Source organism: Lactuca serriola, chromosome 7 (genome assembly GCF_051521515.1).
Source record: "Lactuca serriola cultivar US96UC23 chromosome 7, Lser_US96UC23_V15, whole genome shotgun sequence".
Taxonomy (NCBI): Eukaryota; Viridiplantae; Streptophyta; class Magnoliopsida; order Asterales; family Asteraceae; genus Lactuca; species Lactuca serriola.
In genome coordinates, this window is record NC_136414.1 from 25726504 (window position 1) to 25798592 (window position 72089).

The following is a 72089-nucleotide window of genomic DNA, read 5'->3' on the forward strand; positions in this document are numbered from 1 at the left end:
TTATGTCCCCTCTGATTGCATTGAAAGCAAATCAGATCTGATGCTGCAATGACGGTAGCATGGGCCGTACAATCCCTGCTCAAATGTCCAGTCCGACCGCACTTGTAGCAGCCGGAACTCCCTGCCTTGCACACCCCATCGTGCAATCTCCCACACTTGCCACATCGACCATGGCTCTGCTGACTCCTGGATTTGTGATCTGAAACCTTGGGCTTTTTGCCCGAACTACCTGAACCCGAAACCGCCTCCGGTTTCCTCTTCTTCTCCATCTCAAGGTCAATCTCCCTCTCCCGAAAACTTGCAATCATGTCTTCCAGTGTTTTACAGCTAGACCGGCTCACAAACTGGCGGATATCGCTCCGCAACATCTCATGATAACGGGCCTTCTTCATTTCCTCATCGGTTGCATGCTGAGGAACGAGAAGAGCCCTCTCCCTGAATTTGGCGGTGATCTCCGCCACGGTCTTTATAGTCTGGGTGAGGTCCTGAAACTCTCTAGCTAACTGTTGCACCTCAATAACCGGTGCAAACTTCGCCCTGAACCTGGTAGAGAAATCAGCCCAGGTCATGGCATCTAGTGCTGCATCATCTCCAATGGTATGTCCGACCTCTTCCCACCAATCCCGTGCCCTGTCCTTCAGAAGACAGGACGCCAATCTAACCTTGCCCCCCTCGGGACACCTGCTCGTGCGGGAAGCGTTGGACACATCCGCCAACCATCTAGTACTCGCTATGGGGTCCCGCGCCCCGTGGTTATCTGGAGCTCCACATGCCCTGAACTCCCTGAACGTAAGTGTGCGCGACCCTATCATGGCCGCCACCTCGGCACGGAAAGTGCCCAATCTCTCATCCATCAGCTCTAGGATACCCTCCTTGATCGAACCGAAGATCACAGGAGTCTGCTCCAATATGATACGAGTAATCTCTAAAGAAAGAAACTCACTGGTCTGCTCATCCATACGCTCGTCCCCCGAGCCTGATCTTGATCCCTCCTCGGCACCTCCACTGTCGGCTGTTGGCCTCGAATGCAAAACCACCATTCTGAAACATATCATAGCAACATCAGAAAACTGAAATATCTTATGGGATCATTGATACTAATACTAGCTTCCTGGTCTTGTCTCAGCCTTCCTTGATTCGAGTACGGATCCTCTGCTTTCAGTAGTACGGGCCCATACTACCTTCCACATCTATCCGTACTTTCCTCAAGAACTGCCTTGACTCCACCAAGTCATTTCTACTACTACTGATCTCTGCTACTCTCATCCTAGGCTTGCCCTAGGAAATCTCTGACTCCACTCAAACCGGTCCTCAGCTGGTGAAGGCCTCCTAGTAATGCTAATTAGCCATCACCTGAATACCATCACATGTGATGAGGCTCAGATAATCCTTCGAGTAAAAGACTCGTCTCTACAACGGTTAGACTCAAACAAGAGCTGCGCAATAGGGTCAAATCCAACACTTTGAGATTATTCAACCCTGATCACATGTGACGTGACGTATTCACCTAACGGCTAACTCCCATTACCAAGAGTTCTACAAAGCACGAAGCAAGTACCATTCGGACACAGGAAACTACTCAAGCAAATCTATTCTCATAACGAGAAACTGTACTAGCATACAATGCTAAGCTCGTGCTATCAGGCATAACCTAAACAGGCTATTCTACTACTGTCTACTTTGATGCTAACATGCAATTCTCATAAAGCTGGAACACACAAAGCAGGCACATAAGGCATCCTCCTAGATCTTTAGTCCTATTCTAGCATGCTGTTCTACTGAAACTGAAATAATTGATCATAATAAAAACTTGTATGGGTAACTTGGGAGTACTTACTTGAGCTCGGCTGATCGCATGCACCACACCCTTATCTTGTTTTCAAAACCCTTTTCTTTCTAAGCGCTTTTCAAAAATTTCTTTCGAAAAAATTTTCCTTTTGAAAATCTTTTTATCTTTCCCTTAGTTTGAGTTCAGACACACCCGAGAGTGTACCCGAATCCCTCAAACCAAGGCTCTGATACCAACTTGAAACATCCAAAAAATACGACCCGAAAATTTCATTTTTAAATATAACAAAGAACATAAAACTGAGTATCACATAATAAAATCATACGTAGGCTATCTCAAAACCATAATAAAATACTGTGAGAAAAACTGTGTCACAAATGTATCAAAACATATCGAAGAAACTGAATCAACTCCCAGGACAAAACTGAAGTTGTGGTGTGTGCGATGCCATCATCCCGAGCTCTTCCCTTTACTTGCGGAAGCACTTGAAACCAAAACTAGAACTGTAAGCACGAAGCTTAGTGAGCTCCCCCAAATTACCACATACCATACAAACATATAACAACTACTGGGCCTTGCCCACTGCATCGGACCGAAGTCCGGAAACTGCATCGGACCGAAGTCCGGAACTAACCAGGGCCTTGCCCTCTGCATCGGACCGAAGTCTAGAAATTGCATCGGACCGAAGTCTGGAACTAGCCAGGGCCTTGCCCTCTGCATCGGACCGAAGTCCGGAACTACTGAGGCCTTGCCTCCTGCATCAGACCGAAATCCGGAACTAACTGCATCGGACCGAAGTCTGGAACTAACTGCATCAGACAGAAGTCCGGAACCACTGAACATAACATAGTATAACATATCAACTAACTCAACAAAACATACTACATATTGCTTCGGGCCATAACCCAGAACACATAACACACAAACCTGTCTGAGCCACGAAGGCGTCAAACATACTAACTACTGCATCGGACCGAGGTCCGGAAACTACTGCTAGCTAATCGGGCCGACATTGTGGCCTTAGACCCGTTCCTACTGGAAGGAAACTCACCTCGTGAACTGGCTGCTGAGTGTAAGGCTCTGGAAGCTATCTGCTGCAGCTCCGGTATCTCCCCGGCTACAATACCACAAACACACTCAATCAAATACTAATAACTGCTTTGGGGTAAAATGACTCTTTTACCCCTGGCTAAAGTTAACTCTCTCGGTCAAAGTCAACTTACAGTTGACCTGACTCGCCGAGTTGGGCCGTCAACTCGCCGAGTCCCTACTCTCACTCCTCAACCCTGCTCGCTGCTACTCGTCGAGTATGGCATCAACTCGACGAGTTCCCTTTCGATTCTAGAACTCAGGCTATCTGCATCCGACTCGCCGAGTTGTATGAACAACTCGACGAGTTGTTCTTGAATCTATGAAGATTGCCTTGGACTCGCCGAGTTGTATGAACAACTCGTCGAGTCCCTCCATTACTGAGTCTGACCTCCGGTTCACTGAGCCCATTCTACTACTCACTGGTCCCCACTCGGAATCACTCAAAAGGGGAAAAAATCAGGGACTCGCGGCTCGACTCGCCGAGTCCGAAGAACGACTCGCCGATTCGCATGCATGCAGTTACTAAAAACTCGATTCTGCTTGAATCCAACGCCTATAACTTGTAGATATGGGCTTCTTATGCTCGATTAACACGTAAAGATTCTATATTTACGTGCCCATAAGCATCCATGAAGATTAAATGGCTCAAAAGGCATAATAAGGCTAGATCTAGGGTTCTCATGCAAGACAACTTCGAAAAAGGCAATAGATCCGGGCTCTAAAACTCCTAAATGAACAGATCTGGGATATCTAGACCCAACAAGGCATCCATACAACTAATAAGCTTGGAAAATACATTAAACTAGCCTTAGTGGTGTTCTAATGGAGATTTTAAGCATAAAACAGAATAATTCCAAGACACACCTCAATGAACTCTGACTTGGCCTTGGATCTTTGCTCTACACTTCCTCTTTTGGGTCCTTTCTTCTTTCTCCTCTTCAATCCTTCAAGAGTCCACACAAAAACACTTTAATCACACAAGGAATGATTTAGGGTTTCTCACAAGCTCTCTGAGGGTGAAGGAGGTGAGTTGGGGCACATAACATTGCTTAAATAGTAAGCAAACCCGGGGATTTAGGGTTTCTTCCTGGCAGGCGGACTCGCCGAGTCCCGAATATGGACTCGTCGAGTTGCCGATTTACACGTGCTCAAAATCCCGTCTCTACTCGACGAGTCGGGCTATAGACTCGCTGAGTCCCTCATTAAAACTTCTAAATAAATATCATGGAAACAACATACCAGAGATGGGTCGTTACAACAAATATGATTTCTCCTTTAATATATTATTCTTATAATATATTAATAAATCACAGTAACCTCTTTCTCTATTATTTCTCCAGTCAAGTTGCTCTGGTGAAGGCAACCCAAAAGGACCATGCACAACCGGGTCAAGTACTTACCAAATATGGTTACGGGCTTAGACACTAATCCAACATAGCTAGCTACATGACACATGCTTACAAGACATGAAAAAAAGAATGTAACATTGTATGAAAGCTAAAACATAAAAATTGGTGCTAAAGTATTCACATAATCATAGTTTAATAGACTTTTGATCTTATATTGCAAATTTAAAATCAAGAGCATTTTTGTTAATAAAATTCTCCCCGATCATTATGTTTTTCTTTTATATTTGTTTAGTTAATGTAGTTTTGCTCAACTACTCGGATGCTTCAGTTACTAGTTACTTAATACAGAGCACATAAGGACTCAAACACATCCTAAAGTCTATCAAACTTAACGAAATCAGTTAGAGAGAATGGCGAATTTCATCTAAGAGTTTGTAGCAACCATCAATTGAGGTTGATTTCAGTTTCACTTTCAAAACACAAACAGGAACAACAAAATCTAGAATTTCCAATTTCAATTACCACCATTCAATCAATTGAGATTGATTTTAGTTTCAATTTCCAACAGTTTAAAATATGCTACAATTTTCCAGATAACATGTAGATAGCAGGGAAGCTTTCAAGCAATTAAAACCCATAACACAAACAAGAACAACAAAATCATAAATCTCAGCAAATTTGGAAAAATTGGAACAAACATACCTGAGTAGGAGGAAGGGTGGTGGAGGTTGCATGGTTAGAGGAAGAAGACGAAAAATCTATGTGGAGTCGGAACCAGTTACAGGGAAGATTGCTTCTTTTTTCTCTGTGGATGCGTATAGATGAAGAACGGAGCTTTAAACTTCAACATAAAGGATTATGAAAAAGAAACCTAGATAGAGAGATACGAGTATGAGAAGGGAGATAGGGGTAGATATCGGAGGAAGGAGGAAGGAGATTACCAATTTCTTTTGGGGAAAAATGGAGACGACGAGTTGTGTGATCGATTGAAGAAGTTATGCAATCGATTGAAGGAGACGAGGGCAAAGTGTGCCATTTGGGGCCGACTAAAGCCAAAACTCGGTCAGGAGGTTTTAAGATGAGGACTGAATTATCAACTTTTTTGGACCGAGTCCCTTCTTTGGATCGAATCCGAAGATAAACAACTCAAATCAAACATAGTAACTTCGGACTGAGGATCGAGTCCTTCCTTCTGACTGGGTTAGTAGCAATATCAAACGACCCCTTAATCTTAATTGTCAATACAAAATTATGCACAATCAACTACTTTATTTAGGAGAATTACGAAGAAGATGGGCCAAACATTAGATAACCACATGAGATTTTAGGCATATTGGTCTAATTGGTCATAATACAAAATCATTGGTAAATTGTTAGTCATTAGACTTGTGGAGGTCATTAACAGTGTTGTCAGTATGGAGCAGTCTGCTTTTGTCAAAGGTAGACACATTTTGGATGGTCATTTTCTCCTAAATGGAGTAGTTGATTGGAGTAAGTCTCTTGGAAACCCCATTAATGCTGTTTAGGGGTGTTCAGAATATCCGAAAAACCGAACCAAAAATCCTAAAATCCGTACCGATTTTCAGGTTAAACAAACTGGTATTTTGAATTTTCCGGTTTGGTTAACCGAACCGGTAAAATCTTTGGTTATTCGATTCGGTTACGGTTCATGCTTTCTGCTATGGACGGTTAACCGAAAAACCGAAATTTTATTTTCTATTTTTTTTAAATATTATTTATGTTTACTCGTTTAAGTTAATATCAAATTATTTCTTTGAAATTCTTAATTACAGTTATTAATCATCATATTATTTACATTTTCCATTTTAAACCAATAATTGTTATCGTTAAAATTTGTTATAAATATACATATGTTGATATAGATTAATTAAAATTGTCATTTGCATTTCATCACCATTACACGTAAATAACTAAATATTTGACTATCTTTTATCTGTTAATAAAAATATGTTTTTGTACTAGTCGATATTATTTTCCATATTCCATACATATTTGATAATTCATCGTACTTTCATTATTAATATAAACAACAATATAACTAAACAAATTATATGGATTATTCATTGTCATTCATTCTTTTTTAGGAAATTTGTTATAGGGATCAATAATCTTAACATATTTTTATTAATTAGAAATGGTTAATTGGTTAACCGGATAAGTGAACCGAAAAATCGGTTAACCAAATATCGGATAACCTGATCTTTCGGTTTAGGTTTAGGTTCAAGAAATGAACGAACCAATAGTCTCGGTTAACCTTCCGAACTATGTTTTCGGTTCAGTTTACCATCCATGAACACCCCTAATGCTGTTTAAGGTAGATTTTGAGAAAGCCTATGATTCTCTTCTGTGGGATTATCTCTTGGAGATCATGATGATTATGGGATTTGGAGTTATGTGGTGTGGTTGGATTAAGGAGTTTTTGAGTATTGTTAGGGCTTGTGAATTGGTTAATGGCTCCCCGACCGATGAATTTCAAATTCATCAGGGTTTGAGATAGGGAGATCCTTTATATATTTTTCTCTTCATTTTGGCGGTAGAGGGTCTTCATGTTGCTTTGGTTAGGGCTCGACTGGCTAATGTGCTTAGGGGGATTTCTATTTCAGGTGTTGAGATCTCGTACCTTCTTTATGCGGATGACGTCATATTGGTTTCTTTTTGGGACCCTGAGAATGCGAATCGTCTTATACACATTCTTTGGTGTTTCTATATGGTGCGTGGGCACAAAATCAATTTGTTTAAAAGCAAATTGATTGGTGTGGGTACTCCTTTCACCCATGTTTCTTGTGTTGCTTACACGATCGGATGTACAGCTTCTGATATGCCTTTCTTTCATCTTGGAGTTCCTATAGGGCATAATATGAACCATATTCCTGCTTGGTCCCCTGTTCTAGATCATTTTCAGAGTAGATTATTGGGGTGGAAGGCCAAATGCCTTTCCTTTGGAGGACGTCTTATGTTGGTGAAATTAGTTTTGGGCTCGATAGGAAGTTATGCGATGTTCATATTTCTTTTTTCTATATCGATTTTGACCTCCCCAGAAGGGTTGAGGGCTAGATTCTTTGGGGCACAGATTTGGACAAGATGCATATGCATTGGGTTAGATGGGATAAAGTTCTAGCCTCTAGGGATGAAGGTGGTTTGGGGATCGAGAGCTTGTTCTCTTTCAATAGAGCTATTATGTTTTTGTTGGTAGTGGAGATTTTTTCATTACCCTGATCACCTCTGGGTTCGAGTTATAAAATCTCGATATGGTTATGATGGTGGGTGTAATTCTTCTTTGACTCTAAGAGTCGGTCAAGGTTCTTGGTATGGGGTTCTCCGCATGTTCAGTCAGCTGACAGATAAAGGTATCGATCTCCTGTCTTTTTGTCCTACTAAAGTGGGTGATGGGGGTTTTACGGATTGGATGGGTAATGAGCCTCATATGGATATGTTCCTTACAGTATTTGCTATGGATCTTTATCGACACACGTCTGTAAGTGATTGAATGTTTAGGGGTTAGGAACCTAACACTCCTAGAAGGTTTCCTAGAGGAGCTGCTATGCAGGAGCAGTGGGATGATTTGCTTCTTCTTTTACAGGACATCCAACTCAATTCTATCCCAGATAAATTGGGTTGGAGTATTAACTTCTCAAATACTTTTTCTGTCTCTTCTGCTCGGAGATATATGGATGGTACTATGCTTGCGTCTGAAGGTCCGGAGACCAGGTGGAATAACTGGATCCCAATTAAGATTAACATTCTTATTTGGAGAATTCGGCTTTTCAGTATTCCTACTAGAGAACGTCTTTCTCACAAGGGTATTATGGTGGACTCGATTACTTACCCTATTTGTTTTGGTAGCATGGAGAAAGTTGATCATAATTTTTGTAGGTTGCACCGAATTGATTGCTTTATGGTCTCGTATTGCTGTTTGGTATGATCTTTAAGTTCCTCATCAACTTTGTGTTAAGTCTCTTATTTCGTGGTCATATTCAATCTCCTTGAGAGCTGGTCAACGAAAGGCTTTCGATGCAGTGATTTTGACTTGTTTTAGTGTATTTGGAACTTCAAAAATTCTTTCATATTTGGAGCGGCTACACAATAGAAATCCTTACTTTTTGATGATGTAGTTTATAAATCATTTTTTTTTGGATTTTTAAAGTCAAGATTAGCTAAAGTTCTTGGCTTCATAATCCTATTTATTTTAAAACTTTGATGCAATTATTTTTTTCTAGCTTCTTGCTAGTTTTATAAAATTCTGCCGTTCCAAAAAAAAAAGTTTATGTTTTTATTTATTATTTTGTTAGACATTTTTGATTATGAGACTTCCAAAGTTCATGTTTAAGATGTATTTAATAATTGAAGATTAACCAAATAAAAAACTGATTAATTAACCTTTTAAGTTTATATATATATATATATATATATATATATATATATATATATATATATATATATGTTCATTTGAGACCATGATAATTTTGTGAGACATGGGGACGAGATCCTAGCAACTCGTCTTGAAGATAAAAAAAAATATTATAAATTTCAAAATAAAAGGAAAAATAAAAAAAAATAAAATATTATTTTCGTTATTTAATTTATCCAAAAAAAATAAAATAAAATAAATATAAAAAATAAAAAAAACCACCATTTTTTTCGAAATATGAAATATTCTAATCCCTATTCTAATAAAAGAATAAGTTTAATCTCCTATTGACAAGTGTCATACAATTAGGAGTCTTCATTAATGTTATATATTACCTATCATGCCACTTGTTAACTTATTAATTATCCATTTCAAATTTCAAATTTGAAATTTCAACTCTAATTACATTAAATTAATAATTGATTCCTTATTTTAAATTTCAAAATTTTATTTTCTAACTTTAATTATATTAAATTAATAACATTAGATTGAAAAATAAAATAAAATTAATATAGATTAAAAGGTGATATAACTTCACATATTTATTTAAATCAATGATTATAATTCCCTTTATATAACTAAAAAAATATTTCTTTAGTAATAATTTATTTAAAATAATTGATTAATAATTTTGATTTTTAATATAAAATTTTAATTAATTTTATAACCGTGGTTCTCACGGGTTATAAACTAGTAGAATATATATATATATATATATATATATATATATATATATATATATATATATATATATAAATGGCAAATATAGTGTATATTAAAAATAAAATGAGAAACACCAGCAAGATGCTAGGAGTTGAGGACAACATAGATATACAGAAACAAACAAGTAAGGGCATCCATAATCCATTGAACTCTACAGAGTTCAATGGATTGCCATATCAACCATTAAACATCTATAAAACATCACTCACAACCTATTAAACACATATTCAATCATAATCACCATTTTATTCCTTCTATTGAACCATTCAATGATCATTCAACTCCTCCATTCAACTACTCATTGTCATCACTCACACTCCATTCAACTCTTATTTAATCCTAGTCATCACCATATTTAACTCTTATACTACTTTCATTGTGGATGCTCTAAGGAGATTAGGCTAAGGGGTATGGTCACATGATGCTCACTAGAAAAGTGATGCCACCTATGCACTACATCACCTCCATTACATGTTCACTAGCCCTTGGAAATGGTTATCACTCCATATTATTTATATTTTTTTAATTTTTTTAAACATTATATTAAATAAAAAACACAATTATTAAACATACATAAATATTTTTTAAATAAAAAACATTAACTTAAATAAAATTAATATTTTTAAAATTCAACATACATTTTACAAATAAAAAAACATTAATAAATCATTGAAATAAAAAAAAAATACTACTTGTCGTGATCGTTGTCCTCATCGTCAGCCTTGTTCTCATCGCCCGCATCCTCATCCTCGTCGTCGTCGTTGTGGTCTTTGAATTTTCGTTGCCATATGTGCTCAGTCAAATCTTGACGTAGATTATGATGTGTTTCACTGTTTTGTATTTCCAAAAGCCTTGTTAAGTATGCATGGCTGCCGACTGTTATTACTGTAGGTGGATTGAGCATATCGTTCGCAATATATGTACAAATAGCCATACCTTCTTCTTTTATTATCATGTTATGTAAAATAACACACACTTTCATTACCTTCATCAAGTTTTACCTATCCCATGCTCGTGTTGGATGTTTGATTATGTGTCGCTTCTGTTTGAGGACTTCGAATGCCCGCTCCACATCCTTCCTTGCAGATTCATGTGCTAAGTTGAACAATTTTCGTTTTTCATCGGCCGGATATGTGTATGATTTGACAAAAGTAGCGTACTCTGGATATATATCCCATCACCAAGGTAATATCAATAATTGTATTCATGTCCATTACAACGTATGACATGTTTGGTGCCTTACCCTGCAAAATGTCGTTAAATAATAGAGATGCTCCAAGCACATTCAGGTCGTTGTTTGAACCTGCCATACCAAAAAATACATGCCAAAACTAGAGGTCCCGTAAAACAACTGCTTCTAGTATAACAGTAGGCACACCATGATCACCTCGAGTGAATTGCCCTCGCCATGCATTAGGACAAATTTCCCACACCCAATGTGTACAATCAATGCTACTTAGCATTCCTAGAAATCCATGTTTGGCCTGATGTGCCGCATACAACTGTTCGACATCACTTCTAGTTGGATTTCGCAAGTATATGTCACCATAAAGCTCTATAACATACTCGCAAAAAAGATATGTTCATTTTCGATTGGTTGCAGACATTTCCAAATATTCATTTGAAACGTTTGCGGCTATGTCGTACGCCAATTGTCTAAGAGCTACTGTGTATTTTTGAAACGTAGTAAAACCACGTTTACCTCTAGCATCCCATCTCAATTGGAAAAACTCATAATTGTTTTCCAAATCTGTAGCTATACATATAAATACTGATATGAAAACAATCCTCAAATTTCGATAGGTCGTATAAACTATTCGGGCTAAAGCAATCACGTGCCAAAAGTTCGTTCGCCGCAATACGATCTGATTGATCGACTTTCTTCGTTTTTTCTCGGCATTTGAACTTTCGCCTTTCTGACGTACAAAGTAGTGTGCCACAGACAACAACGTATACAAAATCAACTCATCATCATCAGAATCATCATCAGATGAAGAAGAAATGACACCCAAAAAATTATTCATATTGTTATTGTTGAGTGTTTTTTTCTAATTGTTGTAAAATATTTGATGTGTATTATGTCTGTATATATATGTGAGGTTTTAATTTTAAAAAGAAAAGTTTTTAATTTTTTTTTTTAATAAATGTTAACGCTCAAAAAATGGGAATAAACGGTCAAAAAACGAATAACCAATCAATCATATTGAACGTAAGTGTCCGTGACAAGTACCATTCCACGTCACATTCACCCTAGCTGGGGCGGTGTTTATGTGTGAACACCCCTTGCTAGCTCAGCTTCAAGTGTCAAAATGTCCCCCATACCCTTCGGCCTTACAATCCAATAAAAATGATTTATGCACCGATCTGACCAATTAAACAGTGATAACATCATATTTCATCCATGTAAACAGTGAAACAGTGAAAACATTATAACATTAGCTACTTTATTTTTATACCGAAGAAGGTAAAAAATATAGCCCGCACATCCATTTAATCTTAGAAAATATAATTTCAATTTAATTAACTATTCATGAATAGATTGTGATTATGTTCTTGACAAACGTTCTTTGGTTCTAACCTTTTTCCGGTTATTTAAAATGCGGTCAAAATCAAGAAAAGGGATGTTTTTCGGGTCAACGAACACTGTGGTCATTGACAGAGGTCTCAAGAACCCTAAATTCCAAAATTAAACCTCCTATAAATGGATGTCAGTAAAACCATTATCCATTGATTTGGACTTGGATAACCACCATTCTTACGTGTCACCAGCTGTTTCCAATCATTATCACCCGTCCCCACAAACCCTCTTCCACAAATCATCGCGAAACACAAATCATTTTCATTAAGAAACAAAGGAATCAATTATCCACTCAATCTTTCTCTCTCTCGCTCTGCAAGTTGTATATACACATGTGTATTTAGGGCTTTTGGAATAAGCAAAAACCTTGAAGGATTGTATATACAGAGTAGACAGAGGGAGTGAGAGAGAGAGATGATGGCGGATTCTGAGAAACAGGTTGGTGCGGCGGTGGCGATGGTGGTTGAGGAGGAGGAGAAAGAGCGATTGATTGAGCGGGTGCCGGTGTTGGATTTTGATATATTATGTTCGACGGTAGCGATGAAGACGAATCAGGGGAAATGGAATAAATTGGAAGAGAATTACGAAGAAGACGGGGGAGAATTTGGAGGAGGTGTTTTCAGGATGTGGGAAGGCGATCTTCTTGATTGTTATGATGATCGTAGATTGGTTCTTCAATCATCCTTGTAAGTTTCTCTCCTTTTTTTAAGAAACCCGTTGAAAAAAATACTTGTGCTTGATGATTGCTATAATGTCTTTGTACATTTTTAATTTTTGCAAGAAACCTTTCGAAAAAGATTCAAATATTTTGTTTGATGATAGCTTTAACATCTTTGTAAGAACTTCTCGTTTGACTTTTAACAATCAAAATATAGTTTTTTGATTTTTAAACTTTTTTGATAAAAAAAAAACTGATTCCAATTTACTGTTAGATGGTAGAAGTAAGTCTTTGGAAAGAACATCCTGTTTTGACTTTAAAATGTCAACCCTAGTTTCTTTTAAAGATGTTAGTAATGAACAAAGCTTAATATTCAAGGAGATATAATCTAATAAAACCTACAAATGCTTTATTTTGCAGTTGCCCATGGTATCGATTTGGAGAAAACATGAGACTTGCTGGTTTTGGTTCTTGCTTTCTTCAGGTAAACACATATAATCTCCATTTTATGTTTAATTAAACTAGTTTTTTAACCACAGTAATACTTTCATGGTTGATTTTATTGTACAAATTGTGTTTATGGATCACAAATTTTATATTTGGTCCATATATATATATATATATATATATATATATATATATATATATATATATATATATATATCTTTATGCATATGTTGAATTTCTAATATATTCTTCCAATGGGTCCCACAGGGATTCATGTATGCAATCCTAGCTGGAATTGCTCTTTGCAACATTGTAGCATTTGCAGTCACAAAGAAGCATTGTTTCTTGTATCTTGGGGTCTTTTTTGCACTCTCCCTAGGAACTTATATGGGATTCTATCGCTCCAAAATGAGAAACAAGTTCAATATCAAGGTAAAATTTTTGACTTTATAGGTCAAATAGACTATATTTTGACTTTGATTTTGATATGATCTACGATCTTTTTTTGAAGTGTGGAATTATTATTTCCAAAGGAACCGATGCATTCGTTTAAATCTTATGAGAAAATTGTATGATTTCACATTTCAACATTCCATGTTTGACTTTAAACAAGATGCACTTTGACTTTGTAAGTCAAACAAGCAGATGTATGATAATTTTTTGGAATATGGAATAAGGGTATTAAAACTTTATTACAAGTTTATGTTTTATTAAACTTCTAATGAAACCTTACAATTTTACAACCAAGAATGAACTAGGTTTGACTTTAAAAGTCAAAATGCATACTCGAGTGTTTCAAATCTTGCAAGTTGCAACATTAATTCATGCATCAATTTTCTTAAAAAAATGAGGTACCCTTTGACTTTATAGGTCAAGTAGGTTACATTTCAGCTTCAAATTTTTTAGGATCCACAATTTTTTTTTTTTTGAAATACTGAATTTCCTAGTCCAACTTTATAGCAAGCAACACAAAAAAGTTGAACATTGGTGTTAATAATTTTAAATAAGTTTTCACAATTTTCCATATGAAATCAACTAGCTTTGACTTGAAAAGTCAAAGGGTATATTCGAGTGTTCCTAATCTTGCAACATTGATTCATACATCTGTTTTCTTTCTTCAGGGTAGTGATGGTTCTTTAGATGATTGTGTATCCCATCTCATTTGCCCTTGTTGCACCTTGGCTCAGGTTTGTTTTCTGCTCATCTTTATTTTGTGGGTCCCAATTTTGTAGGTTAATTTCGTCATTATGCAACAAAGTTGTTTTTTATACAAACGTTTCATTTTGTGACAATATTGGGGAAAATATGAAACATTGTCTTGAATAAATGCGCATTACAGATTTAAAGTTTAAACACATATGCAAAATACTAAAATGAATCTTTTTATATTTGTGTTATATCTTGATTAGGAATCAAGGACATTGGAAATGAACAATGTTCAAGATGGGACTTGGCATGGTAGAGGGGACACAATGTGTATAGGAACATATGTTGAAGGTGTCAAAGCCTTTGAGCTAATCCCTCCTACAATTATTTCAATCGACTCTCCAAAACCCTTTTATATGCCAAAGAATACTATTGTGGCCCAAGATTCGCAACCACGGGTCTAACCACGGTAGTTATAAATCGAGCCATTCGGATGAAAGGCTTGTGAAAATCTTGACATGGGAAAAAGGGTCTTCTACCTAAAACCTCAAAAACCGAATCAAATCCATAAGAAACCATTGTTGTTTACTATGGATCGAGAACATCGCCGTTGCCCTCCAACTGTTTAAAAGATCTCAAAAAATGTGTGATGAATTGTATAGTTTGAAAATATATGGAAAAAAGGATGCATGGAGTGTCTTTTGTTCTCTCTCTCTCTCTCTCTCTCTCTCTCTCTCTCTATATATATATATATATATATATATATATATATATATATATATATATATATACACACACACACACACGCACACACACACATGTATACACACAATAGTTGTGTACCCGTGCAATATGATAGACACAAGTTGTTATTGTAAACCGAGTATAAAACATTGCCTTAAATCGATTCAGTGATACAAATTATTAAGGTGCACAGAGTAGTCTCATTTTATATATATATATATATATATATATATATATATATATATATATATATATATATATATATATATATATATATATATATATATATATTGTAAAAATCGATGCGACGGTTGACGATTAATCGGTTTGGCGGGGATTAATCGGGGACCATAAATTACTAATAAAACTATTTTAAAATTTAATATATCCTAAGAAAACATAGTATTTGAAAATTTAAAATATTTGATATAATATTTGAATATTTAAAAATTTAAAATTTTAGTGTAATATTTGAAATTTTGAAATGTTGAATTTTTAAAATTTTTTCCGCCAAGGACCACGGAGGACCACCAAGGACCATCGAGGACCGCTAAAGACCGCCGATGACCGCCTAAGTTTGACTGATATTGATCAATTTCCGCCAAGCACCCGTAATCATAATCAGTTGCATACCGCCTAGCGCCTAAGCACCGTCTAGGACGATATTTACAACATTGATATATATATATATATATATATATATATATATATATATATATATATATATATATATATATATATATATATATATATATATTGTGGATGTCTTGACGAGGGATGATTGTGGACCATTGATTTTAGTTATTTTAAAAAAATGATTTACATATATTATTAAGTTAAAGAAAATAGAATAATCTCATAAATCTCATTGTAAGGGTATTTTAGTCTATTAAGCTACATTTAAAAAAACAAATTGCGGATTTTAAGGGATAATAAATTCTATTAATTTTAAAAATCTGATTTTAAGAATGTTAATTTTTTTAATTCAGACATTCTGACAGAATATATTTTTGAATATATTGAAAAATAACAGTAACGTTTATTCTTTTAACCATAAAAGAGTAGATGTTCTAATTGAATTGAACTTCTTGAAAAATAATTAATTTTAGGATACAAGTTAAATTTATTTATCACGTTCTTAAAAATTAAAAAACTATAGGGTAAATTACACCATTCGTACCTCATGCATGTGTCAAAATGCATAATCAGTGTAACGACCCAAAAACAATACTAAATTTTTTCATTTAAAAACCATTAATTATCATTCATTGATTGTACCAAAAGCCATCATTCATTATAGTAACCCAAAACATATGAGTATAAATACAGCAAGTGCAGAAATCATATAGGGAAGATGTTGTGCCATCACGTCAGACCCTTCCATTTTGAACTAGAAGTACCTGAAGCCATAAACATAATTGTAAGCATAAAGCTTAGTGAGCTTCCCAAATTACCACATACAACATACATATAATATTACTACACGTGGCTGTGTCAAGTCCGTATTAATCCAAAATAACAGCAAGTAGTTGTGTCAGGTCCGTATCAACACCCGTATCCGTAATAACTCCGAGTCCATAATGACTCCGAGCCCAAATTAGCTCCATACATAAATCATGCAATCACATCAGTTAAAGTCATACAATAGCATAGATTATACTCATATAATACAGTGGGCCGACCTTGGTGCCTTCACCTTGACTAGGGTTTGACCTAGGGTATTATACTCATCTCACAGACAGACGAAAAGCTGAAATGACACGCTGCTCTGAAACCCACGCTACTTTTCACCTTTACTAATAACAGTAACCAAAACTCAGACTGTCATTTGAATACCTAAAATACCCTAGGTCAAACCCTAGTCAAAATCCTGGTCAAAGTTAGTCGAGTCAACAGGGTTGACTCAGCTAGTACGCGGGGCATACTCCTCGTGTACGTGGGGCATACTTCGCAGTTGACCTAGGATTGGGGAGCTGACCTCGTACGCGCAGCGTACCCCTCGGTACACCCAACGCACGCGGCTGCTCACCTCCTCTCTTATTGAGTGCTTAATCATTTAATCACTTACGTCCAAACTTCAGATCTAGACAACAAAAGATGTTCTTAACCTAATCATTTAATTACTTACATCCAAACTTCAGATCTAGACAACAAAAGATGTTCTTAACCATAAAGTTTCCAACTTTATGGTTTAGCAAGGCTATTAAGACCTTAAATCCATAAACCCTAGTCTTTTAACCCATTCCAGACCCACTCTTGCCCTATCTCATCATACCGAATTTACCAAATAGCATACCTGCCTGCACGCACGAATGGCTAGGCTATAAAAAATGCCAACGACCATCTAGCACTTGCATCAAGAGAAATTAGTGACCAAAAACCCAACTTTATGACTTAACACCCCTCAAAACCTCTGAAAGGACAACTCAAATGCCTTGGAGTACCTTCTACTCACAAAGACCAAGTTTAGGACCAAAAAGGAAACAAATTTGAGCTAAAACTAATTCCATTAGATTTCTACACCATGGTTGCCGTTTTTTACCTCCGCAAGGTGCACAAGGGGGGCAAGATGCTGGATCCAAAGTCTTGAGTGAAACACCACCACCTCAATGCTCTTCCTTCTACTCGAAAAGCTCCAAATGGCACCAAAAATGGCTCAAGAAGCTTCACAATGCACAAACACTCTTTAGAGTTTCGAAATGAGGAATGATATTGAAGATAAGAAGGTACATGTGGCCATAAATGTGTTTATATAGGGTCTAAACCCTAAAATTTAGGGTTTGCACCCTAGTTGTGTACGCCCGAGGTACCGGTGTATGCTCAGTGTACTAAATTTACTAATTTTGAATTAATTCATGTAGAGTTATGCATGTCCATACATAATTTAACACATAATCAATTATTAAATAGGATTGGAGCTATGTAAGATTCAGTTAACAAACACAATTATGGTCACAATATGTGTTCTCCAGCACAACCAAATTCAAATACTTTAATTACTTATCTAAGATTGGTTCGATCTTAGCTCTAATAATTTAATGGTCACTAAATTACTAGTTAATCAAATTCATGCAGATTAATGGTCACTAAACTACACAAAATATGAATTAAAACAATCTAGTATCAAATTAAGCATGCTAGGTATAAACAATCAAACACAAGCCATTAACCAACTAGAAAAATCCATACTAATTACATAACTAAACCATGAGTTCCAGCTTCATCTAGCTAACAAAAGCAGCTATATTTAGCTACTCATAGAAATAATCAAACAAGTAAACTTCATAATTAAAAACATAGTAATGTACCAAACTAAGAATAAAGTAGATCTTCTTCTTCCTCCTTGGTTTCTGCCTTCTTTTCCTCTGAAAACAACTTCTGGAATCTCTATTCTGTCTAGCCAACCTCCTAAATCCGTAAGCATCAAGAGTATTTATAATTTTCGAAATCACCATCCTCACGCCGTGAGAAAAGGCATCTCACATCGTGAGCTCAAATATTAATCCGTATCGAACACGGATTCTTGCTTACGGATGCTTATCTTCTACAATCTCCATGTTCACGCCGTGAGATATTGCTCCTCACGTTGTGAGAACGACTTTTTGCTGAATTCTTCATCTTAAGCTTTTAACCTCCAAAGTTCCGATCCTTGTCGCTTTTAGTCCTTATTCTTCAAGATGACTTCTTTTGGCTGCAAAATGTAATTTAATCTTATAAGTACCATTTATCTATGCAGATAACCAAAATATTAGACAAAATGTATTTAAATATTGCCTAAAAATATGTATAAATATGGAAATATCATACACTGACGCTGGTTTCAACACTGATCGAAGATAACTCACAATCACAGTCGGGATATGTGTTCACACTTAATGGAGGAGCCATTGCCTGGAAGAGTTCAAATCAAGAAGTGGTTGCACTTTCTGCAACAGAATCAGAGTACATAGTTGCGTGTGAAGCGGCTTAAGAAGTTGATTGGATGAAGAAATTTATCGGTGATCTGGATGTTGTTCCAAACATCAAAAATGCCATTGAGATGCTTTGTGACAACACTTGTTCCATCACTATCGCAAGAGACCCGATGGTTACCAACAAGACTAGACACATTCAATGAAAATTCAATTTCATTCTTCGGGAATTAGAATTGGGAAATGTACGCATTGAAAAGATTCATACAGATGATAATCTAGCAGATCCGTTCACAAAGGCTCTACCTCAAAGCAAGTTTGAGAGTCATGCAAAAGGAATCGGTCTACGATTAGCTAGTGATTGGATTTAAATATGTACTTGACTAATATCTGGATATTTAGAACTATGTAGCAATAATATGTAATCTCCTCTGAATATGAGACATCTCCTTTGCGTTGAATATTATTGTGTTCTATATTAGCATATTATTTAATCCTTGAATAATGTAATTATTCAAAAAATTTCCATAGTCAGTCATTGTTGCAGGAGCAACTGTGAATTAAGACTAATATGAATTAGCTTGGTCGATATCAAGAGGTGACATAGCAAGGTGTTGCATCCAAATTCATATGTACTTGTTTTGAGAACAACTATTGGAAATGAGCCGCATCAAGAGACTTCATGGATCGACATCATAAGTGAATCTTGAACACAGGTAAATATGTTTATGTTTTTCGACCTGAGATGCATATTAGAGAACTCAAGTATGGGAATTGTTATACTTTGACATGGTTAAACGTTGTTCGTAACCATGCAGGTATAAAAGCCTTCGTTGGGTAGAGCATGAACTATATGAGAGTATGTATGTAGTCAAGATGGGATCTGTTCCTCTTATGTGATTAGAGTTAGACATCTAAGGTGCCTTTCTTATAAGTTGGATGGCAAATGAGGATGATCACGTTCCATGTCTCATATCTAACATGATGTCTGTAACAAAGAGAATATTGATACACTTACCTTATACTTCAATTGTAGCTAGTGATCTCCTGGGATTGGATGTTGATTGATGGAACCCCTTCGTGTGTTATTAGGGGCAGTAGCCCGTTGCTAGACACCAGCTACTGTCTATGTCAGTCTATAATGAATCTTGTGCAAGTGGGAGATTATTAGATCTATATGCCCAAGAATCATTATTGAATGACATTGCTAATGACATATGATCATATAGGGTCACACCTTAATCAAGTTGGTATTTATTGAATATTTATTAAGTAATTTTTTATTAATAAATAAATTCAACTCTTGTATTTAATTAGAGAAAAATTATTGTTCTATGAAAACAGTATTGTAAGAAGTAAAAAAATAGACTTTATTTGATAAGGTATCATATAATAAGTCATGCACAAAGTCTTGGACACTTTGGTTAACCATGATTAAATCAAAGGCTAACTCTACTATGGTTAAAGGACTAGTGAACATTATTTATATAATTTAGGCCATATGGCCGATAGTTGTAAGCGTATGGAGGTTACTTGTCAACCTCCATCATGATGTTCCCCATGCCTCTCCTTTATAGCCTATACTTTTGAATATTATATTCAAGAGGCCATGCTTGGATGGGGTTATAAATAGAGGGTCTTATACATGGAGATAGTGTAAGTTTTTTGGTCTAAAACTTCTTCTTCTTTTCTCTCTAAACCATAAGCACATAAGGGCTTGGAACTCTTTCCTCTTTTGAAGAAATTACTTGATTTTGGTGTTCATTTTTTGTCTTCCTTTAGTGCTTAATTGATTAAGCACTTAAGGCTTAAAGAACAACTTTGTACAAGAAGAAATCTAGCAATTTTGGTACCTTGTCTTGTTGGTAGATTACTTGTAGAGAAGATCAAACTCCTTGTTTTCGCCATCTACTTCAACACCCCAAATACAAGAGGGTCCAAAGGCTACAAATGTTGTAATTTCTAAACACCCTATGGTTGTTATAACATCATTATAACCTCTTTAATAGGATCCTTGATGGATTGTTTTGTTGTCACACTCGAAATTTATAAGAAAATTTTAAAGCTTTCGTTGCCGGTTTTTGTGAAAAAATATCTATTTTATGCAACAAAATCCATTCACATACACCACATGCTCACGACCCAACACAACCAAACCCACTGAAGCAATCCCTAGGCTTTCCTAGGTTCCCGACCTCACACTGCCATCAGCTACTAAAGAACTCCCCATAATGCCAGTCACCCACCTCATGAACACAATTACATGTAATAAAGCTTAGATAATCCTTCGAGTAACAAACTCTTCCCTATAATGGTTGGAATCAAACAAGAGATGCGTAATAGAGTCATATCCATCACTCTGAGTTTATCTAACCTTTATCACATGTGACTTGACATATTTACTTAGTAGCTAACTCCCATCACCTAAGAGTTCCACAAAGCACAAAGAAAGCAGCATTTGTGCAGTATCACTCCAATCCCAACTACTACAACACATACTAGGAGCTCCCACTCCCTCTACTGATTGCCTTACACATACTAACCAAACCCAATCCAACATCCCATGCATCCTAGAATACCATGCATCACATATCAGGCCAACCTATCATTGGCTAATCAGAACTATTAAGCAAGTCTACAAGCTCGTACAATAGGCATACAAAGTCATCTCTCCTGGCATTCTATCATGCAAAGACTGGGCAGATCCTTAGCCCTAAGTAGCATGTGATTCCACATATTCACAGATTAAAGCATAACAGGTAACATTTATTGGTATTTTGGGAAAACTTACTTGAGCTCGGCTGATTACATGCACCATATGCTTTCTTCTTTTAGAAAAATCCCATTCCAAAATATATTTCTTTTTGAAAAACTTTACCAAATCCTCAGTTTGAGTTCAAACACACGCGGGAGTGTGCCCGAATCCCTCAAACCAAGGCTCTGATACCAACTGGTAACGTCCCAAAAATAATAACATAAAAATTTCGTTTATAAATTAATAAATCATATTACATATCATTTCCAAAAAATCATGGTTGTTAAGATTTAGTAAAATATCCTCGAATCAGAGTAAATCACAGAATACAGAACATGTGGTGTGTGCCTAGCAACCATCCCGAGCTCTTCCATTGAAAACTGAAGTACTTGAAACGTAAACTGACAACCGTAAGCACGAAGCTAAGTGAGTTCCCTAAGATACCACATACTGTACATACATAACACATATAACGGGCCCCACACAAATGAGATACGGGCCCCGCCCACACTCGCATAACGGGTCCCGCCCACACTCGAATAATAATGAGATACAGACCCCGCCCACACTCGCATATCGGGCCCTGCCCACTGAGATACGGGCCTTGCCCGCACTTGCATATCAGGGCCCGCCCACCGAGATGCGGGCCTCGCTCACACTCACATGACCATATAATCATATAAACGTTCAAATACATGTGGAAATCACAAAGATAAAAGCATACTGTACAATCATCGGGCCCCGCCCACATACAAATCATATATGCATAACTTGATACTAGCATACAAAATACCCATCGGACCCCGCCCAGTAAGCATACAAAACACATACACATGCAAGAGTCACGCATACATCTAACACTCTACATAGTAACCCTGGGCCAACATTGGTTCCTTCGACCCACTAAACATAGTGAGGAAACTCACCTTGCACTGCTGAAGTCCCACGGATAAATCTCTGGTTACTGGCTGACAAATCCCCGAACTATCAACATTAAAACAAAACCCAATTAACAATTGGGTTCCAATACATAACCATAAATCCATACTTAGGGTAAAAACACCATTTTACCACTAACCTAGCTTGGTCCAAGCCCAAGGCCCAAACTCATACTCTGAAGGCCCAAAAGCCAAATAATCAACCAAGGCCCAATTATGGCCCAATTTTCCAAATTGGGCCCAAACACCTTACATGGGACTTACCCTAAAGCCCATCCAAATATCCTTGTCCATACACTTGTTCTCATATGGCCCATCAAGAACCCAAACAGCTAAGCCCAAAAGAAAGGCCCAACTCGAAGCCCAAACACAATTAGTGTTTCCACATAAAATGACGATTTGGGTTAAGTAAGAACACTTAACCCATTAAGGACTTAATCCATTATGTCCATCACTCTACTAGGTCAATCATACAATGTGGTTGGGCATAACTCATAACTCTAATCCAACGGTCTAAAACGTGGGTCCCTACAAGTCCCAAACTAAAGTCTCCAAGATTAGGGTTTTCTAAACCCTAATTAGGGTTTCCAAACCAAACACATGACAACTAGGTCCAAGGTTAAGTTTTTAGATTAATTTGGGTTTCATTAGGTCGGGCATCACCCACTGCCACCTCGGGCGGTGGTGGTCGACGGCGGTCCACAGTTGCAGCCACCCACATACAGCGGCGACTCGAGGGATAATTCCAACACCCAAACACATACACAAGTTGTACATCATTAACACGCACACACACACCAAATCTCACACACAAATACACAACCACCCCATCACGGTGGCTGGTGGTGGCAAAAGAAGACAACTTAGCGGCGGCCACCATGGTTGGATGCCATGGTGGTTCAGCTTGCCTCCGGCTAACATAACACCCACACACACTTCACGGGTACCGGAAACAACATATACATGCGAAACCACAAAATTTCAACCACCAACTAAGCGGTTGACGACGCCAAAATCAACAAAAACAATGACCAAAGGCCGACAGCGTAGCAACGACTTACATGACGCCATACTCACAGAAAGGAACGAATGATAGTAGAGGTAAGTTGTGGTTAGCCTTACCGAGAGCCTTCCAGTCGATCATGACCCACACATCGACGTTCACAATTCATTCTTCGGCCTCGGTGATTCTTCCGGTTGCGCACAACGTCACCAGCACCAGGGGTTGTGGTGGTGGCGTTCAACGACAAGGTAGCAGGGTGGTAAGGTGGCGGTCGGACTCGACAATGCAAGCGGCGGCTAAGAAGACTCCGAAATGGTGGCGGCCGGAGAAGTAGCTAAGGTTAGGTTTTAGTACCAAGGAAAACGAGGGGGAAGGGATGCATGGGTTTAATCATGTGTTTCTCTTCAAACATCTTTTCATTTTTCCAAGTTTGGCGCTCCTCCACAAAATCTTTTTCAACTTAACTCCAATATTTACCAAACATCCCCTGCCTTCTGAAATTCTTTACAAACCACAAAGGAAATTACACTTTAACCCCCAATACCCAAAATTAAGAAATCTAACTCCCCGAAACAAACACCCTGCTAAATTATTATTGATTTTTGGTCAAAAGAAATCATAATCAATTACATCTCGAAGTTAAAGGTTTATTTTCGAAACGGGTGTTACATGTTGCTATGTCCTCTAGTTTGTTATTCTCTCTCTCAGTTCTCCTTTTCTAGAGAGACGCTTGCTTATGCCAATATAGACACATGTAACCCCTACAACATCCTTACATACTCCAATCCTAAGCTCTCATATGAAGGAAAGCCAATCTTTCATCCAAACTTATATTAGAGCCTTATCGAGGATTTTCAATATCCAACCTTTACAGGCCCTGCTATTTATTATGTGGCTCAACAAATATGCATCTACATGAATGACCCTAATGAACCTTACTTACTTGCTCTAAAGCACATATTTTGCTATCTTCAAGACACTCTTATGCATAACCTTCAAATTTGTCTGCCTTATACAGGTTATTTCGTTTCTTACTCTGATGTTGATTGGGTTGGTAGTCCTTGAAGTCTACCTTGGTGATAACCTTATCTTGTGCACATCTAATCGCCAACATGTCGTTTCTTGGTCTAGTTTTGAAGTTGGATACCAAGGGTTGGCCAATGTGGTGAATGAATTTTCCTGGAATAGAAATCTCCTCCTCAAATTATGTTATCCTTTATCATGTGCTACAATTATTTTGTGATAATATGAGTGTCATGTATCTAGCTTCCAACCTAATGTAACACCAAAGAACCAAACATATGGAAAATGATTTACATTTTCTAAGAAAAGTGTTGCTATTGGTTAGGTTCATATGTTACACATGACATCTACTCTTTAGTTTGTAAAAGAATTACCTATATAACTATTAATAGATTTATGGGGTAACATGAATGCTTGTGATTATCCAAGTAAGGGGGAATGTTAAATAGTGTATATTATAATTTATTCATCAATTCACATACTAGTGTAACATCTATATGTATTCATAAGCTAATGCAATACTAACTATTTTCCACATTATCAAAAGTTTCAAATTGTGACCCATTACAATAAAACTCAACTCATGTTATACGATTAAAAAAATTAGAATAACATGTTTTAATAATATTTATATTATGATTACCTGATGTTTTAATAATAACTAACAAGAATATTTAAATAAAATTAAAAAAAAAACATTCTTGATTTTGTTCTTTCACTACAAAGAATAGACAAACCCTATAAAGAATATTCTATATCGGCGGTAAATGTTAGAAACTAAGGGGATTAGAATAACAATAAATATAAACTTGGATAAATTCAAGGATCGTGTTTTCAAACACTTTCCGAAATTTGTAATTCGTCCATTTTACCCGGGGCACACGAATTCCGAAGTAGGATAATCTAAGAATGAACAAATCTTAATTACATGCCTAATTTAGATTGTAAAACACATAATACTTTGTTAATGTATTCTTGAAAGATAGGTCAAATCTTAATAAACAAATGTTGAAAATATATTATGTAACTTGTTTTGTGGAACATGAAACATGTTCTTATACAAGAGAGAAAAGTAGGTATTGGCTCTAAACCTTGGACCCTGCTAGGGGCGCTGCCCCTGCCAGGGGCGCAACCCCTTGGAACCTTACACCCAAGAGAGCTGCCCTCGGAACCCCGTATTCCCAAGTTTACATTTATTATTCCAAGTGTGCACCTTGCACCTTCTATCTTGGTTAGTAAATGAAGCTCGACATATCTCATTATTAATAATAATTACATAAAAATATGTTAACAACACTAAAATCACCAACAACATATATCCCCTCTACAACAGCTTATAGAGGCGACTTGTTCCGAACAACGTTTTGTGAAACATATATTTTGGAGGCCGACACAAGCTTGTTTCTTGTAGTGTAAAATAATACTTCTAGGCGACAAATGTCGTCTATATAGGATCCGTTTCCATATAGTGAATTTTTCTTGTTAAATAATTAGATATAATAAATATGATTAGAAAATATTAGATTCATCTATTTCAGGGTGTTTAGAACGTGTCATACACACACACATTTTACACTACTCCTAAATCTATTCATTTTGTCCACAACGAAAATTGAACCTTCAACATTTGTTTGATGACATCTATCCATCAATTTCTGAGAATGCTAGGTCAAGAGCCTGAAAATAAAATAAATTTCATGTTTTATAAATATTACATAATACTATATTAAAGCCATATAGGCCTATACCTATGATATGGCCCGTCGTGTTCAAGTTTGGACCAATAATAAATTAAAATAGTGATTTTTTTTAATCGAAAATATACACTTATTCTTTTTTATATATTCACTCATAACTATAAAAAAATAGTCCCAACTCCCAACATCCAACACCCAGTACCATTAACTCCATCTACTTAATTAAGTGAGGCCCCATCATAAACTTCTTTAGATAAAGGAATATGTATTTTTTTTTTGTTATTTTTATCGTTATTAGCATTGTTATTAAAAGGATGCTTCACACCTCTTATCTTATTCATCTTCATCCATCACCAATTCAAGGACTATCTGTTAATTTACTCCCATACAATTACTATGCAAACATAATTACAATCAATACGATGGTGGACCATTTAGTATGCTTTGATGTATATTAAATACTTGCATTTTTAATATCAATAACTCTTTTTTCACTCATGCACATATGTCGGGTTACAATTGTATAAAAAATACTTAAATTGTGAATTATACATTATACATCAAAAGTTGATATATTCTATAATTCTAAATAACACCTTCATTTCCTGCCAAGATCATGTACTTGTCTCTTCTTGTGAGATTCGTACATTGAAACCCTAATGCATCCGCAATTTGTCTCTGAACCTGATTAGCAATTTCGATACTCGATTTCCCACATGTATTTGCACTTGTCCACTTCTCAAGAATCATGACATGGTAAATTCCAATTGGATTCAAAAGAAAGAACAAAGGGTCCAAAAATTTGAAACCGCTTGCAGTTGTCCCATAAAACATACCGACTTTAGCATCTAAAGCAACAGGGATGATTTCATTGCTCATTTCAGCAAATAAAGGGCTAAATCGAAGCACATAGGGTTCCCTACAAGTAGTCCCTTCAGGGCAAACCACAAGGTCACTTTGGTTAAGTAACATCTCCATCATCTTTGAGTCTTTCTCTTTGTTCCTACTCAAATGGGAAGTCTTTAATGGTGCCAAGAGTTCTGATAATCGGCTCAAGCTATATGTAACAGCTGTGACAGGCTTCATTATTGACATTGATATATAGATTGGATCAAGTAATGTTCTATGATTGCACACATATAACGTGCCTTTTTTCTTGCCTTCGCTTTTGATTGGATATTCTCCGATTTTGTCAACATTGATGGTATACTTTGAACATATATATGTTCTACCTCTCATCCCTGTGTATGACAAGATAGGGATAGACATGGTGTATGGAAAAGATATTGCAATTATGATCCTCAAAATAGTGAGCAAGAACCCAAATGGAACCCACATGATTATTGCTAATGTTATTAGATATGTTGGCATGAGTGCGATCCTTCCATCATGAAAAATCAATGGTTTTGGGTAATTATCTCTCGGGAGAGCTCTCCATCTTCTCTTTTCTGCTTCGGATACTATGTATATCTCCTAAAGGAAGAAAACATATGGTTTTAATTAAAAAGATGATCAAAGCATAAAAAAAGTTATATTATATCCATGTTTTTAATTATGAACTAAAATATATTAAGAGATTTCAATGAAGCCACTTCATTAGCGATAAGAAGTGTACTCTTCAAATATGGATAAAATTAATGTATTATTTCATTATTTGTACTCATGGAGATGCATAACTAATATGTTGTTACCATCAAAATTTTGATGTCAAATACAATATACATAGATGAAGAAACGTACATATCTAAGTTATGCATTCTTGTCGTAAAAAACTGATCAGCACATATTAATATTAGAAAGAAATGTGCTACCAAACTAGAACTACCGGTAATCTAGTCATTCTATTTAACATATATATTATAATAATGTGAAAATTAATGGAATTTGCGCTATCCATAATCCAAACCCATAATTAAAAAGCGTGTTGTGCTAAAATCTAAACTACATAAACTGAGCACACAAAACATAGATACTTAAGTGCAAGAGTCTAGAACAAGGTAACTTTTAACATTTTAGTAGTATGTATTATTTTTTTGAATTTATGTATTTATTATTTCGATTTAACCCCCATATTATTCTAAAGTTTTGTTTCACTTTCACCCTTAAGGAGGGTTGTATACAAACCGAATGAACACGAACAATGGTTTGCTCATGTTCGTTCGTTTAAGTTAGCATAACAAACTGATGAACACTGATGTATAAACGAACGAGTTTTCTTTTTCATGTTCGTTCATTTAACAAATTATCTTATTCATGTTCATCCATTTATGTTCGTGAACAAGCTAAATGAACATAAATGAATAAAGATAAAATAACATGATGAAACATATCTGAACATAAACGAACATATAATATAGTAATATAAAAACAATTTAATATATATGAATATAAATAAACTTAAACGAACGTGAATGAACAATATAAACGAACGTTTACGAACATAAATGAAATTAAAAACGAAACCATTGTTCATGTTTGTTCTTTTGGACTATATGAAAGAAAATTTAAATTCATTATCGTTTATTTATTAAATAAACAAACATCTTATCAAATGGTTCGCCGAACTCCGATTCGTTTATGGCCATGCCTGAGTCCTATAAGCATATTTTCTATTTAGGGTAAATTACATCAATCGTCCCTCGTGTAGGTGTCATAAAGCACGTTTGGTCCCTATTTTTAAAAATTAACACGGACAGTCCCTATGTATGTTTTTTCTTGCACACTTAGTTCCTCCACGTATAAAAAGACTATTTTGCCCATATTTATTTATTTTTTGACTTATTTTCCATTTATTTGTTATTTATTAATTATTTATGGATTTGTTTATAACTAATCTATTTTTTTATTAATTATAATTTTTAGAAAAGGAAACGCCCCCTTAAATTAACTCTAACCCTTTTAGCCATCAACCACCGACAACTACAACACTACCAATCAACTCCAGCTACCATCCACCTCTAGCTACCAGCCACCTCCGGCCACCATCCATCAACACTGAAAACCATCGGAAACTACGACTTATCTTCATCTCTTTTTATCCCTCTCTCTCTCACATACCTCTCTCTCTCTCTCACACACATATCCCCTCTTTAAAATCTGGTACCTCATGAACCACTGGAAATGACCATCCACCGCCACTTAACCAAACCAAACCCAAAACATAGACGACTTTTGAAACCCTAGGCGGCGGAGTTACAAATCCTCAGATCGGAACCCTAAGACGATGAAGGCGACGACGTTCCAACACTGAGATGATGAAGGTTCGAAACAACCCACCTCTACGACAAAAATAGTGCAAATCCTCCACCAGATCTATAAGCTTTGATTAACTACCACCCTCGTCTCCCGATTTGTGAGTCCACCGACGATGTTTTTAGGAGAACAGGTAGTAGCGACGAAAGTGTAGATCTGAGATGTTGAAGATCTGAAATGATAGAGGTTTTCACGAAGATGAAGGCGATGGTGATAAAGATGATGATGGTTAAGATCTGACGAAGAGGTCACCTTCTCCGGTGAGGTAGCAGTCACGACCACGTGACAGTTCCAAAGAAGGTGAGGCATTTATAAGTAGTGAAGTTTTTGATGGCGATGGAGATGGAGATGGAGATTTAGGTGGTTTTTTAGGGTTTTAGACAAAGATATGAGATAGTGGTAGGTGACGGCGGTACACCGAAGGAAGTGGAGATGTTTCCGGTGGTTGTTTAGATATATAGTGGTGGTGGTGAATGTTTCCGGTGATGCTATATAGAGTTTGAGAGAGAAAAACATAAATTAGATTAACAGTCTTTAAAAGGTGGGGTAGGTGGGGCCACATTTATTTTTTTAATTAATAATAATAATAATAACATTAAATTATTAGGAAAAGAAATACACAAATGACATTATGGTCATTTTATATCTGTCATGGACTACATACGCAACAAAAACGCATATCAGGGACGAAGCATGCAAGTTTTAAGCAAACAAGGGATGATCCAAGTTAATTTTTAAAAATAGGGACTAAACGTGCTTCTGACACCCACACGAGGGACGATTGGTGTAATTTACCCTTCTATTTACTATTATGCATAGGCTTGGGCCTCAAATGGGTTTTTCAAACGGGATTCAAGAATTGATGCTTAAGAGTAAAATACCAAACCTGCCTAAACTGCCAAGTGCCAACTAGGTTGGCCTTTATTTCCTTTATGGGCCTCAGGTGAGTTTTTCTTTCCTCCTAACATATGCGTACACAAAGCCCAGTGCCGGATGCAGACTGTTTTAGTAGAGGTGTTCCTCGTCCTTCAAGCGCGTGCATCTAATAGAAAAAAAAAAAAATTTACACTGCGTGCCGGAAATTGAGTAGTGGCCCGGGATCTCTATTGCCCCACTAAGGTCCGCCACTGACAAAGCCACAATATTGGTAAAAGAAAAAAAATAGTACTAAAAATACGATTGGTTTTAAAACTCATTTGGGTTAGAAACCAGATCAGATTCAAACCGGTTCAAACCTAAAAATATTCAAACCAATACGAACCAAATTGGACCTGATTGAAATCGGATCGTACAGAATCGGTTTGAAAATACTCATATAATACATTTCACTATGAGACAAAAATAGAATCCTAAGGTGACAAATGGTTCGTCTTTGGAATAAGAAACGATGATAAATTACAAGATAGGGCACACGTGATATCTTGCACATATTTTTCCAAATTGCCAATAGAAAGTGAGGCTGAAGATTGATAGTCATAACAGCCAACAAAATACTTTTATATTAAATGTGAGTAACAATACATGTTAAAAAAAATTAGAAAAACCGGTCTTAAACAGGCTTAAAAAACCGATGCATGTCAAAGTGATCTCAAATCGGTCCTAACTATTAAAACATTGACCCGGTTCGGATTAGGAACCAAATCAGTTTCGGATATAAAGTTGATTTCGGATCATGAATTGTTTTTCTTTCCCAACTCTACACACACACACATATATATATATATATATATATATATATATATATATATATATATATATATATATATATATATATATATATATATATATATATATATTTCTTGAAATTTAAGAGGTATATAATTATAACTTAATGTACAAACTTGTTATGCACAAACAAATCATCTTTTCATGAACAAAAATAAATTATAATAAAGAATATTCAACGAATATATTTAAGAAAGAAACATCAATTAATTTTTGTTTCTTTTTTAATGTAGGCATAATGTTTGTCCAAGGTTGGATATGAAAATTTTATAACATTTCAGCTAGAAAATTTATAGTCATTTGAAACAATCAAATAACATTTTTTGGAAAAAAAAACTATTCATCGAAAAAGTAATAATTGTCGCCGCCGCTTTGGGCAGCTGCACACCTAGTATATATATATATATATATATATATATATATATATATATATATATATATATATATAGAGAGAGAGAGAGAGAGAGAGAGAGAGAGAGAGAATACAAAAATGAATATGGACAACATCTTTTTTTTTATTGTTGTCAAAGTGCTTCGGCATATCGGTGCGGCGAGATAGGTAATACTTATATATGAATATGCAGTGTCACCACCTCCTTTTTCGTTCAACACTTCACCCACCTCCACAATAGTCACCATTGCCACTTCCGTCACCAACTGCCGCTACCTCTACCACCGCCATCTCCGCCACCAACCACGATAAAAATAATTTCTTAAACTTTTAGGCTATTTGAGCTCTCTCTCTCTCTCTCTCCCTCTTTCGCTCTCTTATATATATATATATATATATATATATATATATATATATATATATATATATATATATATATATATATATATATATATATATATATATATATATGGGAAAAATGAATATACCCTTAAGGGTATATAAGCTTAGGTTCCCAAACACATCATACTACGTCGTTTTGTTTGATATATTGATTGTAATGGTTTTAAACTTCAACCCCTAACTTGATTTACTTTCAAGATTTTCGAAATTTCACTATTATCTTTCTTTTATATCGTATCTTTTTGCCGAACACCTACTAGGCTATATATATATATATATATATATATATATATATATATATATATATATATATATATATATATATATTGTAGTTGAAAATGAAAATTATGTAAGAGTAAGATAAATGTGTAATTTATAAAAATCATGAAAGTAAATCAAGTTATAAGTTAAATTATAAGAACATTAAACAATTAGAATGTATTATTTGATACAAAACGACATAGTATGGTGAGTTTGGGTATCTAAGTTTATATACCCTTAAGGGTATATTCACTTTTCCCTATATATATATATATATATGTGTGTGTGTGTGTGTGTGTGTGTGTGATATCCTCTTACATTTTTGAGCTATATAGGATAAGGATGAGCAGGAGATGTGGTGTTGTTATATAACATAAGGCCTAAGAGGAATCAAAAGTTCATATTGACATCCATGATGCAAGTTATATAAGAGTTGAAAAGATAACGGTTATGATTGAATAAGTATTTAACTTAGTATGTGATGACATTGAGTAAAGTTAAGTGGATGAGTCGAACGATCATTCAAGTGTTTACTAAGGGTTCAATATAAAGAATAAAGTAGTGATTAGGAGTGAATATGTGTTTATTAGGTTATGGGCATTAAAAGTAAAGTTGCATATGTATTTAATGGATGATGTAACAATCTATTGAGCTCTATAAAGTTCAATAGATTGTGGATTTTAAAAAATCCCTTGTCGCCGATTATATAAAAGGATTAGTTAGACCCCGATGAGTTTAGTGTTATACAAGGAAAATGTCTCTCTCATGGAGTTGTATACTTGTATAGTTCATATGTATAGACATACATGAGGGAGAAGGAAAGATATTTTATACCTTGCAATGAGAGAAAATATGATGATCAAGAGTTTTGTTGAAGCAACCAAAACCAATGAGATTACTATCACTTTTTCTGTCTCCAAACACATCATTTATCAAGAAACTTGATCTTGTTGATGGCCCCTCCTCCATCAACCCTACAAAATACCCACAAACTACTTTTAAATCTCTCCCAAGAACACGATCAACACCCAAATAATCCATCAAAAACCCTTCAACCATAACTATAGGCAATTCACTCAAGCCCACCTTTCTCCCACATCTCATCACCACCTGAAACCCTTCAAACCCTAAATCCTCCATAAAGAATTTTGGCAAAACGGTCCTTCCAATCGAAAACTTTTCCTTTTTTATCCCACAGAAGCATATAAACACCATAATCTTCAACCCCATATCCATGCTAAACAAACAAACTAAAGGGTAAAATAAGAACAACACTAACCCTCTCAAGACACCACCACCTTCGAAAGCCACAAGCATGAAGTAAGGAAAGAGTGAAGTTGACCTTAATACCCCGCCTTCCGCTTCAAACACAAGAGTTGTGTTTAGTAGCTCTTCTGATGTGTGCTTCTCTGCAATGGTTTCATATTTCAAATACTTTTGGCACTTGTTCTTCCTTTGCTGACCCTGAGGGTAACTTAGTGATTTTAACAGAAATTTAAACAAGAATAATAGATGGTGTGACATTTTTCTATCCATCATGAGATGGTTATTGTTAGTAGATGTATCATTTACATAATACATATATTTATACCAGCAACAAGAAGCTATGCCTATCAATTGTACGGCATGCACAAAAGATAGTACGTGAGCTAAATCATTTGAGGTGCACTTGCATGTTGCCCTCCATTAATGTCAAATCAAAACCACTAATTATTAAGAATAAAAAAAATTAAAAACCTCTTGTCAGACAGTTTGGACATTAGATTATTAATATACATGAATTGAGTGGGAAATGAAATTGTTAACATTTCAACGTCTATGTTTGAAAAATGATTATACAAATTAATTAATCAATTAAATGGACAAATGTATCATTTTAAACCACTTATTTGTTTATTTGACAAAAAAAGTTTTATTGGAATATGGGTCAAGTAGGATTTTATGAACCACATAAGCTCCAAAGCAATAAATGATCGTGTCAATCGATATTCAAGCACGTCAATAGACGCAAAATTTTGTGTTTCACGTTATCAATATCATCTTTTGATATAGATGACGTGAAGTTTTCGTTAGATCGAACAACTTTGTTGGATTTGAGTATAGACAAGTCAATTAAACAACGAACACAATGTTCAGCAGGAATAAATGAAAGGGCCGCATCATCTTCTTTCAAGAAAGATCGAGGTAGACGTACAAATTGGACTTGTGTAATTCATTTGAAAATTTCCTTTAACAATTAACACGTAAGTCTTTTAAGGCTTTTTCTATTGACGGAGGATAATAAATGATTTATTTGATTATTTCTTTGGTTTGAATTAGCACTTTGTTTTTCTTTTGACTGTCATTTTTATTTTCCTGTATCTCTTTCCTGTCTAGAATCTTGTTAGGTTTTGCCTTTTTAATATACATATTTTATTTTCCGGTAAAAAAAATAAATAAAAATTAGCCCTCTTAATGGTGTTATTTTAAGAAATTGGAATTTGGAATTAGCGGTAAATGGTTTTAAATTGTAGCTCAACTAACAATTGTTTTTCGCCTATTTAAGATAAGATAATGATTACTAAACCTTGTTATGCTAAAACAAAGTTTTTAAACGACAAAACTACAAATTTTGTCCTTGTGGTTTTCAAAAACCTTTGAATGGGGTCCAAAAAGTTTCCAACTTGCATGGAAGGTCCAAAATCAAGGTTTTTCTGGGTTTTTGGTCCAAAAAAACTTAAAAAGACGATTATGCCCTTTTATTTTCTTTTTTCTATTTTCTTTATTGTTTTTGGTATTTAAATAATTAAAAAAAAAATAAAAAATAAAATAAAAGGCGTTCGATTCCACGTGTACTCTCTTTTCTCTTTCTTTCGTCTTCTCATCGATGAATCCAGCTTAGCTACTTCTTCCCAACATCGACTCTCAAACCCTAAATTCAAATCCCAATTCTTCAAATTATCAATTCTACGATTCTTCAAATCTTCAATCTTCTCCTCGTCCACAACCAATGCTCTGCTCCAAGTCATCCAAATGGCTAAACCGCCTTCGTTCATCCAGAGGATTTCCAGACTCCGATAACATCAACCTCGAGCACTTCCTCTCCAATTCCCTCGACAAAATTGATCCCCAAACGTCGACGGATCCTTCGCTTCCCGATAAAAGACCCAAACTTGACAAACAGGATGATAGTGGAGCTATCCAAGGTCGTGAAGTGATGAATAATGTACTATCGGAGCTGTTTCAGATGGGAGAATTTCAGGATTTATCGAGAATTAAAAGGAAAAAGAGCTGTAGGAAGCAACAGTGCCCTAGAATCTGTATTGTTTCTACAAATTCGAATGTTCAGAACGTGCCTGTTGGAAAGGATAGGGTTTCCTCGCCACCGCCGTCGCCGTCGCCATTTCCGTTGACTTTGAGCAATGACGTACAACAAAGGAAGTCAATCGAGAGTTGAAGGTGACTGGACATGTTGAGGAGGAGGAGAAAGGCCATTGGGATCTAACCGCGTATTCGCAAACAGAGGTTACTGTTATCGATACGAGTGTTCCATCTTGGAAATTCGAGAAGATGTTGTACAGGAGAAAGAATGTATGGAAGGTTGGGGATAAGAAAGGTAAGGGATTAATGACCAGTGACAGAAAGAAGAGAAAGGAGCGTCTGAATGAGAATGGTGATGTAGAGAAGAAGAAATTGAAGCTGTGTAGTTCATTATCCAAGTCGGGAAATGCAGAACAAGGCGGAGAGAATAAAAAGAAAAAGAAGAAAAAGAAAAAGAAGTTGAAGATGTGCAATTCATCGAAGTATGAAGATAAAGAAGAATCCATGGCTCGATCAAAGTCCCCTCAGGAGAAGATTGAAGAGTTGAAGAATCGTAGAATTGATAATTTGAAGAATTGGGATTTGAATTTAGGGTTTGAGAGTCGATGTTGGGAAGAAGTAGCTAAGCTGGATTCATCGGTGAGAAGACGAAAGAAAGAGAAAAGAGAGTACACGTGGAATCGAACGCCTTTTATTTTATTTTTTATTTTTTTTAATTATTTAAATACCAAAAACAATAAAGAAAATAGAAAAAAGAAATTAAAAAGGGTAAAATCGACTTTTTAAGTTTTTTTGGACCAAAAACCCAGAAAAACCTTGATTTTAGACCTTCGATGCAAGCCAAAAACTTTTTGGACCCCATCTAAAGGTTTTTGCAAACCACAAGGACCAAATTTACAGTTTTGTCTTTTTAAACAAATTAAATTTCTTTTTACTTTTTGTTCCTATAAATTATTCTATCAAATTAAATTGTGACGTGTTTATTGAAATTTTAATATATTAATGTGATGCGTGTCATTATTTAAATGGATAGGATAGGAGGATATTTAATTTATCAAGTTTTTAAGTTTATTGTTGAACAAAACTTTTCAATAACAATAACATCTATCTTCTCTCCCACCATTCTTTCTAAAGGCGTGTTCGGCAAAACTAGCTAGTAGTAGATAACGGGTAGTAGATAACATTTGATTTTGGAGCGTTTTGTTGAAAGCTACTCCATGTAGCTTTTGATTTTGGAGCATTTTGTCTAGGTTAAAAGTTAAACGCCCCTGTTGCTCAACGAGACTTTTTCTTTTTTACTAGTTTTTTTTCTTAAAAGTTAGAAGCCAGAAGCTCTTAAACACCGCGTGTCGAACACGCCCTAATTCATTTACTATGAGCGTGTTCGGCAAAATTAGTTGGTAGCGGTTAGCGGATAGCGTTTGATTTTGGAGCGTTTTGTTGAAAGCTACTTCATGTAGCTTTTGATTTTGGAGCGTTTTGTTTAGGATAAAAGTTAAACGTTCCTGTCGCCGAACGAGACTTTTTTTACTACCGTTTTCTTAAAAGCTAGAAGCCAGAAGCTCCCAAACGCTACGTGCCGAACACGCCCTAAATGCAGAGAGTGTTCATCATTCTCATCAATTCTATCTTATTTGTCACATAAGGTTTTTTTATTTTTTATTTTTTTTATCTTCTGTTTCCATCTCTCTTATCTCACACACATACAAACCTAGGGACGGGCCTCGTATAGGTTCCGAAGGTCCCAAACTACTACTCAACTTTGTCTTCCAAAGGTAAAAAAAAATTAACCACCAAAAAAATACATAATAAAACATTCTGATCTGTTATTTTTTACACAAAATTTGTATTTTTAATACTAACTAAGGATGATATATTATGTTAAAGTTCCGGGTTGAAATCATCAATTTTGATAAAAAAAAATACTAATAAAAATGAGAAACTCATTTCTATATGTTGAAATATTGAAAGACATATGGTATGAAAGAATCTCATCTCATCCCATATTGATGGTGAAAGAGAAAATAAGAGTCAAATCCCCTTTTAAAAATAGTAACTCTAAACTAGAAGAAAAAACTTTTTTTAAGGTTGCTTTTTAGAAGTTCAAGTTACAAACTTTATCAAACCTAATGTTGCTTAAATTACTTTTTCTTTAGTAAAAGCTTTTTTGATTTGAGTTCGTCTCCGTTTGATGGGTTTCATGGGTTGTTATATGTTGACCGAACTCGATATGAACCCGTCCCAACATGAACTCGTTTTCCACGCCCCGTGCAAACCCATATTTTTCATCCCTTTCAACCCACTCAATTTTCATTTTTATATCTATAAATCTAATTAAAAATTTAACGTCCGTGAATTCGAACTAGACCTTATTGAATAATTAAAATCTTCGAATAGGATAATTGCAAATAAACGAACAAGATAATCAAACATAATATGTGTTTATATCAGGTGATTTATATATGATATGTACATGAAGTTTCGGCAAATGTTATGGGTGTATAATACTTTTATAAAAGCTTATTTTAAAATTAAACAAATTGTGTTAAATAAACATTTATAAATTAAAGATTATTTAAAATAAATAATCCTAATGAAAGTTGTAGTAGTGGTGATTACAAAGCCGTGAGAATAAAGAACACAAAAATATGACGTCATATGAAGAAATTATAATTTTTTGAAATTTTGTGTTCGGCATAGTATAATCATATATGTGTCATAAAATATAAAACAATGATGTATTACTTTTTAGCCAAAGTAATGTAAAGAAGATTTGATGTGCTCATAAATACGAAACCATCAATATAATGAGCGTCGAGAACGGAGCCCGTATAAAGAAGATATGAATTTCACAAAGTTTCATAGTGTAATCTTTGTAGACTTTAAAGTGAAAATAGATTATAAATTAGATAATAAATTCTAAACGAAAGTTGTAGTACACGATGATACGAATCTGTGGATATAAAGAACGTCGAAAATTGAGCTTATATGTGAAAGTTACAATTTTTCGAAGATCACGAGAATTTACATGTTGAAGGAGACGTGGAACCACCTAGAAGGCCCCATGAGCCAGCATCGGACGCCCTTTCTTCTGTTATACTCGACGACATGGCCCAACGAGAAAGAGACAAGTAACACCACTAGATAAGAGTTACGACACCGTGATGCGGTACGACGCGCTTATTAAAAATTGCTATAAATAGTAGTCGAACCCTCCTTCCTTTCTTGCACATTTTTACCCAAATTTCTCTCTCAAACCATTCCCAAACCCCCGGGATCTGACTTTTGAGTTTCGAGCATTATATCGAGGCGATGTGGCGTTGAAAAGTCTGAAGAAAAGAAGTATTCAACATTGAAGTTCCGCCTGCGAAGTTTTTGTGTTTTTGCTAGAAAACCTGTAAGTTAAGTTGCACTTACTATAATTTTAAGTGTAACTTATACTTATGTTCATTGTCTCTATGAGTAAGATTTATCAGTAATTTCAGTTATAATATTAATTAATCTACTTACGGGAGTGATGTCTAGGAAAGATCTTAGTGAGGTGTTTAAAGTGGATTTTCTAAATAGTATGGTTATATTCCAAACGTATCCTACCTCCAATATGATCTTACCTGGTCATTCCTTATTTGACAGAACTCAGTATTCTTTGCGATTATTTCAGAAATGGTTAATATAACCTTATAAATGCGAACGAATAATAAAGCATGGTAATATTCGTATTTAGGTCCTTCAAAAGGGTGAAAACAAAAGTGTTAGGCGAGAAGCTAACCTAACCGCAAATCTTCCACCTCAATAAGGTGAGTGCATAGTCACTTTCATGAACATGATTTTAATACAAGTATTTACTAAAAGTATTTAATATCAATTAAATTCTTATATGTGCATTAAATGTTTATTATCTAGAATATGTGTTAAGTGTATATTTGGTAAGAGTACATGATAATCTTAAATAAAAGCATCGTTACTTTAAAGATTAAATGTATACAAAAATGGAGACTATTTGAATTTTGTGCTAAATGTATTCTTGTATTATAACATATTACATAAACAAGAAATTGTATTTGAAGTTGATTACATATACTGTAGTCATGCCTAGTTATACCTTAGTTTGAAGTAAGTTAAATAATAAATGCTTAGTTGTACCTATATTATGATAGTGTTGTGTAAACAGGAAGTGTGTATTGAAAGTTGATTACAGATATTGCAGTCTTGTCTAGTTATATACTAAGACTCATAAAGATGCTTAGTTTGAAGTAAGTTAAATAAGTGCTTAGTTATACATATATTATGATAGTGTTGTTTAAACAAGAAGTGTTTCTTGAAAGTTGATTACAGGTACTGTAGTCTTTTGTCGTTATATACTAAGTCTCGTTAATGATGCTTAGTTCAAAGTAAGTTGAATAAGTGGGTAGTATCATACTAAGGGTGTGTGTGAGATTGGAATGGAGAGTAGAACTCTATTCTATGATACTATTGTGTGTCAGGGTACAAGTTACATACTCGAGCACTATACTAATATCCTTTTTCTTTTTAGATAGCAAGAAATGGTGTGTCTGTATCAGACAACTGGTGGGTATGTGTGGTCATCTAAGTAAAATATAGGTGAAAACCATAGTTTGTAAGTGTTAATGAATTATACTTATATAGAGGAAAGGATTGTGTGGTCGTTCCTGTATTATATCCCCCTATGGTTGCCTCATTGACTTTCAACTGCCAAGGAATACATGAAGCAGAATAGTATACTCATTGCTTAACAGTGATCCATTAGGTTAGATTTCAAGGGATCATTGTTATAAGATCAGTATGTGAGAACTAACGGGTTGGGTAACTAAGGAGCAAAGGTATAATGTCTTATAGGTATTTATGTTGTGTATATTATTTGGTAACAATTGGTTTTGTAGGTTTATAAATTATGGATTATTATAATAATAATGTTGTAGGATTGAAAATCCGATGTGTCTTACCAGGTTCCTAAACCCGACCCACTCAAATTTATATGTGAAATTTATATGCATCACAGGTAATGGTTTTTAAATTATGGAATATTATCATAATAATGTTGTGGAATTGAAAATCCTATGTGTCTTACCAGGGTCCCAAACCTGACCCACTCAAATTTATAAGCATCACAGGTAACGGTGCTAAGGTTGTTGGATCTCGTTTAGGATGACTGGTGATTAAGAGACAACTTGCAATAGTATTAAGGACCGATAAGTCTTTAAGCTATAACTCATGTGGTGTATTAATTATCATATCCTTAGGGTTTTGTTATTTTGAAACAACATATGTACTCAAAATGTTTTAATATACTAGGATTTTCCGCAAAGAAAGATAACATGGTTTTGCAGGCGTAAAGAAAAGTTTGTTTTTTTGGTTATGGAAAATAGGGGATGTCTCAAAAAACATACAAAACTAATTCACAATTTATAAAATTAATACAAAAATAAAACAAAGATTAATTAGTTTTGATACTAATCTTAAATTCAAACAATCTTATAGCGCTGAGTTATTGTGCGAACCTACAATCTCTAACTCAATAGTCAATATGAATGTTGATTCATATATATATATATATATATATATATATATATATATATATATGAATTAACAGTCATATATGTGTCAACAGTCCATATGACTGCTGATTTGGAGTTCCCAATTGCTGATTTGGGGTTTGCACAAATCTGTAGGTTCTTAAAAGAACTTAAGTGTGTGTGTGTAAAGAAAATGAAAGAAATAAAGAATAACGAGAGAGTAGAGAGTGAGAAAGAAAAGTTTCAGTTTGGAGAACCCATTATCCTCTCCATCGACGGTACCCATATCTTCTTGAAGATGTTCTCACGAAGGTATCACCACTTATATTTACCATATTTTTCTTGATACCGTCCGCCCTAAACAATGATACTTTGCCTTTTTACTTACATAAGAGTAAGATTTTTGGTGTTTGTGTTGAAAAATATGATATAGTTCATATGGCTAGTTCTCTTATGTTGTTATGCCTCTTTTCCATTAATATATGGAATCTACATATGTGTTAACATGAGGCTAGGCAAGAATTGGGAGTCGATTCTTGTCCATTTACTTGAAATGGGTTGGATGAGGTTTTTATGGGTTGGTGATAGCGATAATAAGAAATTTTTTGGTATCACACCCCCAGCCAGCGGCGAAACACCAGGTTGTGCGACAAAATCATGGATCATAGTTATTGAACATACATTGAACAGTACAAAAATAACAACATAAAATACATACTTATTTTTATACGGAAATAGAAGTTACATTGTCTCGATGTATTATTACATGTTAGATCAAAATACGATATGTGCCTTAGCATTCAGACATGAACATAAACAAGGTATAAAACTGTGTTTGATAAACAATTATCTGAGTGTTCCAGTGGGTGACACTCTAGATTTTTATTTTCATGAGAATACATGCGATTTTAAAAACGTGATCATGATGTTGGTGAGTTCAAAGGTTTGTAGCATTTGTATCGAAAGTACTTTTATACCAACAGTATGTTTACTGAATATATACTTTTATACCAAAAGTATGTTTATCGAAATGGTACTTTTATATCAAAAGTACGTTTATTGAATATGTACTTTAATACCAAAATTATATTTATGGAGAGGGTATCTTTATAACAAAAGTATGTTTATGGAAATGATACTTTTATACCAAAGGTACGTTTACCGAGAGTGTACTTTTGTACCAAAAAGTAAGTTTACTGAGAGTGTACCTTTATACAAAAAATATGTTTACTGAGAGTGTACTTTTAAACCAAAAGTAAGTTTACTGAGAGTATACTTTGATACCTAAAAATATGTTTACCGAGAGTGCATTTTTATACCAAAAGTTATGATTACGAAAAGTGTACTTTTTATCCAAAAGTAGTGTTTTACTGCATATAAGCATGTTTTAAATTATATATTTGTCTGCTTAAGGCGCGAACATCAAGGTTACAATGAGTTTCCATAATCGAGCTCCCGACGAAAAATTATCCCCCTCACGACTCACTATCGGGTGTCATTGTTGTTTAGACAGTTATGAAACATGTGACTCTTAGATCAAGGTTGTAGCTAGCAACCACAAGTGGGGGGTATCAACATGTATAGATCTATACACAACTCTCTTGCTCACTAAGATTTAACGAGTACATGTTGGGGTCTCACTAAGTATTAAACTTAGATAATGAATGTGATTCATTTAACCATTGCATGAATATCCATAATAGTTGTAGCCTTAACTTTATAATTTGAAGTTATTAGGCCAATGTTGTGTTCTATAACTATCTTTGCAAAACCAAAAGGTAGAGTAACAATATGGCATAAGAATTGTTTCATATTATATGGGTAGAGTAACAACATGATATAATAAATATTTTATATTATACGGGAAAAGTAGCGATAGAGTAAAAATATTTTATATTTGTACAGACAACATAACGACAAAGTAAAAATATTTTATACTGTACGGGAAAAGTAACTACATAGTGAAAACATTTTATATTGTACTGATAAAGTAACGACATGATATAGGTAAGTTTTTGTAAAATTAATGCATTACCATAATATAACTATATTGATTGGTATGTAATGAATAATTAATTAAACATGTATCTCTCCCAAAAAATAGTAAAAATATGGGATTAAACTCCCACACCTTAATATCATAAGTACAAAATGCGTGATCCATAATTTATGGGATTGAACTTGAAGAAACGTAGATTAGCACAAAGCGACGATTAGGGTTTGTTCTAGAACAACCCAATTACAAGAATATATACTTGAACCTTAAACAGAAATACTGACATTAAGGGGATTGATTCTAATCTAAATATATAAACTGGTCCTACTCACTAAGATTTTGGATCAGTTAGCTAACAACTATAATTATTTTAATTACATAACACAAACTAAAACAACAGTACAGAAGATTACACGCTGACGCTGAGGCTTCTAAGTACTTGCACTGGCGATGCTATTGCCGCTGGTGGACAACGTGTATTAGTACTTACATCATAAAATTATAAGGCTTGACCTTACAATCTCCCCCAATCTAATGATGTCAAAGCTAATTTTAATTGCACTCGTTAGGTTCATCCAATATTTCTTGCTTCATCCACTAGAAGTTTTCACCTTTAAACTCTTCGATACACTTGCTCTGTTCTAGTGAGATCAACCAGTGATAATCTTGTTCCACTTCTTCATGCCCCATGCACTCTAGACATAGATGGAACAAATGCTTAGTGGGAGTACTGTGAAGATCTTCAGTGCATTCAAAGCACATATGATTTTGTTCATCGAGATATAAAATGTCATGTTCAGGCTCCCGAATGATCAAATGTTGAATCGACTCGACACTTACTGGAAATCTTTTATTAGTGTAGACAGTGCCAAAAGGAAGAAGGAACTTAAATTTTTTTGATTTCCTTTGCTTTGGAGTTGTCGTTGAAGTAAAAGGTTGAGAAGGACCAACTGAAGGCACTAAATTCAGCCTCTTTAATTTATTGATCATTTGTTGCAGTGCCAATTTCAGCTCCTCAGTGTGAATACCTTTATGTTTAGTAATTATATCTTGAATCTGAATCCACTCGTTGTAACCATACTTCACCAATTCACGAGAAAACAGAATCTCACTGTATTCATACTTAGTCTTCTTTCTGATCAGATGAACCTTCAACCTTTCTTCCTTGGGTTTATTACACCTAACCTTCATGATAGGGTTAGATTTAATTCTTTGAACCAGAACATTCTCGAATTTCTTCCTATCAATATGGACATTCAACTCCGAAACCCTTTTTCGTTGAGTGACCATATTGTTGAAGCGTTGGAGATTTAACCGTTATTCATCAATGCCTCCCTCGGTAGATGAATACTTTTGTGCAAGCTTGGAGGAGCGACATTCAACATTCTCCTTTTGCACTGAAGCATTATGCTCAATTTGTATGACCTCCTCGATTGGAAATCTTGAGTCCCTAGCAAATGATTCTAAGTTAACCATGAGCTTTCTTTTCTTGATGGGAGGAACTGAGAAGACTTCACCTTCAGCGTCATCAACTCCCCCTAAGGAGGAGGCCTTCCTTTTCCTTGTGATAAGATGATCATCATCAGACTCAACATCACTATGAGCGACTTGAGGAATCTCCCCCTTAGGAAGAGCTTCTGGATAAATAATATTTAGAGGCACAACTTGTAACATAAAATTCATATCCAGGAAACCTTCATCATCTTTATCATCTTCGGTTTCAGGCTGTCCATCATCATCTTCAGTTACAAACTGATCAGCAATAGTGTCATTATATTCTTGTTCTTTACCATTCTACTCCTTTTTGACATCATTAGTATGTTGGGGAGACACTGGAGGTGTGTCGAGTGGTGGAGAGGGAATTAAGGAAGGATGATTTGAAGGAAAGGGAGGTTGAAATGGAGTGTGGGGATTATTACTAGCACGAGGTGGTGGTGACAGTTAATGATCATCATGTGGATAGCCGAAGGGAGAATCCGCAACCTCTTTAGTGTTATCCATCATGGCTAAAATGCACTTTATGTGAGCCACATCATCTTCAACATTGCTCAGTCGTCGTTCCAGCGACTCCGTCAAGTTTACCAACAGTGATACCTTAGAAAGCATCGTTGATTGAAAAATAGATAAACTTGACCCCCCCCCCCCCTTGAAAAGTAGCAGCAGCTTGAAGTGGAGATTAATGTGGAAAAGTAGCAACAACTTAAAGTGGAGATGACTTTGGAATACTAGTATTAGCGTGCGGAGGTGTCAATCCGCGATGTGTAATGGGTTTGTGTGGATGAGAGAGTGATGGACAAGAGGATGGAAATTGAATGCGTATATTTTTTATTAGAAGAGGAACACTGGTCAAAATTGGAGAGTGAGATAATAGACCTTAAAAACCAGACACAGTTTCACCAAATACGTACTGAGTGGGTGAGGTTTAAGAATTTTCATGTATCTCTGTTGCTTGAACAAGCACATGGACCATCTCAGTATCTGCACTATTGTAGGGTGAATAAGCATTGAAGTTGCTAAAGCAATTGTTGGATTCTTCATCTTCATCATCGTCAGCTTTAGATTCTAACATGGGAGCTTCCTGAGAATCCTCAACATTATAAGAATGTTCTATCCAAAGAATCATCCGTTGAAACAAATGAATATCTCCATCTGTAAAGTCATCATTGATTTTTTTTTAGGATAGAACCAGTGTTGGACTAGATGCCTCGTGATTGATATTGTACACCATCCCAACGTGATCTAAAAGTAAAGCAAGCCAGCGAGGATATGACACATATGTTGGTCGCTTATTGCCGATGATGCACTTAACCATTTGATCAAAGAATAACTGAGCGAAGTCTAGATCCTTGTCTCAGACAATAGCACATAAAATATGTAATTCAAATAAATTCATCTGGTCCAAACTACCAGTTTTGTGTCTGAGACACTTGCTGATAACCCCTATCACATACTTCCAACTAGTTGGAAGACACTAGCGAAGGGCATATTTCATAGGGTCACGACGACTCAGAAGAGAAAGATCATAATCAATTCGTAGAAGAATTGATCGACATTTATCTTCAACAGGTGTCTCTTCATAGACCGTCATGCGAGGTAGATGAAGAACTTGATGCATGGTCAACGCAAATATGTGAACCATAGAATGACCATCTCCAATAGTTCCAGAGATGGTTCGAGGATTTACGTCAAATGTACATGATTATTAAAACTCACATACTTGTTTTGGGAAGAAGGGATCTGGAATATCACTGAGGGCATAACGTAGGGGACAACATTTCAAGTATTCAACAAAATCTTCAATGACAGAGTCTTGATGTTGCAGTGGAATGGTATCTATGAAGGGGACGTTGTTAACTTTAATAACAATGGGAGAAACAAGGGTATTTGGGGCTTTTACAACGTTTGTAGCCAGAACATATGCGAATAGAACTGGAGCCATTGTTGATATCTGAGAAAAACTTGAACGGAGTTGCAGAACTTAAAGCCACAAAGAACATGAAGATGAACAAAGAGGGTTTTTGAGAGGTTTTGCTTGGAAAGATAAATAAGGTGACCTAGGAGAGAGAAAACTCCTATTTATATTCAAAAAAATCCCCCACCTTTTTCACGTTATCATTATCAAAGAAAAAGGTGTTGTAAATATCTTGAATCCCAAAGTGACAGTTTGCATTCTTATCCTCATCTGAAAATTACTGTTAAAAAGTTACCGTTAGGATTAGCGTATCACGTGTTGTAGCTATTAACGTATCATGTGTTGCAGCCCGAGCTATCAGTGTATCACGAGTTGCAACGGAATGATGGATGGGATGGTGATGCCTCACAATAATATGTTGTTGTACTATAGATCATCGACATAATATTATAGAGTCTCATCAACGTATGGTTTTATACGCTGAATCATTAAATTCTTTTATTATAAGAAAAAGGTCTAGAGTGGAATGATGCGTGTAATATATCACTATACATGATATACCCATCGACACTGATTTTTCAAATTCTCATCAGCGTCTGGTATCTTATGTTGAATCATAAAACTTTTAAAAAGAAAATATGACTAGAAGGGGTTGGTGCGTGTGATAAACTACGGTATATAACTTAACCATTGACACAAAATTTCGAAATGCTTAAGCGAAAATCAGTTAACACTTAACAATATGGCTAGAATTGATTTTCCGCTTAAACATTTTAGTTCCGCTTCATATAATATATTAACAAATCATTTCCTCACAATATTCAATTAGTTTATTAATCATATAATAATCTAATAAATCATCCTCTCTCTATAAATGTCATTCTAATCAAGTTCTAGTTATGAGGGCAACCTAAAAGGGACTTTGCTTCTAATTAGAGGAATATACCAATTTAGTTACTAGTTTAGACACCTTAATCCAACAGTCTCCCACTTGGATAAGTCTATAACTATAATGGTAAGTATAGAACTTGAACTAAACAACAAATAGTGTTTTCAAAAGCCACTGCCAAACTCTGAATCATATAAAAAAACGTTGTCTCTAAGAGAAGTGATCAATTATTCCTTCGATCTACAAGATATTGTATGAACTGAGTCACGGATTAAATGGTCAACCTCATGTTCATTTATTTGTTTCCCAATTTCCCGATTTGTGATCAATTTATACACAAAATCGAACACATCAATTTAGTCCAAACTAGGCGCCTAGTTTTTCATAGATCAACTCAAATCATTGAGGGGCCTATGGATATCGATTTTCCTTTTAAGACAAAAGGAACAAATTACTTTGACTATATAGTCATACAATTTACATTTTAATTCACACACGAAATAACCCTTTATAACATCTAGTTACAAGATGCGTTTGAACAAACCAATGCACAACTAATCTGTAAATTATGAACTATACATCTCCGCATTAAGAATAGAAGATATTATCGACTTAGAATTACTTGTCATTATAGTCCATGAAGTAATCTCTAAGCATGTGTTTATCCAATACTTAAAATCTCTATTTTCAAAGTACTCATGAATATTGTAGCAATTCCAACTGCAATATCTTAACCTCAATCGACAATCGACAGTAAATTCTTGACAGTCTTAATTCACTACTTACTTCAAAAAGTATGAACGACTATGGAATTTTGAATAATATTTAAATTACTCAAGGAAGTAAAACATGAAAAGTGAAACACAATAAAAAATTAATTGCCTATGACATCATACCCATCAATCATAAATAAATCCCTATAATTTAATCACCATAAAAATTACGAATTTATTAAATGTATAATGTTTCGAGTAATCAACTAACCACTTGAATTAAATAACATCAGTCATGTCATCTTTTAAACATGCATGCTATGCCTCTCGACAGTCTTTCCTTTGTGAATAGATCAATTAGACATTAGTCCAACAACGCTCAAGTCACGATTCCAAATTCTTATCACTATCTATGATGTAGTGGAATTTCATCTTTACATGCATTGACTTTCTATGATGTCAAGGTTCTTAAGTCACATAGACCAAGACTTCGACATTACAACATGTTCCACAGGAATTGGTTACTATAAACAACTCCATGTTTATGAAGTCTCAAATTCAAGGCACACTCCTTGAACACTTCTCTTGCATTAAAATTTCTAACTCACACGTAGATTTTGCAAACGTCTCCCAATATGTAAACATTTCAATATTCCCATATGACCATCAATTCTAACCAAGAATCATCTCAATCCAAAACGTGTCACTATGGTCCTTCCCAAATGTTTTCATACTTCTAACTATCCACAAGCAACCAATTCTTCGGTAAAACCTTAGAACGTTCTTGACAATTGTTTGACAACTTCAGTCACATGTAATTCTAATCCTTTTCACACAATGCGAAAAACATTTGAAAAAATAGAATAATTGATTATTATAGCATATGTAATCGAACCTATATCTGAAGCATATAGAACTCGACTCATTACTACAAGGGTCCAATATATGTTTAATTCCTTTCTGTAATATTTCCATATATAGAATATCCAATGTTGAAACATTTCAACATGTTATTCATATATGTCTTTGACTAAGTTCTATTAAACTATTCAATCTAAACCTTTAGATTTGTAACAAAGTATGAGTGCTTATCCCTTACGTCCACTATAGCAAAAGAGTTCCTAACTTTTGCTACTTGTTAGAGACATTGTTCCCCATGAATAGTATTATCAACATGCAATACCAACATAAAAATTATGCTCCCACTAGCTTTGACATGTACTTAGAAATCAACTGGACATCTAGAAATCAAATACCCTTTGATTTTTTTTCATGGAAGTGTAGATTCCTATTTCGTGATGCTTTGTCAAGCCTCTAATTAGGCTTCTTAAGCTTATCCACTTTATCTGGATAATGTATGTGTTCAAACCCTTTCAAGACATGATAAACATATCTCTTGAAAGTTTAAACAATTCCTTGTCGTTGCTCACAATTTGAAATATAAAGAAGGATAATGTAATCATATTGTGAATTTAAGAATGCAATTAATACAAACAATATTTGTATTGATCTTTATCAGATCCTTCAAATCTATCATCAAAAGTATTTCCTCGTAACCATATTCATGAATTAGAGAGAAACCTTTTGCCAATTAGATTTGAAGGTGCATATGTTCCTATCCATGTGGATCTTTCATTTGCAACATATAGGCGTAAGACTAGGTTTATGACAAACCAAATTCAAATTCAATTTTCCTTCATGGACTGAACTTTGCTATTAAATTTCTTGCATTCTGGTCGCACACGAGCCCACCAGTGCTTCCATGTGGTTAGCAGCCTACCCATATTGATCATTGTACTTTCACTGACCAATATGCTTTTCTTTTGCAGTTAAATGAAGAACATAGAACTCATAAGTATTGCCAACTCAACTGAAAGTGCATAGGAATATGAATATGTCAATAAACATGACAGGTTATCAACCTCAGGTCATTTGCTAGTGATAACTAAAAGGTTCATTGTCAGTCGACTCTTGCAACACAAGATCAACATGACTCATACTGACTTCTTGACATATGAGTTTTCTGTCAAGGAACATTCCTTGACGAGCTAAAAAAAAATATTCAAAAGTTCGTTCTTCAAAATTATACATGAAAAATAACCAAAAAACGGCTATATGATTCATGTCTGAAAATTGTCACAATTCAGTTACAAACTGTCATCAAAACTACCAATCCTGTCATAAAACGAATCTCGGGGAAAATGGTCAATTTTCTAAAAATCAGATTTTTGATGCATTTTTTAAAATAGCAACATAACCCAAATAAAAATTTCTTGGTTGACCTGGCAACTCGACCCCAGCCAGGGGCTCTGCCCATGGACCTCCCAGGAGCTGCTGCCCCTAGGACCCCGCTCCCAGGGGCGCTGCCCTCAGACTCTCGTTCGTTTAGGGGTTTCGCCCCTAAATAACAATATACTTTGAATCTTGAAAACTTGAACAAGTATGCACTCCTACATCATCCTAACTTGTTCAATATTCAACAAGATCATTTTTGGTCAACTAATTTAATCTTATTCCACTTAAATAATATTGATGATATAAAACAACATGTGTGTGTGTTAGAATTGGTCTGTGTGGTATATCTTATTTTTTAGATTTGGTCCAAAGGTATATTGGTCATTTCGAAAAAAAAGAACCTTTTAAAAGTTAGAATTAACGTTCGAAGGACCAATAAGGACTGATGATGTAGCGCTTTCAATAGTTATCCTTAAAACGATAACTTTTGGAAACCATATGGACAAATTTTGAAATTTTATCTAATAAATGGAGATGCCAAATCTTTAAACATTTATTTTCGGTTATTGACGGTTGATAAGAGTTAAATGGAATATCTATAGATAAATGTTTTTAACAAACTATGAAAAAGTAAGATATATTAAAACACCATATGTATTCCGGCAAATTCGTTTTTTCTGGATTATGAAAGGAAAATAGTAATTTTGTCATAACCAATAACAACTATTGATTAGATAGTTGAATCCTCTAGACATATTCTTAGTATGATTTTTTTTTGTCTTGTGACACTACAATCAAAGACTTCTATTTGTACAAATTTGTGTTGTAATCTACAATATGAATACGTTTTCTATTTTGTATATAACTTTGTTGCTTCAATTTAGTGATAATACTTTTGTTTGTTTTTTTTTTTATTTAAGAATTGTTGATTGTTTACTTTTGTCTTAAGAATAACTATCTTTTAACAAACACATGTACTTTTTCATTGTCTCACCAAATATATGCAACATACTTTAATTAGACAGTCAAATGGATCATTAGTCACCATTAGAGTTTCGTTCATTATACAAACACATTTCATACATTAAATTATGTTCTCTCCACATCATATGATGTTTCCCCTCTACTTACCTAGTCATTTCACACTGTATGGTTCATGCATGCTAACTTACTCAAATTAAGCATTATATTTTCCATTCCTTGCCTAATGAGGACACCATATAATCATGTCCTGAACCAACTTAAACTCGTTCTGGAACACCAATATTATATTATATACAATAAACCAACTCTTAAGTCTTGGAATCTACTTGCATGTACCCTCATTATACTAAAGCTACAACATACTAAAGCATGGTCTCATCATATCTCCACATATATTTATATATACAAGTGAAATTATAATTATTGAGGGCCTTACATATTGACGATGTTGAAAGATACAAAAAAAAATATTGGTCGGAAAGGGTTTTGAAGAAATGCAAGGCTACAACTACAAAAAAAACTCCCACCGACTTTATGCCAATGGTATATACTTGAAGTTTTATTTACACTCGTTTCTTTTTGTATTCTCGTTAAGTATTATTAGATTAAAATGTTGTCTGGATAAATACTATTTAAAGGATACTTAGTAAAATAAAGATACACTTGAGAAATGAAAGAAATAATATAAATTAAAAAATCTTTGTAAAACGGAAAAATTAAGTCTTAATGAAGATAGTCTTATTTTTCAGAATTTCTTTATCAAGTCATTTATATGTTGAGTTTTTCTTGGAAACGACGAATAATAATAAAAAGCCACCTGACTAGCAAGAAACTAGCCGACGACAAAAGGAGTATACAACTTACAAATTAGCACAATGGAATGGTGAACAACACCACTCAAACCATTTACACGAATTATATGTTTCTATATGTTTGTGCCAAGAATACACCATCCATATCACATCGTAAACAATTGTAGTTGGAGATGTAGTCATGTAGCTGTAAATTTTATTGTTTCTAGCTTTCTAGATTCGTCGTAGTAGACCGTAAAGAAAAATCATTAATCTCTTGTGTTTCTTCGGACAGTTATCACATCTCGCTCCAAAGTCCAACAATTCACCAACATTTGAAAATTGTTGTTGAGGGATACCACACTATTTAAGAATCTAATCTATAGCAGATGTGGCAAATGAGCAACTTACTAGAAGATGATCCACGAATTCATCTTCACCTTTATCACAGAGTGAACAATGTGTCGATAAAACACAAACACCGCGTTTTGCAAGAGCCTTTGCAAATGAGTTATTTATAAAGAAACATTCATATATATATATATATATATATATATATATATATATATATATATATATATATATATATATATATATATATATATATATATATATATATATATATGGAAATGTTATTTGGAAAACAAAAAAACCCTAAAAATCATTAAAAAAATACATAGAGATCACAAAGCTTTTTTTTGACATTTTTTATCAAAAAATCGCAGGTTTTTAAAGAATATCACTGAAAAAAATTTGAAAAAAAAAACTTTTTTTTATGAAAAAATAAATGATTTTTTATTTTTTTTCAGCGATTTTTTATAAAAAAAATTCAAATTTTTTTTTGTGATCTCTAAGTATTTTTTTATGCATTTTTATAATTTTTAGGGTTTTTTATTTTCCATAGAACCTAAACATATATATATATATATATATATATATATATATATATATATATATATATATATATATATATATATATATATATATATATATATCGTCTCCATTAAATATTTTAAGTTAATAAACAACACACATTATCAATGCAAATTGCACTTTCACTAGGACAAGCTTAGTTGGATATAATTTAATTTTCGTTATATCTTTATGATCAAAAGATTCTTATAGTGAATTTTGCTCCCATGTTGCCCCTACTCGATCAGTATTATTTATCTCTATATTATTTTTTTATAGTATATAAACTAATTTTGAATTCTTAAATTTTCAAGAAAATATTCTATGTTAATCAATTAATTATGTCATTTTTAGAAAAGTTATTAAAAAGGTATTTTTTTAATTAGAAATCTTAAATACTATAAACCTAAGAAAACAAATGTTTTACAATACACAATCGAATATATATTATAGTCCATGATGCAAACAATTTCATGAACTTTGACCTAGTCAAAGTCGACGAAGAAAAAAATTAAATAACAAATATATAAATATATCAAACAATGGCCTTAGTAGCCCACTTAAGAAAGCCCATTTATTCAACATCATTGGGGAGCCCGACTCATATTTCCAGTGGATCCGGTCCGACTCATATTTCCAGCGGATCCAGGTTGCTTCATTTCTTCCGAACCCGGTAAAACCATACCCGGATAACCCGGAACATATCTTGCTCCATAATAAATGGGTTGACTCGGCGCGCCACCGCTTCTACCCGACATATCATACGACTCCCCGCCCGATATAGGTCTCATTCCCGGATACATTTGACCCATATTCGGGTGGAGAAACTGACCCGAAGGCCCCATAAACTGCTGACCATATTGAGCCCGAGCCTGAACATTTTCCTGACCCATCGGACTTGGTGGATGCATATAATACATCGGCATTTCAGAAATTGGGGTTGGGGTCGGGGCTGGTGAGTTAGTCTGACGTATATAATAAACCGGTTGACCCGCATAATCTGTTTGCTTTAAAATTATCGGGTCATTACCTTCGACAAACTGTCCGGTAGCTGTTTCTTTCACTTCACTGACAACCGGGCCCATAGGACCTTGCGGACCTGTATTATCAAGTTTGGTTCTCACAGGTCGAAGGTTTGGGACCGGCGGAGCAACCGTGGGCCCTAGTGACGATGAAGTGGAGCAATAAGGGGAAGAAAACCGTGGAGCGGGTGACCCGGGATCAGAAACGGATACATTATCATTAACTAATGTTTTGGTTTTGGATTTCGGGTCATCCGGGTGGTCTAACCCGAATAGATAATCGGGTACTTCTGAAATAATAGATGAGACTTCGGATCTGCCACGTTCCAAGGCTGAGCCGCCGTTAAGGGCGTCAAGAAACCAGTGTTCACGTTTAACTGAGCCGTCAAGGAGTGAGCTGATGCTACTGGCTCGAGAGAGTGAGGCGTCGGTTGGAAAAAGGAAGATTCTGAGCCGAGACGTTTTTTGATTGTGAGCCAGCCGGTCGTATTCGTCCATCATGTTTTCCACATCTTCATCACCTGTGACGGAGATTAACGCGTCTAGGTCTTCGTTTGGTAGTTGGTATTTTACGCTTATGTCAGTTGTACCTAACGAATATTCATCACACAGATATGTTATATTTTTAATTAATTAAATAGATTATTTATTTGTTTTTTTTTGTTTGTCGACAGACAGCTTTCTATATGAGTATGCATTATAATAAATTAATAATTAATTTGTCTGACTAATATAATCTCAAGTTATGCCTAATGGTTGGCAAACAAATATTAAATATATATAAATTAGCGAAAAATATTCATCGCATAGTTGCAAAATTGATCTTTGTATACTGTTAAGTTTTTATATGATTACAAAAATGATATATTTTATCAGAAATATTTTTATGTTGTAATCTTAGAAAACTATTTTCACTGTAAAAAAATAGCGTGAGAAGATTATGTTTAGAAAAAAAAAAAATTCAATATGAACAAGGGAAAAAGTCTAAAAAATTCTTTAAATATGAAAACCAATTTCGAATAATACATGTATAAATTTTGGCCGTTATTTTACGTGATATGTACATATTTGAGCTAACTTTTTTGGCAAAGCTCATGCTATAATGGCTAGATTTGTCTGTATGTCAATAAATTAACATTTTTTTTGAACAACCGAAATTTTATTAGCAATAATAAGTTGGTAGAACAAATTACAAAGAAACAATTGCTAACATATAATTTAGTAACAAATCTAGCATATTTAACCTTCAACTTGAGACAACTATATATTATACAACCAAAAATACCATTATGAACTGATCCGACTTAAACACTAAGCACCACATTCGTTATTCGATAATCATAATAAATACTTCGGTTTGTTCCAATATTGAAAAACATAAAACCTAAATCAATGAATTCAATATTAAAAATACAAAATTAGTTTAGTATCAATTTATAACTAATCCGACTTAATCCAAGTACAACTTTAAAAAATCTAAAATAATGCAAAACCAACGGTTTTGGTCACTTTGTGGTAACAAGTGTTTTTGTGTTCAATGATTTTGATTTGATTTTGGGTTTTGATATTTGTTTTTTTGGTATAAAAATGATGAGATTTTGTTAAATACCTAGAATAGCGAGAATAAATAAAATACAACATGACAATATGTTTCTTTCTTGGTAACTTTATTTTAAGTTATGTTTGACATACTAGTTGAAAAGCTAGCTGCTATGTGAAAACGTTAGTTGCTAGCTGAAAAATTAGCTATTAGTTGAAAAGTTACCGTTAATCGGTAAAAAATGACGTTTAGTAACTACCTGATAAATAACTAGAATATATTTAAAATGACATAAAAAGACATTTAAAAGATTTAAAAGAATATATATTTTTTTATAATTAACTAAGAGTATATTTGAAAAAAAAAAATTAAAAAAACTCTAAAAACCTAATCTAAATAGTTTTTATAAAGCTAGTTTATAGTATTTAAAATCGATAAATAAGTTAGTTTAATAGCTAATTATCACGTGTAAAATACAACCTTAGTAATTTTGACTTAGAGTTCTAACAAGTTATTAGCATAAATGATCTAAGTTTACAAAACCGAAAACCACTTCATTTGTTTCGATTTATGATCACAATCAAGGATTTAAAAATCAATTTGAATCGGTTGGTCGAACAGATAACAGGGGATGAGAGCCGTTCAAAACCGAATTGAACCGATATGATATAACCGGTAATAAAATGGTTTAAACCAGTTTATCAGACTTTTATAGTCAGATTTACTTAACAAACTCATTTCCAAAATAATTAAACGTTTTCAGTGTGTACACAACTTGAAAGCGACCATCAATGTAGAAAAATTCTTGCTACCGGTTGAAGTTCAAAAGAAAACAAAATTTTAAAGCATTGGGTACAATACAAAATAATGAGCAAATATACGTATTTTATGTGAGTTTATAGTAATAAAATATTTAAATACAGCAATCATTGTTTTTGGGATTGAGATCAAAAATACTATCTTCTGATAATAAAATGACAGATTATTTAAATAAAAAACCTTCAACGAAAAGTCACACACTCGAAAGTTATTAATTTTCGTGAAATTCGCCTTATTTGATCGAATTTGCTGAATAAAAAATCATTTATGATCGAAATTCTTAATAACACCCAAAATTAAGCAGTCAAGATTTTTGACCGACGGAAACTGTGCAGAACGCAATAGATGTATGTTTTTTACCGGAAAGTTTGGATAGTTTGTTGAGTAGGGAGGAGAAGGTGGTGTTGTGGCGGAGAACGGTGACCATGCGGGTGTCGCCACCAACATACCGGAGCTGGTTGTCATGAGGACGGGGTAATATCTTTCCCCCAAAACTGCACATGAACCGGACACGTGCTTGTGCGGTGGTATCATCGTATACGCGGCTGTTGTCTACCGACGGATGATCGGAGCGCGGTGAAGAAACCACCGAGTCGACGGTGGCAGGGATATGCTCCGCCGTGTAGTGCGTGGTGGTCATTGCTGTGAGCAAACGCAGAGTGTGCTATGATATTCCAAGGGATATATAAGATAAAAGGCTGTGGCGGGTCCCAAAAGTGGGGATTGGGCCTACCTCACAACATGCATACAATATAGCGCAACAAAAAACCATTATTTATCTCTATTATTCTCTTTTTTTCACTATTTATCATTATTTTTGGAAAAAATATATTTTTTTTTTTGAGCCTTAACTGGTTACCAAAAAAGATTGAATATTAAATTTTCTTCTTTCTATTTATAGAACTTTTTTTTTAATCTAAAATTGTCAAGAACCTGTAAAAAAAATAATTTTATTTATCTAGTTTATTCGATTTTACCGTCATAAAAAATATGTCATGTTAAATTTATTACAAGAAAATTCTGAACTTTCCTAATTTGTATATAGGCTTCTTACTTCTCATATGGCATATTATGAGAAGTTTTTTATGTATTAGATGAATGGTTATTCATCATCCTTGATGTCCCTTTATTGTTTGAAGCTAAGGTGGATAGGTCGACAAACACAACTATTGTTGTGTGGATGGATCCTGAAACACAACTCAAATGCCTCATGGCTAAAAAACATCCACACAAGGTTCTCAAAATATGATAAATACTCAAATTCCTTTTAGATGAAAAAGGTCTAAGGCAAAAATAATGATTGATTACAAGAAATTTTTAGATGACTTCAATGAAAGTTTTAGAAATATATTAGATCGGGTTACCAAAGCCCTTCACATGGATAGAATTTTGGCTTTGGATGAAAACCGACCAAGGTCTAAAAAGAAAATTTTCCATAAAAAAATGGCAAATAAGAAACAAAAAAAATGATGGGTCTACTAGATGCAAACTAAGACATAAAATGTTGAGCTAAATGCAAACTAGGAAATAAATTGTCTCCATTTGTCCCAATGATTTGCCAAAACTAGCTAGTTGAGGACAACTATAAAAAAAACATTTATGTGTTTCCTTGTGATTTCTGTTTCTTGTATGTTTTGTCATTTAGTACAACGCGTTTTAATGTATTTTATCTTTTTCTTTAACTATCTTTTTTTTAAGTAAATCTTCACCCGCCTCGCCTCTAGTGTACACTAATTAGATTACAATGTTCATCTCCTTCTTCTCTTTTATCTCTCTCAAACTTCAACTCTCTTTTGTCTAGAACCGATACCGTTGGTCATCTTTCCGGTCACTTCTATCGCCTCCATCCCGCGGTCAACGTTTATCTTCAACACCATACCCAACAAAGGAGTTCATCTTCATCACAACACCCAATATTGCTGGAAAGTCGTGTCATCAACGTCGTCGGTCTTCTCTTTATCCATAACCATCTTTGATAATATATTTGTGTTTCCAGTGTCGTCTCTCTTTCTCTCTATGTCTAAAACAATCTTTGGTGCTAGATATATGTTTTTGGTGCGCTCTCTCTCTCTCTCTCTCTCTCTCTCTCTTTATATATATATATATATATATATATATATATATATTGTTAGATATGTATTTCCAAGATTGTGGATTAGGGTTTAGGTGGATGAAATCGTGTCATATATTTGTGTTTCCTCCATCAGAAATAGAGATCTGGGATGATGGTTGAAGGTGGTTACAGGTTTATTATGGTGATGTTGGTTGAAAGTAACAGCTAAAAGTGATTATGATAGTTGATAAGGTGGTAATGGTATTCGAAAGTGGTGGTGTATTTGAATGTGGTGACTACGCTGATTGAAGGTATTGGTGGTGATAATGGCTAAAGTTGGTGGTGATAATACGGTGGAGCTAAAGGCAGTGGTTATATTATATTATATTGTATTATATTACACTATAAATGGTGTTGGATGATAAAGGGGTAATGGTATTCGAAAGTAGTGTTGTAGGTTGAAAGTGGTGACTACGCTGATTGAAGGTGTTGTTGGTGATAGTGGCTAAAGTTGGTGGTGATAGTACGGTGGAGCTAAAGGCGGTGGTTATATATATATATATATATATATATATATATATATATATATATATATATATATATATATATATTGTCACACCCCCAAACCGGAACGACGAAAACGTTCGGGGGCGGAGGACGTCATGTACAGTATCACAACAATTGAATAATAGTAATCAAAGTACAACAACCATTACATTGATAAAGTATAGTTTTACATTCGTGTTCAAATCAATGTATACTTGACACCAAAATGTATAGCAAAAGTTAAAAGACATGAATCTATGAAGCTCTGTCTTCTCAAAACCTGTGGATACCTGTTTACTGGTTTAATGAGAATAGAAGTAGTTTTGAAAAGAGTGTCAACAATTAAGTTAGTGAGTTCATAAGCATGCTTGTAATTGAAATTTGTCATTTGTTCCTTGAAAATGTAAGTATATTTTTCGCAAAAAATCCTATATTTTCTATAGTAAATGTGTTGCAGTCTTAATACCCTAAGAGCAAAACGTGTAAATGTTATTGTACTCTGAGATATTATAATGTAGTTTTAATTCACATAAAACCATAAAAAGTATATTTTCTCTGTACTGGAGTAGTTTTCTGTATGTGTACTTGTATAAAAACTGTGTAATTATAAGTGTCTGGATTCACCGGTTGTACTTATAAAATATTGTATTATAGTTTTATAATATAATAAAATTATGTGAAGTTGTTTACTTATTCATACACTAATCGTATTGTTCAATACCAAATTGTGAGTTATCATAACCATGTTGGATAACCTAAGATGGCCTGAACACGACGTTCTTCAAGCGATGCAATCGGTACGCCATTTGTCACCCCAGGCCTGCCGGCCTAACTGTAGCGAACAGTTAAGGTGCGGGATTGTCAGTCCCGTATAGATCTATACACAAGTGTCACGCTCTCCCTCCAGGAGACTCTGGTTATAATTTCAAGACATGGTTGTTACTTAAATAAGTATGTGAAGTGTGTCTCACAAATGCTATATTGACGGTTACATATAGAATAATGAAAAGTTACCTTATAATGGGTAAACTGTAAGTATATCTCATAAACTATATTTATTATAATTTATATGTTTGTTTTCCATAATGTTTTCTGAGTATGCAAAATGATCCATAAACTATATGTATTATAGTTTATATGTTGGTTTTCTGTATTGTATTCTGAACTTTGAAAAGTAATATGTTAGTTCCATAAACTATACCTATTATAGTTTATCTTTTTGTTTTTCTGAAATAAAAACCTTTGTATTGTTAATAATTTGACCAATTTAAATCATAAAATTTGTGATATGGTCGTTCCGTGAATTTCACATTTATGTCCAAATAGTAATAAAATAGAATGCAATAATAATATTTTCGTATAACAAGTTTTAAATGGTTTTATACTTATATAAATATAATATTTATATAATTATGATTAAATAGACAGTCGAATAAATAATTCTACATCAAGCCCACAACCAAACAAGGAACATGAAATGGAGCAAAATTATCAGTTCTAAGTCTGTTGAACCTTATATATATATATATATATATATATATATATATATATATATATATATGTTTTTAATAACAGCAACGATTTACAAAATATTGAAAACATTTAGATATTAACACAAAATTTCTTGTGTTACACTTGTATTCCCCCCTAAAAACAGTGAAAAACTATGAAAACGTAGGGGTATGAACTCACCTTGTGTAACATCTCGAAATTCAGGTAAAGCTATTTAACCGTTCTCCTTTCCCAAGTTGTCAAATTAAGTCCCTTAAGTGAAATATTAGGCTTGTGAGTATGCTGGGCGTACTGAAGAGTACGCTGCGCGTACTCGCGCGCTTATTTTGGACGTGGACTCGCCTGGGTATGCTGGGGCGTAGCGAGCCCAGCTGTAAACCCTAAATTGGGGCTGGTGCACTATAAAAGGAATGATATGGCCTTGACCTCAACCTCCATTCCTGAGAGTGAAACCCTAAAAGAGTGCCCTCCTTAGTTTCTAGCTAGAGTGTTGGTATTCTAAGCTTCTAAGTGTCATTTCAAGGTGGTGGAAAAGAAGAAGAGGCTATCTTGGAGGCTAGAAGCTTGTGGGAAAGATTAGATCTGAGCTTTTCAGAGGTTGGAGCTTCTTCCTGAGGTAAAAAGCTCAAATCTTGTCTTGTTATTTGTGTTGTATGCTTCTTGGGCCAATTTCTAGGGTTTTTGGTCCCAAGATGGAGACTTTATGAGCAAACGGTCTCCATTGGCCTAGATCAATCATATTTCAGGACTATAAGTGTTGTGTGTTCATAAAAATGCAATCTTGGACGTAAATATGGAGCCATGCATGAGATCTAGACCTTTGGAGGGAAAAAGGAAAGAGGTTTGAGGGTTTAGGGACCTTTACAGCCATGCAAAGGCTTAGAGGTTCCGACTTTATGGAATAAGAGGTTGTAAGAGAGTTAGATCTGGAAGTTGAAGGAGTGTCTTAACCGTTTAAGACCAAAATCTAAGAAATGGCTGAACTGGGACTTACGTTGGGTGTAACTCTCAGTACGCGCAGCGTAAGTGGTTGAGGCCCCGATTGTGGTTTGCTGGCGTACGCCTCGCGTACAGAGAAGGTACGCGTCGGGTATTGCCTTATGTTGACTTTCGTTGACTTTTAGGGTTTTGGTCAACCTTTGGACTTTTGGGTCAGGGAGGGGTAAAATGGTCTTTTACCCTTATATGGAAATCGTAGAATGGATTTAATCTAGCCTTTGAGAGCCGTTATTTATTTGAGAGTATTGTTATGTGTTTAGGCGGGGGCTAGACCAGTGTGATTGAGTGCGAGACTATCTGAGATACCGAGGTGAGTCTTCTCACTATATTGTACCTGGAAGGGCACCTATGTGTGACCGGAAGGTTTTGTATGCTACGAGATATATGTGTTATATGGTGATATGTGATATGTATGTGTCATGCTATGTATGATTAGGACCGGAAGGTCAAGATGATATGGATCGGAAGGTCAAGAGGACATGGACCGGAAGGTCATGAGGTTACGGACCGGAAGGTCGATACGGGTAGGACTGGAAGGTCTACCGGGATTCGGGACGGAAGTCCCCTAAGACACTTGGACCGGAAGGTTCCACAGAGTTATGGCCTGGAAAGGTGTATGTGTTGTATGTGGTATTTTAGGGAACTCACTAAGCATTATGCTTACAGTGTTGTGTGATGTGTTTCAGGTACCAGTGAGGATCGCGGGAAGGCGCCGACTTGATCAGTACACACATATGAGGAGTTTTATATGTTATGATCTTGGGATATGATGTTATGGATTGTAATGTGATACAATGACATTTTTATAACAATTATGAATGAAAGTATGTTTTTAAAATGTGAAAATTTGTTTTGAAATTTACGTCGTTACACCTTGAGTGTTCTTGGCTGTGAAACGGTGTAAATGAAGATGTTCTTCGCATTAAAATACGTCAAATTATTCGATGTCCTAATAGTATTTAAACACATAATAATATGTGATTAATATTATACAAGTAATATAAGTGTTGAAGAAGACAAGTTCTTATGAATAAAACTTACCAAAACTTGTAAGCTTTTGGAAGCAAAATAGTTTCCTGGAGTTTACTTGATCCTAAAGTTGAAGGAATTTGGGCTTAATATTTGAGAGAGAATTGAGAGTATTTGCGTTACTATAGGTGTGAGAATGAAAGTGATTTCCATTATGTGACTTAAATATGAAGTAAAAAAAAGTAGGTGGTTTGAAGCTAAATATCTAGATATTATGGGGTTTCCGGCCATAAAGTAGATGATTTCGATGCATGTTCTTGGTCCAAGGTTTGCGGTGTAAAACGGAGTTTGCGGTCAAGCTGTTTTCGGTCTGAGTATATTTGCGGTTCGAAGAAAAAGCGGCTTCGCACGTTTGCGGTCTTAACCGCAAACTTGATTTCGGTCTGAGAAGGGGGTGGGGGGGGGGGGGGTAGGGTCCTGCGAAGGTTCTCGGTTCCAAAGCTTGTTTTTGGTGGATGGTTTTCAGTTTAGGCTTTTTAATTCTAAAAATAAAAAACACATATATAATAAAGTTATTTCCCTTATATTAAATCAAATATTTTTATTTATTTGACTTTCCTTGACTTTTATTGATTTGTTTATTAAGTTATATATGCATGGTTTTTCAATATATAAGTGTTTATAACTTATATATAAATATGATTATCAAAGTACGCAAATAAAATAACTTGTATAAAATGCCCTTGAGGCATTTAAGTTCTTATTGTATTAATGCTATAACATGGATTTACTTGTATACGATGCTATAACGGGTTGTTATATTATCCCCCCATTAAAGGGAATTTCGTCCCGAAATTGTTTTTAAAGTGGTATTCATTAACTAGGGAAAAGATATGGGTACTTTTATTTCATTTGATCTTCCCGTTCCCAAGTGAATTTAGGTCCCCGCTTGACATTCCAACGAACCTTCACTATTGGTATACGACTTTGTTTTGTTCTTTTGATTTCCCCATCCACGATCTCCATTAGTTCTTCTACGAAGCGTAGACTCTCGTTTAACTCGATTTCGTTGAAAGGGATAACAAGAGTCTCGTCAGAAAAATACTTCTTGAGATTAGATATGTTAAAAGTGGGATGAATGTTTCTGAGTTCATGCGGTAGTTTGAGTTTGTAAGCCACCAGGCCAATTCTAACAAGAATCTCGAATAGTCCAATGTACCTTGGATTTAGTTTTCCACGTTTGCTGAAACGTATCATTCCTTTCTAGGGTGAGACCTTTAACAGAACGTGGTCACCAACCTGAAATTCCAAGGGTTTTCGACGTTTGGTCGCATAACTCTTTTGTCTATCTCTAGAAGCTTTCGGTTGTTCCCGGATTTGGACGATCTTTTCTGTTGTTTCTCGAATGATCTCGGGACCGGTTAGAGTACTGTCGAGTACATGATTCTTGGGTAGTTGCGTATCACCCACTTTTGCCCAGCATAGAGGAGATGTGCATTTATGGCCATAGAGGGCTTCAAAGGGAGCAACTTTGATGCTAGTGTGATAGTTGTTGTTGTACGAGAATTCAATGAGTGGTAAATGGGTATCCTAAGCTTTACCAAAATCTATCACACAAGCCCTCAACATGTCTTCCAGCGTTTTTATGGTTCTCTCGCTTTGCCCATAAGTCTGAGGATGGTACGTTGTACTCATGTCAAGATTGGTTCCCAAGGACTTTTGCAGTGATTGCCAAAACCACAAGGTAAATCTACTATCTCGGTCAGAGATAATGGATACTGGCACACCATGCAATCGCACTATCTCTTTAATGTATGTCCTTGTTAACTTCTCCATTTTGTCGGTTTCTTTTATTGGCAGGAAGTGTGCGGATTTGGTTAATCTGTCGACGATCACCCAAATGGTGTCATGACCACCCGTTGTCCTGGGTAACTTGGTTATGAAATCCATAGTTATCCGCTCCCACCTCCATTCGGGTATTTATGGTTGTTGTAATAAACTTGAAGGCTTCTGATATTCTACCTGAACTTTGGCGCAAGTCAAACACTTTCCCACATAGGTAGCATTTTCAGCTTTCATGTTCGTCCACCAATAGAGTTTCTTGAAGTCCAGATACATCTTGTCTGAACCTGGATGAGTCGAGTATCGAGTTTTATGGGCTTTGTTCATGACAATATCTCTTTAGCCACCAAACTTCAGTGTCCAGATTCGATTCATGAGATAACGAACTCCGTCACCCTTGATTTCCAAGTTCTTTTCCATTCCTCTTAAGGCTTCACCTGTTACGTTCTCGGGTTTCAAAGATTCCAGTTGAGCCTCTTTGATCTGAGCGGATAGGTGTGAATGGATTGTCATAGTTAGAGACTTTACTCGGCGGCCCGAGTACTCTTTTTGACTAAGGGCATCTTCTACTACATTGGCTTTGCCGGGATGATAGCGAATCTCACATTCGTAATCATTGGGTAGTTCCACCCATCGTCGTTGTCTTGTGTTGAGTTCCTTCTAATCGAATATGTGTTAGAGGCTTTTGTGGTTTGTAAAGACTATGCATTTCGTACCATAAAGGTAATGCCTCTAGATCTTCAGAGCAAAAACCACTACTCCGAATTCAAGTTCACGTGTGGTATAGTTGAGCTCGTGGTTCTTAAGTTGTCTCGAGGCGTACGATATGACCTTTCCTCGCTGCATAAGAACGCAGCCTAGCTGTGACATCCTCAATTTCATGGCCAGAAAAGACCTATTTGTTTATGCTTTGTTTTTAAAATCAGAGTAATCTTTTAAAGAAAACAGTTGCAGAATTTGTTCCCAAAACAAAATATGATAAAAATTTATCAAAGCATTTCTTTAAAGAAATGTATTTTCATTATATAACAAAATCTCGGGATGTCATGTTAAATACAGAACAAAAGCATAAACATAACAAAATAGACCTTACAACAGTTATTCATAACTACTGGCCTATAATCCAAAATCTCTCGTTATGTCAGCCAACTTATGCCCTCGTGCCATAACCTGTAATACAAAGAAAACAAAGAGGGCCAGGCTTGGGAGCCTGGTGAGCATATATGGTTTTCAACCCACAATAATATAATTATTATATTTAATTATCGATCAATCAATCCAATTACCCACCCTCATTATCTTCCTTTATTTCATAAAGATTTACCCTAAGGACCGATTACCCTTCTCCCATTCATTCCTAAGGATTTCCCTAAGGAATTGGCACAAAGTTAAGTGCTGCCAAGGTTCTTAGATTACCTCTGGTGAACTCGCAGTTCACAATAATTAATGAACACCTAGTTCAAAAACATCTAGTGAACACTTAGTTCAAATATTGAACACTAAGTTCAAATATCCCTGGTGAACCCAATCACCTAAGGAACACAGAGTACGAAAGCTCTTAGTTCAAACAATGAGGATAATAATGTATATCTCGATCCTGCAAAACCACTAATATTATTAACACGTATATATCATATTTCTAAATCAATCTATCCCATCCCATGGATCCCCACATACTGACCCTATACTATGATCTTACGAGATCTAGCCTAAGGAATCGATATGAACAACAAACTGCTGAGGCTACTTTGGAAATTCCCTGGCAACAAACGAGGATCAATAAAGACATCAAATGAGGGGAATGGAATAAGTTTCACTACAAACCTTTGTTTGTAAAAGAAAGAACCACAAGACAGTTAAGTCAGGGGTAGTTATCTAGATAACAATGCCTAAGCGTGGTCTGACTATCATGAGGTATTATACCCCCAGACTCTCCTTATCCAACATCGAACTTTTCCTAGAAGTGGCCTGGATATCATGAGGTATTTCACCCCCAGACGCACCCTATCCAACAATATATCACCAGACATACCTAGCAGTGGTCTATTACCAATACAGTTTATTAGGCAGTCTACGAAGTTCCCTTACTTACTTCGTGAAAGAAAACACTAACATATGAAGCTCGCTCGATCACTTCATAAAAGAAATGCTGACTCCAAAGCTCTCTCAAAATAAAAAGTATGGGGAAATACTAATAGAGTACTTCCGTACGCTCCCGTAACCGACACACAATATTGTCAAAAAGACTTTGTAATTGATAGTACTTTTGGCACATTATAGTACCCTTGTATGCGAAGGACTCGTACCCGAGAACATAATAGTACCCTGGCACAAGCAGCACCCAAGACATAGAGCTTTGAAAAGGACTTCGTACATAAAATGTACTTCTGTACGTAGGACGTACTCCACCGATCATTAATCTCACCCCACACATACTATTAATAAGAAACTACCCAAAGTCCAATCTTAATTGAATTAAACATCCCATTTAAGTCTTAACCCATCACTAGGCAAACCTACAATACTTATAATCAATTTCCAATACTATCTCCATTTAGGAAACGCTAACTAGTGTATACTTAACACAAAGTTGTAAGTAATAATATCATATATACACATCTTAACACATATTGGACCATAACTGGTTCGCATGTTGTATATCATCAATTATACATATAACACATGTTTTGAGCAATAGCAAATATTTCACACACATATATATATTTCATACTTTAATCAGTACTTGTATTAAAATCACGATCATAAAAGGGACTATGCGCATGATACCTTATCGGATGAACACGTAGTTCAAAAATACATAATTCGTACTCCCGGATTGTAACGCCCCGTTGTAAGAGTAATTATTCATGGATCCCTGAGATCAAGAGTAAGGGCGTTTCGGTATTTTATGGGAAATGGGTTTCATTCGAGAAGGTTTCGGGTCAGGGTGTGTTGCTAGAAGCGTAGGGCTTCTCGCCACCTTTTCATGGATATAAAATTCGCCAGAAACGGACCTGGAATAAAGGAGTTATGAAACTTTGAAGATAGTGTCAATAATGGTCCCTAAAGGAAATACTTGGCAAAGGGGTCCTAGGCATGCATGGAGTGCAAGCGTGTAATTGGCTGGGTACACCCAACATAAGCTAGGTTACACCCAGCATAGAGTGGTTAAATGAACGCGGGTGTTGGGGGCGTACGCCCAGCGTACAGGATGTACGCCCAGCGTACGTCCAGCGTCCAGAAACCCTAATTTTAGGGCCAACCACTATATAAGGAACATTATGGTTCCAACCCTAGCCTACATATTTGCCCTCTTACCCTCAGAAACCCTAAGTAACCATTCTTCTTCCATTGTTGTGGATATTTGACCTCAGGAAGCTTGGTTTGGCAAAAGAGAGCCTTGAAGAAGAAAGAAGAAGTTGTCAAGGAAGGAGTTGGGTGGCTGGAGCTCGTAGATCTGGGAAGACATCATCTTCTGGAGCCTTTTGAGGTATAAAGTCTCTTGCTTGACATCTATTTTGTGTAGATCTAGGTGTTATGAGGTTTTGACACCATTTCTTGTCCCAAAAACCCCAAAGTGATTCATGATGCGAGTTGGTTGAGATTAGCTGTCCTTTCAGACCTTAGGAGAGGTCTTGAGTGAGAAAAATGAGGTCCCAAAGGCTTTGATTGTCTCATGTGTAATGTAGGTGGGTCTTAATGGATTAAGACCTTGAATTAAGAGCTTTATGGACGTCTCAAGTAATAAAGTTTAAGACTTTATGAATCCTAGGCATGTTTGGTAGATGGATCTGAAGTTTGGGCTTAAGAGCTTAAGCCGTTAAGAACTTATGAGGAGTTTTAGATCAGCACGCATATGCCTCGCGTAAGCTGATGTACGCCCATCGTAGTGGGTCAGTGTCCCGTTCCCAGTCCGCGAGAATCGAAGTACGCCCAGCATACCAAGAGGGGTACGCCCATCGTACTCCCTCTGTTGGGTTTTTGATTTTGGGCCTTAAGTGAATGGGTTGTTTATGGGCTAGTGGGGCTTGGGCCGTGACTGAATATTATGGATGGAGTAATTTGGACCCAATAACTATTATGGACCTTGGATCTAGGCCCATTTGGTGAGGTGGGCCCAATCTAATGTGATGATTTTGCATGTGATAGTTGGGGATTCCCGGTGAATCAGCAATAAGAGATTAGCAGGATTTCGGCAGTTGCAAGGTGAGTTGTCCTCACTGTACTCAAGGGTCTAAGGCACCAAGGCCGGCCCTTTGAATTGTTGTTTAGAGCTTGTTATGTTGTGTGATGTTATGCTTGCTAGTATCCTGGTAGATGAGATAGTGATATGAGGATATGCTTTGTTAGCTTAGTATCTTAGAGAAATGGATAGTTGCATGATGGCTAGTTCTATTAGATCAGCGCCCTGGTAGTTGGGTAGTGATTATTTATAGACCGGTAGTTAGTCTTGTACTATGTACGCTGGTAGGAGGTCACCTGCGGGTTATGTCTGTTGAGCCGTAGCAGAGGGTATTCCATCCCAGTAGGATGATAGGGCCCTAGTGTGTTGGTTCTGTAGGGTGTTATGTGGTTGTATGTTATGTGTACATGTCTGCTAGTGTAGATTGGCATTCGAACCCGATGGTTGTGGGCCAGGAGTATTCCATCCAGGTAGGATGATCGGACTCATAGTAGTTTGGCATTCCAACCCGATGGTTGAGGGGCCTAGGGTATTCCATCCCGAGGGATGATTGGACCCATAATAATAGTAGTAGTAGTTACTGTATGTATAGGAAGTGGGGAATTCCAACCCGATGGTTGTGGGACAGGAGTATTCCATCCCGGTAGGATGATTGGACTCATAGTATGTTGGTATTCCAACCCGATGGTTGAGGGGCCTGGGGTATTCCATCCTAAGGGATAATTAGACCCATAGTAGCTATTGTTGTATGTATAGGTGTTTGGGAATTCCAACCCGATGGTTGTGGGCCGAGAGTATTCCATCCCGGTAAGATGATTGGGCTCGTGTTATGTAGGCATTCCAACCCGATGGTTGAGGGCCGGGGGTATTCCAACCGGAAGGTTGATTGGACCCGTAGTATGTTGTTCGTTGCTGTATGCGTATGTTTATGTGTGTATGGGTACTTTGGGGGAACTCACTAAGCTTCCAGGCTTATAGTTGTGGTTTATTGTTTCAGGTGCTTCAGGAGATTGTGGCAAGGCGAAGGCGTGATCGTACCGCTCCTCATGTTTTATGCTTTATGTGATAAGATTCTGGGGAAATACTCTGATGTTTTAACTATTTTGAAAACAAGATGTATGAACGTAATGGTTTTTGAATGAAATAAAATGTTGAAAATTGGTTGAAAATTTTGGTTGTTACACGGATCTTAAATTTGCCTCATTACCTAATCCATAATCCCGAATCTAAAACTAACCTCTTGATCTGACCCATACTCCCGGATCTATAACAAGTTTATCTCTTTACCCTTTTATCTCATGATCCAACTCATCTTTTATCACATACCAACAATCTTATCTACCCATGTTCTACCCACCATATTTGTAGATACAAAATACATATACGGTTTAACTCATTAAAACCTATATAATTCATCCATTCCACAATCATCTCAAATAAACAACAATATATACACATATAGCACGTATTTCATAACAGATACTTAATATTTATGTGTTAGAAGAAAGTGACTATACACTCACTTGATAAGACGATGACCGGACAGCACTACGGCTATTAAAATAATCTTTTGCGACGAAACCGGGATGTTTCCTCCAAAACCTGGTTTCACGCGGGCAGAGTTTCGGCTCGCAAACTATTTTTATCGGGATCTTCGGAGATTCAGGACTTGCTTCGGGTCTCGGGAATGATACCGGGGATTCGGGATATTTCTTGCACGTAAAACGATGCAAAAACGAGAGAGAAGGAAAGAAAATGAGCAAAGAACTCGCGCGGTTGCCCTCAACTTCTATTTATAGGGGCTGAAACCCCGAGTTACACTGGGCGTAACCCCAAATTATGTTGGGCGTAATCCTCCGTCGACATGTACGCTGGGCGTACGCCTAGTTACGCTGGGCGTACCGGGTGGATAGGGCCGGATGAGTCACGGGTTTGGTATTATCCGATTTTTTTTAATTAAATAAATATAGTTTAATTATTTAAAAACTTCAGAAATTCATATCTTCCTCATACAAACTCCGTTTTCGACGTTCTTTATATCCACGCGTAGGTGAGACTATGTTCTACAACTTTCGTTTAGACTCTGTTGGCTGATTTTGATTTTATTTTTATTATATTATTTTTAGTAGGCCGGGACAGGAAAACTCCGTTATAAATTCATAACTTCTTCCTCCGGCGTCCGTTCCTGTCTGTCTTTTTACCGTTGCACTACTATTAACGAGATCTTCGATTCTCATTTAGATTGTTTCGGCTAGAAATCAATCGATCACAAATTCGAGTTTCGGGTTGCATACTACTAAGCTGAAACTTAGAAAAATCATAACTTCCTCATACGAAGTCAGATTTGGGCATTCTTTTTATGCACGCTCTCGGTTTAACGAACTCTACGACTTTTGTTTAGATCACTAAGGCTAAATATCGCTCTAACATAAATTCACTTTTTACGTCATGCAGCGTCGTGCCGGTTTTGTCGCGAAACTTCGACAGGTCATAACTTCTTTGTTATAACTCGGATTTCGGCGTTCTTTATATGTACAGAATCCTTGTAACATATACTACAACTTAGTTAAGATTATTCATTCAAAATAATCTTCTATCAAAAGGTCATTTTTTACGTTTATCGTCTCTAAATTGACTAGCCCTGATCTACGGGCGTTACACTAGCCCTTGCTTGGACGCATCGTAGTAAACTACAAAAATCTCCCGTCCCTTCTGGGAGGGACAAAATCGGTGCACTGTAGAGGGATCGCTTTAGTGTCTAGAAAGCAGTTTATTGTTTCTCCTCCCAGCTGAAGGTTACACCCTTTTGAGTCAGTATGGTGATGGGTTTTGTGATTTTGGAGAAGTTTTGGATAAACCTTCTGTAATAGCCAGCAAGACCTAGAAATTGACGAATTTTTGTTGGGGTTCGTGGGGTCGCCCAATTTTAGATAGCTTTAATCTTGGAGGGATTGACATGTATCCCTTCCTTGCTAACTACATGACCTAGGAAGTCCACCTTTCGAATCCAAAATTCACACTTCGTGAACTTCGCATACAATTTCTTTGCCCTTAAGGTTTCCAAGACTTGTGGTAATTGTTCAATGTGTTCTACCTTACTTCGGGAATAGACTAGTATATCGTTAATGAAAACTGTAACGAACTTGTCTAAGTAAGGTCGACACACACGGTTCATCAGGTCCATGAACACTACAAGCACATTCATTAGACCGAAGGGCATCACTACGAATTCATAGTGACCGTAGCGAGTTCGAAATGCGGTTTAGGAATATCATCCTCCTAGATTCGTAGTTAATGGTATCCTAATCTCAGGTCAATCTTGGAGAAAAAACTGGCTCCTTGAACCTAGTCAAAGAGGTCGTCGATTCGAGGCAAAGGGTATCGGTTTTTGACAGTGAGTTTATTTAAATCCCGGTAGTCTATGCACATGCGAAACAATCCGTCCTTCTTCTTTACGAACAGCGTCGGTGATCCCCATGGTGAGAAGCTTGATCCTATAAATCCTTTAATTAGAAGTTCATTTAA

General features: G+C 35.4%; 3 protein-coding genes across 3 annotated transcripts; 1 reads left to right on the forward strand and 2 right to left on the reverse strand.

Annotated features, from left to right (window-relative positions):
- Positions 1-12223: 12223 nt before the first annotated feature.
- Positions 12224-14918, forward strand: LOC145062840 (PLAC8 family protein). Its single transcript, XM_079010429.1, has 5 exons — positions 12224-12646; positions 13039-13102; positions 13333-13497; positions 14187-14252; positions 14475-14918. Exons 1-5 carry the CDS (start codon positions 12375-12377, stop codon positions 14673-14675), a joined length of 768 nt encoding a protein of 255 aa, XP_078866555.1. The 5' UTR covers positions 12224-12374; the 3' UTR covers positions 14676-14918.
- Positions 14919-26726: 11808 nt separating this feature from the next.
- On the reverse strand, positions 26727-33975 carry LOC145062670 (putative glycerol-3-phosphate acyltransferase 3). The gene is made up of 2 exons (XM_079010244.1): positions 33148-33975; positions 26727-27755 (listed from the first exon to the last, which is right to left on the reverse strand). The coding sequence occupies exons 1-2, from the start codon at positions 33892-33894 to the stop codon at positions 26868-26870; spliced, it is 1635 nt and encodes a 544-aa protein (XP_078866370.1). The 5' UTR covers positions 33895-33975; the 3' UTR covers positions 26727-26867.
- Positions 33976-53500: 19525 nt separating this feature from the next.
- Positions 53501-57131, reverse strand: LOC145061245 (Octicosapeptide/Phox/Bem1p family protein). Its single transcript, XM_079008677.1, has 2 exons — positions 56821-57131; positions 53501-54691 (listed from the first exon to the last, which is right to left on the reverse strand). Exons 1-2 carry the CDS (start codon positions 57098-57100, stop codon positions 53664-53666), a joined length of 1308 nt encoding a protein of 435 aa, XP_078864803.1. The 5' UTR covers positions 57101-57131; the 3' UTR covers positions 53501-53663.
- Between the last annotated feature and the right edge of the window lie 14958 nt (positions 57132-72089).

What these genes read in the sequence shown, in the direction of transcription:
- LOC145062840 (XM_079010429.1), top strand. Translation starts at nt 12,375, where the DNA reads ATGATGGCGGATTCTGAGAAACAGGTTGGTGCGGCGGTGGCGATGGTG. An exon ending in TTGGTTCTTCAATCATCCTT is followed by an intron (nt 12,647 to 13,038) that starts GTAAGTTTCTCT and finishes TTTATTTTGCAG; the next exon opens with TTGCCCATGGTATCGATTTG. An exon ending in TTGGTTCTTGCTTTCTTCAG is followed by an intron (nt 13,103 to 13,332) that starts GTAAACACATAT and finishes TGGGTCCCACAG; the next exon opens with GGATTCATGTATGCAATCCT.
- LOC145062670 (XM_079010244.1), bottom strand. Translation starts at nt 33,894, where the DNA reads ATGTATTATGTAAATGATACATCTACTAACAATAACCATCTCATGATG. An exon ending in ATATTTTCTCTCATTGCAAG is followed by an intron (nt 27,756 to 33,147) that starts GTATAAAATATC and finishes TTCTTCCTTTAG; the next exon opens with GAGATATACATAGTATCCGA.
- LOC145061245 (XM_079008677.1), bottom strand. Translation starts at nt 57,100, where the DNA reads ATGACCACCACGCACTACACGGCGGAGCATATCCCTGCCACCGTCGAC. An exon ending in CAAACTATCCAAACTTTCCG is followed by an intron (nt 54,692 to 56,820) that starts GTAAAAAACATA and finishes AATATTCGTTAG; the next exon opens with GTACAACTGACATAAGCGTA.